The sequence below is a fragment of the Lycium barbarum genome, chromosome 2 (genome assembly GCF_019175385.1).
Source record: "Lycium barbarum isolate Lr01 chromosome 2, ASM1917538v2, whole genome shotgun sequence".
NCBI lineage: Eukaryota > Viridiplantae > Streptophyta > Magnoliopsida > Solanales > Solanaceae > Lycium > Lycium barbarum.
The window spans coordinates 146,850,175-146,919,848 of record NC_083338.1 but is presented as its reverse complement, the minus strand read 5'-3'; the positions used below and the strand labels follow the sequence as shown (position 1 = coordinate 146,919,848).

General features: G+C 34.3%; 5 protein-coding genes across 5 annotated transcripts; 2 read left to right on the top strand and 3 right to left on the bottom strand.

Annotated features, from left to right (window-relative positions):
• The first annotated feature begins 3,855 nt into the window (after nucleotides 1-3,855).
• Nucleotides 3,856-13,666, top strand: LOC132627915 (nucleobase-ascorbate transporter 3). Its single transcript, XM_060343531.1, has 14 exons — nucleotides 3,856-4,563; nucleotides 7,540-7,637; nucleotides 7,726-7,902; nucleotides 10,074-10,174; nucleotides 10,341-10,416; nucleotides 10,506-10,565; nucleotides 10,654-10,838; nucleotides 10,915-11,011; nucleotides 12,037-12,123; nucleotides 12,250-12,308; nucleotides 12,533-12,624; nucleotides 12,729-12,806; nucleotides 12,889-13,049; nucleotides 13,256-13,666. Exons 1-14 carry the CDS (start codon nucleotides 4,323-4,325, stop codon nucleotides 13,472-13,474), a joined length of 1,731 nt encoding a protein of 576 aa, XP_060199514.1. The 5' UTR covers nucleotides 3,856-4,322; the 3' UTR covers nucleotides 13,475-13,666.
• Nucleotides 13,667-18,554: 4,888 nt separating this feature from the next.
• On the bottom strand, nucleotides 18,555-22,844 carry LOC132627914 (probable disease resistance protein At4g33300). The gene is made up of 6 exons (XM_060343530.1): nucleotides 22,460-22,844; nucleotides 21,265-21,674; nucleotides 20,554-20,963; nucleotides 20,123-20,478; nucleotides 19,805-20,010; nucleotides 18,555-19,714 (listed from the first exon to the last, which is right to left on the bottom strand). The coding sequence occupies exons 1-6, from the start codon at nucleotides 22,732-22,734 to the stop codon at nucleotides 18,882-18,884; spliced, it is 2,490 nt and encodes an 829-aa protein (XP_060199513.1). The 5' UTR covers nucleotides 22,735-22,844; the 3' UTR covers nucleotides 18,555-18,881.
• A 14,560-nt stretch (nucleotides 22,845-37,404) lies between these two features.
• On the bottom strand, nucleotides 37,405-41,309 carry LOC132627913 (protein OSB1, mitochondrial-like). Its single transcript, XM_060343529.1, has 4 exons — nucleotides 40,851-41,309; nucleotides 39,893-40,031; nucleotides 38,777-38,858; nucleotides 37,405-38,028 (listed from the first exon to the last, which is right to left on the bottom strand). The coding sequence occupies exons 1-4, from the start codon at nucleotides 41,195-41,197 to the stop codon at nucleotides 37,766-37,768; spliced, it is 831 nt and encodes a 276-aa protein (XP_060199512.1). The 5' UTR covers nucleotides 41,198-41,309; the 3' UTR covers nucleotides 37,405-37,765.
• Nucleotides 41,310-46,129: 4,820 nt separating this feature from the next.
• On the top strand, nucleotides 46,130-46,593 carry LOC132623450 (uncharacterized). The gene is made up of 2 exons (XM_060338208.1): nucleotides 46,130-46,233; nucleotides 46,306-46,593. The coding sequence occupies exons 1-2, from the start codon at nucleotides 46,162-46,164 to the stop codon at nucleotides 46,558-46,560; spliced, it is 327 nt and encodes a 108-aa protein (XP_060194191.1). The 5' UTR covers nucleotides 46,130-46,161; the 3' UTR covers nucleotides 46,561-46,593.
• An 8,082-nt stretch (nucleotides 46,594-54,675) lies between these two features.
• LOC132629119 (uncharacterized) lies at nucleotides 54,676-55,737 on the bottom strand. The gene is made up of 3 exons (XM_060344855.1): nucleotides 55,233-55,737; nucleotides 54,943-55,145; nucleotides 54,676-54,855 (listed from the first exon to the last, which is right to left on the bottom strand). The coding sequence occupies exons 1-3, from the start codon at nucleotides 55,735-55,737 to the stop codon at nucleotides 54,676-54,678; spliced, it is 888 nt and encodes a 295-aa protein (XP_060200838.1).
• Nucleotides 55,738-69,674: the final 13,937 nt, after the last annotated feature.

The following is a 69,674-nucleotide window of genomic DNA, read 5'->3' as shown; positions in this document are numbered from 1 at the left end:
TTGATCCCTCTATCAGCCAAAAAATTTTAATTGTGATAAAATAGAATCCTGGATAATCCGGCTTAACTTATTTCCTTATTTTTTGACGCTTTCCTTTCCGGTGAAAGAAAACGGCTTCTAAATTTGCAAAATTAGACCCAAACGTAAAACTCCCATCGAGTTAAAAGCTGCTTTTGGTAAAAATAGCAAAAGTTGGCAAAAGGTTAATCACAGGAGTATAATAATAACTTACTATATATAATAATATGATGAATGAATTTAGTACTATATAATAAACATTGAGATCCGAGTACAGTACAATGAATTCTATAATGCATATAACAGTTAGCCGCAGTTGTTCCCGCACACCATACAAATATCACGTGCTGGCGCGAAGTTTCAAATGGAAACCGTATTATTTTCCCAATTTGGAGCTGCATTGTTGCACATTTACCATCTAATGCCATGAGTGCCATTATAATGGCTACTATAGTAATGAAATTAATGGTAAAGATCGTCACATCATAAATGATGATAACCGTGAAGAAGTTTGCGTTGGTGAAGATTGTAATGAAAATGTAAAGAACAATGAATTTAAGCATTTCATGTTTGTCATCGGATTTATTTATCTTAAATATACAATTATTATTTTCCTTTTGTATTTTTTTATTTTTGAAATTTTAATTGATAGCATGAGCTTTCAGGTAGATTTCTGAGGAATTATAGAAGTTTTAAATATATAATCATATTATTGATTCAATATGGGTGTAGTATTCGGGTTGTTTTGCTTAGCAGTGTGATGCATGTATTGCTCTAGCAATGCTATTTTCATGGTTTAGGCTACTTCCCATTCGCTGCTATTACAAGGCTTGCTTTTGCTTTCTTTTGTTCCAATTATTTAGCCGATGGATTTAACGACAATTTCAAAGGTTTTCCTATTGGAGAATCTTTGGGTCCCATCATCTTACTAATCGACCATGACTGTTGCAATCAAAGAATAGGGTTCATTTGATAGGCTGTATAATTAAAATAGTCTTTCTATTAAAATTTAGTCCATCCAATATAATGTTTGATTATTTAATTCAATTTAATCATGCTTAATATATGGATTACTTATACACCATAGGAGGCTTATCTAATACCGAAGAAACCAAGGGATTACTTATATCAGGTTTAACTATACCTGGATAAGACCCCTAAAATGACTAAACTACCCCTCAAATCCTTTTTCCAATTACATGAAATAGAAAATCCCACAAATATTCAAGGGTCTAATTGTAAAAAAGATTTTGTACGGTAAATCAAACACAAGCTTAGATTATACATTGTTTATCTAATTTTTAATACAATGAACCAAACACTTGATAAAAAAAATAATCTCAGCATTACACTCCCTACATTACTAATTGTTGCATTACTTGTCTTCTACCAAACGACCCAATAGCAATAAAGGCCCCTTACTATAGATATGCCGTTAGCGCTTTATTAATAACATATATAGAATTGCCTTTTTATCTTGATAGGAATCGATTCTATAATTGATCAATAGCGTGTCACTAGTAGTAGAAACTCACTTAGTCGTAGAAACTCAGAGAGATAGATAGAGAGAGGGCTCTTTCACACCTGCTAATTCCCTAACCTGTATTCCCACATCCATTTCTCCTTGTCTACAACCCAATAAATTGGCAAAGCCAACACAAGATAAGGGTCACTCCATTTAATTGTATGCTGATCCAACCAAGCTGACTTCTTAGGAAGCTCGTTCATACTGCGCCTCATGGTTGGGCTAGCCAGCCAGCGGTTGTGGAATTCTCTCGTTCCCTAGTCAAATACTTGGTTGATGCGTGATATATTTTATGAGGAGTTTTACAAAGATATATGATATCATCATGACCGCTCTTTTGATAACGTTCGGAATACTTAAAGTATCATCAATCGAGGATTTCAAAAGGATATAGGAGTGAATTGTTGAATAATTATAATTTAATATTAGGAAACAAGAAGGAAGTTTCTACTTTTAACCCATGACCTTCCATGAGGTGACAAATTAACTTTAATTCAATTTATTTTTTCTCCTTTTTTTTTCATTGTTCATTTCATTTCATATGTCAGATCAAATATTGAATCATTACGAGCTTGGATGTAGTTTGATTAATGTTGATAAGTGATAATTTGATGGAAAAGTTGGCTAAGGAGAAGATAAGGTTATGAATTGGACATGGACTGCCTGTCTTTATCTGCCAATGGCAGACAATTTGGAGGAAAAAAAGATGAAACCATAAGCTGCTAATTTGTTTTCTTCTCATTTTCTGTGCTTTAATTATTACTCCAATGTTCTCCTTAGTCATTGCACCATCATTTCAATTCAAATTAGAATATTTCAATTTGTTTTAAAGAAAGTGAATGGAGGGCTTTTTTTGTAGTTTCTTCTATTAATAAACTTTTCTTTCCTTTTCCTCCCTTGTTTAAATTCTTAATTTCCTTCCCAATTACTATAACTTTTACAAAACGCATAACACTCACATTCTCCTAATTTATTTGAAGCTGTAATTATTTTAAGAGTCACCACTATCTTTTGTATTAATTTATCAACATTTAAAAATAAATTTAATTGTAGAAATTAGAAACTATAATTTATACGTAGTACCTTTTATTTAAATTTTAGTATATATTATTTGTATTTCATAAATATAAGAATTCAATAACTTTAATTTGCGGAGTTGATCCTTGTACATTATACTCATTATTTTCTTTACAAAATTAACAACTCTTCAAAATTTAATTGTATAACCTATCGTTAGCAATTTTACTTAGTGATTACTTATAGCTTGTTTGGCCAAGTTTGTAAAATTAACTTGTTTTAAAAATGTTTTTTTAAAAAGAATTTTTGGCAAAAAATAATATGTGTTTGATCAATTAATTTAAAAAGTAATTTGAACAGCAATTAATGTTTGATCAAGCTTTTAAAAAGTATTTTTAAATGTATTTTTCTTAAAAGTGCTTTTGGGCAAAATATATTTTTTAGCTTTTGAAAAATAACTTTTGCAACTCTCCAAAAATATTTGTTTCTTCTTAAAGTTTGGCAAAATTTGACCAATCACCTCGCTTTTAAATATAAACACTTTTGAATAAAATAAATTTGGCCAAATAAACTATTAGTTTCACTTGCTTTGCAAGCACACGGTGCACCAAAATTTTTGTCATTAATTACCGAACTAGTACAATGATGAATCACCAAAAATAGCCTCCAACTTTAATTGATATATCTGATAGAGACCTCTAGTACAATGATGAATCACCAAAGGTCATTATGCTATACTAAATAGCTTCCAACTTTAATTTATATATATCTGATAAAGACCTAAAAATAGAATCAATTTTGATAAAGCGCGTTCTATCCCGTAATTAGAAATCATACTCCCTCCATTTCAAAATAAGTGTCCTTTTAAATTTTTTATTTTATTTTAAAATAAGTGATACTTTAGAATTTCAAAAAGAAATTAATTATATTCTTTCAAATTTATCCTTATTTATTATCAAGAATCATTAAATAATTTCTTTTTTTAAGCATTAATTAGGGGTAAGTTGATAAAAATACTCCTTATTTTATAGGAGCGAGTAATTTCTTAATGGGTGTGCGTGAGATAAAAGAGACACTTATTTTGGAAGGAAGGGAGTCACACAAAAACAAAAAATGTCAAAATCGTAATTAACAGAAGAGTCAAGAGGTATTTACAAAGAAGAACATCGAAATTCGTTGACCCACGCGGGGTGTCCTTGTTATGCGTTAAGTTCCTCGAAACTCCCAAAAAACCTCAACACACTTTACGTTACAACGTCATCTAACCATCTTTCTTCAGACCACAAAAAAATAAATAATAAAAAAAATCTAACAATATTTTTTCCCTCTCTCTTTTTGGCCACTTCTGTAATTATCTCATCCCTACTACAACTTTCACGTTGTCAGAAAAAAAAAATACTAAAAAAAAACACAATTAAATTCCAGTATGTACCTAATATTATAATCTGGGGTGTCCAGACTGCATGTTTCAGTACATGATCTCAATCTGATCTGGCTGTGTATTCAAATTTCATTTACTAGTACTTACTATACTACTGTAATTAATGGTCGTTGTTGCAAGAAAGAAAGTCACATTTTTTAAGCTCAGATTTCATTTTCAATTTTAGTTAGTTATTCTATAGTGCTAGTACCTTCTTTCCTTTTTCATTTATCCCTACTCTATAGTGTCTTGTCGGTACTAATTCTTGAAAACTAAGTTCTAAAGTTCCCTTCAACACCATTTTTCTTTGTAGTTTTTTGGTGAAAGTAGAGAGAGAGAATTATGGGAGAGACTCACAATCATGACCACCAGCACCATAATCATAACCCCAACCCCAACCTCCACCCCAACCTCAACCTCAACCACAACCCCAACCCCAACCCCAACCACAACCACAACCACCAGCCACCACAGGCGACTGGGCCACCATTAATGCCTCTTGGTTCAGCCAAAGGACCACTTTTTCCACCTACAGAGCAACTACTTCAGCTTCACTACTGCATACACTCTAATCCTTCTTGGCGTTAGTATTCTCATTTCTCTTCTCTTTTCAGCTATTTATAGTAAACTATATGAAGATGAAGATTGATGTTCCTTGTTGTAAAGTTTGTGTCTTTTTCCCTCTTGGCTTGGGTGAATTTTAAAAATCTTAAAGTGTTGTTGTTGAAATTGATGTTTTTTGCTGAACAAGAATCTATTTGTAAAGATGAATTTTAAAAAATTGACACCCTCCTGTTTGTGAGTTTGTATTTTTTTGGTTGGGGTTGGATTTTAAAATCTAAAAGTATTGACACTGAAATTGATGCTTTTGCTGAACAAGAATATACTTGTAAAGATGAAGATGGGAAAACTGACACTTTCTTTTTTGTAAAGTTTGTGTCTTTGTCACTCTTGATTGGGGTGAATTTTAAAATCTAAAAGTGGTGTTATTGAATTTTTTTTTTTTTTTTGCTGAACAATAATCTACTTGTGTAAAGATAAAGATGAAAATTTGACATTTTTGTGAAGTTTTTCTTTTTAATTTTTTGGTTGGGGTGAATTTTAAAATCTAAGTAGGCGTGTGGACATGGATTTCATCTCGCGCTCATGAGATGAAATCCCAAATCATCCAAAAAGGCATGATTTGGGATTTCAAATCATGATTTCAAATTTTCTAAATGTTAAAGTTGACCTATAAGTTTATATTTTGTAAAAAAGATTCGTAAGTTGGTAGATATATTTACCAATAATGTTTACCATCCATTTATATAAAAAATTAAAAGATCTACAACTCACGTTCAACTTTCCATTTTATCGAAACTAAAATTTGATCAATTGATGTTGTATTTTTTAGAAAGGCCTTCTAGTAGCGTATTAATTTTGTTATAGCGTATTAATTTTGTTATGAACTATGACTTGCTCATTCGGCAAGATTGTATAAGAATTGGAAAAGTTTTGATAATTTTCACAACTTGTGGGGTTTTATGTCCATAAGAAAAAACACAACTTCAGAAATCCAAATTGCCTGTCCAAACATGATTTCATCTCATGATTTCATCTCATAATTTCAAATCATGTCCAAACGGCTCCTAAAAGTATTGCCACTGAAATTAATGTTTTAGCTGAACAAGAATCTACTTGCAAAGATAAAGAGGAAAAATTGATACCCTCCTTTTTGTGAAGTTTGTGTTTTTAATTTATTGGTTGGGGTGAATTTTAAAATCTAAAAGTATTTCTATTGAATAACCTTTTTGCTGAACGAGAATCTACTTGTAAAAGGTTTAACCTTTTATCGTGTTTTTTTTTTAATTTATCTATGTTTCAGTTTCTGATTGTTGGAGATTGAGTGGTGGTGTTAATTTGTTATCTTTGAGAAACTAAAGCTATGTTCCAGCAGTTCTTTTTGTATTCTTTTCTTTGGTACAAATTCAATTCTAGTTCTCTGCAAGTCTAGCTCAGTTTGCTCTTATTGTGAGACAATCGCGAAAATGAATTACTTAAAAGCTATGTCTCCCTTCCAGTGGAGAGAATTGATAACTTGGAGGTTTCCTCAAGGGGGATAGTACTGGAATGGGATTGACAAGAATACCTGAATATTGTTACCAATTGAGAGAATCCCCAGTCCAGGAACCTATATTGACATCGATTGTCAAGCTCTAATGCCATTACTCAGTTTACTCATTTCTCATCATCCATCATCAAGTGAAGAGTTCCCTTCAGGTGTGACAGTAGATAAGTAGAATTAGATCCGCCTGGTGGAAGGTTTTTTTTCTCCTCTATTGCATGGAATGTGACATTGTATGGTTGGGTCTACACTCTGATGCATCTTGGTTGCAGATTTATAATGTGGCACAGCAAGTAATATGCTTACGAACATATTTAAAGTTCTTGAGATGAGCCAAAGATTAGACAGACGAAAGGGCCTCATCACTATCCATCGTTGTGAGGTTCAAGGAAAATGAGGAGTTGTAGTTTAACAAGGAGACACAGGTTGGTGAGGTTGTCTCTTGGCTTTATTTCATTTATTGACCTGCCTTCAGCAAGTCTAAGCGGATTACTGTGAGTAATTGAAAGGATTTTGGGGGAGTTTAATCCATCGCTTGTCAAAAGGAAAAGTCTCTGCAGAGTTTATCGACTTCAAATTCATTTTATCTTCTGAATCGTCGACAATGTAATGATCGTTTCATGTGAGTCAGTTGATGGTTATGCTTTTACGACAACAGTCAGGTGAAGGAATGAAAATCATAGTAGGCATTATGACTTCAGAAATCTCCCCATTTCTCCAATATTTGGAGTTGATATTGCTCCGACCTCCGAGTAAAAATGCTTTTGTTTCTGATATGGAGTTGAAACATGTCCACTTTTTTCTTGGGGAAGCTATATATCACCAGAAGACTTAAGAATCAAACTGTTTATGGGAAGCTGAGTGGTGTCAAGCTTCTTGTTTAAGATACAGAAGTAGTAAACGTAAAAATTTGCATTCGTACAATAAATACTAATTCCCCAACCAAAAGGAGCTGCAGTCTGATGACTGAAATTTATGTGGATTGGGTTCTGGTACAGACAAACGATCCTCTAAACCATTGCAAGATTGCCTCAACATCACCTGCTATTCAGCTGAAGGACAATTCTTGTATTTAACCATCTGGAGGAATATACTTTTGATAGAACAAAGGTTTCCCTATTGAGCCTTGTTTATGCTGCATGTGGCCCCGCTTGAAGGAAATTAGATGGATTTTGATGGAATTTAAAAATGTCTTGAATAATTTGAAGTTGCATTAGATCACTTCTGATTATTTGCGGCACAGTTCTTTTTCTTGTTCCTGAAAATTGGAGTTTTTACGTTGCTATAAAATAAAGAAATAAAAGAATTTCAGAAAACCGTGGCCATAACAATTTCAGGATCTGACTTATCCTGATTTTAGGATATGAAGTTTTCACCTTATGTAAATGAGTTACAGATTCCAAAAGCTAATTTGGTCTTTTTCTCTAATTAGTTGCATGATTCTACATGTTGCAGCTCAAACTGTTTTGCTGGCTTTCCAACACTACATAGTTATGCTTGGAACTACAGTAATGATAGCCACGATTCTGGTACCTCAGATGGGTGGGGGTCCGGTATATCTCTAGCATTTCCCTTGTTGAGTATTCGATATACCATTTCAATGTAATTATGATATCATGAGCTCTTTATCTTTATGAGCAGGGTGACAAAGCTCGAGTTATCCAGTCTTTGCTTTTCACATCAGGAGTGAATACTCTTCTGCAAACCCTTTTTGGCACAAGACTTCCCACTGTGATGGGTCCGTCATTTGCTTACATCATATCAGCCCTGTCGGTAATTAACGATCTCTCTGACGATAATTTCAGGAGTGAGCATCAGGTAAATAAAGTTTACTGTTTAGGTATTATCTCTATAACTTGTATAATATATTTTATGGAGACATATCAGTTTTGTTGTATCACAACCCTTAGTAGGTCCATTCCCCTGTTTCATTGATTAGAAACTGTTGAAAATAATTCAAAATTGTAGGAAACCAAATTTGTTTAGGATTTGATATTCTAAGTTTACTTAATGCATGTCTAAGTAGAATTTGTAGTCAAAATTATATAGGAATAGGTTTTTAGTTTGTAGTCAAAGTAAGTTTCATATTATTATAAATAGGGATATTGGCATATTGCTAGTTATTTTCATATAGCAGAGAATAGTAGAGAGTAGTGGATAATTGTAGTGAAGTAGTAGATTATTGAGTTTATGAATAAATTATTTTCCTTCAACTTGGTATTATAGCTTCTACGATTTTGGTAGAGAATTAAGTAACTTCTGCTGCCAGCAGGCAACACTAGCCAATATGTGTCGCCAGTTGGCCAAGGATTATGCTGTTGACTCACGAAAATTGTCAACTAAAAATTAGATTGTTTGGTGAAAATTTTATAGGCAGGTTCTAGTAAAAATATTGTAGGCTAAAAAGGAACAAGAAAATATGACACAAGAGGAAGAAGCTCTTTCCAAAAGTTGATGATTAGAAAAAATAAAAAAATAAAAATTGGAGGTTGAAGACTAGTGCTTCGACAAAATTGGAGGTTGGAGACAAGCGCTTCAACAAAAATAGGAGTCTAGTGATAAGTGCATCAACATTTGGAAGTTGGAGAGAAGTGTTCCAAACCAACAAAAAAATGGAAGTTGGTGAGAAATGCATCAAAAATAAGTTGAAGAGAAGTGCTTCAACAATTGGAGGTTGATGAGAAGTGCACAACAATTGGAAGTTGGAGAGAAGTACTGCAACACAAACAAAAAGTTGAAGATTGGAGAGAAGTCCTCCAATACAATAACAAAGAGAGAGGCGCATACAACTATGAATTATGTGAGAATGTTGAAGAATAATTCTAAGTTGTAGGAAACCAAATTTGTTTAGGATATGATATTTTTAGTCAGAATTATATAGGAATAGATTTTTCATTTGTGCACTTCTCATTCAACCTTTAGTTGTTGAACCACTTCTCTTCAACTACCAAATGTTGATACACTTTTCATCAACCACTAATTGTTAAAGCACTTCTCTTCAACTTTCTATTGTTGATACAGTTCTCATCAACTTTAACTTTCAATCGTTGACGCACTTCTCATCAACTTTCATTTTCTTTTGTGGTGTTGGAGCACTTCTCTCCAACTTCCAATTGTTGATGCACTTGTCACCAACCTCCTGTTTATGTTGAAGCACTTGCCTCCAACTTGGAAGTGATTGCTCTTCTTCTCTGGTCTTGTTCTAATTCTCCTAACATCATTGATTACTCTGGAAACATAAATTCATGGACATCATAAGTTACCTTGGGTTTATTACTCTTATATTAATTCTTTGATATTGTATGTTGGATCTTATTTTTGCATTTTCAAATTCTACTATAAGATCCAAAGTAAGTTGGCTAGCATCATAGGTTTAAATAAACAAAGTGGAAATCTAAAGCGGACCACTGATAAGGCAAAGCTTTCATTTCTTTAAATTTCTTGATCTATTTTAATGGGGAAGTCTAATTTGAAAATATAGTTTTCCTTCACTTGTACAAAAAAGAGGCTAGCGGAGAGCAGAAGTACAATGGCAGAAACTAAGATATTGTCATAAACTAAACTGCTAGTGAAATCTTAGTCCTATCAATTTAAGATAAGCAAGAGCTTGTTTGGGGGATAATCTTAATATATTACATGACGGAGCTACCAGATGACTACTTTTTGTTGGGTAAGTAGTTTGTTTGACTTTGTCTATAGATAATATTAGAAGACAAGATTTTCTCTTGTACAAAAAAGAAAAACTGATAAGTACTTCATTTATAGTTTACAGCAGAAGCATAATAGTGGAAGACAAGATGTATAAACAGAAATGATGATGAAATTTTAATCTTGTTTAAGAATTAGGATAATTCAAAACCACAGTTTAAGGAACCGAGATAGACATGGTGTCTTAGGAGGCCTTTGATGGGTGTTCTTGAAATTACTTAAGAGTGCACAAAAGTTTACAGTTATATCTGATGCATTACCTCTTTTAATGTTGTTTGTAGAGATTCGAGCACACTATGAGAGCTATTCAAGGGTCGTTGATAGTGTCTTCCTTTATCAACATAATACTTGGATATGGGCAAGCCTGGGGAAATCTTACTAGGTAGGTTGTGTTTTTTTCTTCTGAATACTTACTACTAGTATCATTAGTTCTTGTTTGGAACTTTGGAATTATCTTTCTGTTTTTGGATTGCCTTCCCATTATGTTCCATCATTTTGTTACTTTCTCCGACGAGGGAATGACACGTCATCCTTCTTCTTTTCTACAGGTTTTTCAGTCCTGTTGTCATTACGCCGCTCGTTTGTGTTTTAGGTCTTGGTTTGTTTGGTAGAGGCTTTCCTCAGGTATTATCCCAAATATTAAAAAGCTTCATTGCTCGAAGAAGTTGCATAAACCTCATGCAATTTTCTTTATGATCCTATGATTTGATCAGGTGGGTGATTGTATTGAGATTGGCCTACCCATGTTAATTCTACTTATCATTTCCCAGCAGGTAATATATCATTTCATTGACTATTTTCTCTATTTGATAGTTCTTTCAATTTACTGGAAGATTGTAATGTTGGTCAAGTCATCTGCAGTATATGCAACGTGTTCATCCAGTTGCCCAATCCATACTTGAAAGGTTTGCTTTGCTCCTCTGCGTTGGGCTTATCTGGGCTTTTGCTGCTATTCTTACTGTTGCTGGTGCTTACAACCATGTGAAGGAGCGAACTGAGCTGAGCTGCCGAATTGACCGTTCGTTCCTTTTGTCATCTGCTCCATGGTACTCATCTGGATACAATTATGATAATGCTTTCGGTTTCTTTCTTTTCCTGACATGTATGTTTGGTTGTGTGCAGGATCAGAGCCCCTTACCCTTTCCAGTGGGGAACTCCCATATTCAGAGCTGGCAGTGTCTTTGGAATGATGGGTGCTGCACTTGTCTCATCAGCAGAGGTTCACTTCCCATTTTGATTAAATTTGCTTTTAGAAACATGGGTTTTAGTATTTGATTCTACCGACTAATTCTGCATTTAGAAGAAAACTAGTTCTTGGCGCCTGGAGATCTAGTAACACTTTTTAGTTTCTGTGGACCAGTGAGAATGCCACAAAGGTCAAGGGTTCAAGTGACCCTACTGAATGTCCAATTATGCTTTGATACTAGTTTTATTACTACAGTGCGAAACAGTTCTCATTGAGAAATACTCAAAATTATGAACTTAAGTTGGGGGATCATTCTGCATTTCATTCTGAGTTTAATTTGACCAGGGAGGAGATGGATGAATTAAAGTATCCTACAAAAAGAGAAGATATAGTAGCACTAGAGTGAAGAATTTCATTTTTTTTATTTGAGTTGAAAAGGAAATTTAGTTGTATATTTGGAGATATAACCACAATAGTAAATTAGAGATCCATATAGAGCATTTGTGATATTGAGGTGGAGTTGTTGTAGTTGAAAAGGTTATTAAAATAAATAAGAAAATGTCTAGTCAATTTAGTAACTGCTGGAAGCTGTTAAATTAGCCTGTGGTTTTAACTTTTAAAGAACTATATTGGATTGGATTGAAGATCTTACGGAGTTTAGTAGATCCATGAATAGGGATCCTGATGCATATAGATACAAATGGTCCAATGGGAGCAAGAATTTCCAGGAACATTTGGAACAAGCCGTTTCGGAGCAGAAGAGCTGTTTTCTAACAAACAGGATCAAGAATCATTACTCCTTCGTTTCGACACAAGAAAAAAGGATTTTTCTACACCCCTTTCTTGTGTCGAGTTCTACTCGCACCCTATGATTTTTTTCTGCTATAATCAGTTGGTTGTCTCTCCCTTTAGCTATTTTCTTCACCTTTAAGTCGTCTGTGTATACTCTTCCTTGATCGTGCATCGATTCTTGTAGTCTTAAAGCAAACAGATTGTGGCAACCGCTTAGAGAGCTGCTTTCGTTATGATTGAAATTTACCTGGGATATTTGTTTGCAGTCAACAGCAACTTTTTATGCTGCATCAAGGCTTGCAGGTGCGACACCCCCTCCAGCGCATGTTGTTAGTAGAAGCATTGGCCTACAGGTGCTACATCCACCAAGTGATTCATCAATGGCTTTTTTACTTGAGTACAATTTTTCTAATACTTTGGCCCTTTGATAAAGTTTTAGCATCAGAAAGTGGTTAAATTGTGCTTTGCTTCTTGTCCAGGGTCTAGGACAACTCTTTGATGGATTCTTTGGTGCTGTTGTTGGCCATACTGCATCTGTGTAAGGGTTGATTTCTCTCTTGATTTAATGCAAAGTGTCTTTGGGTTAACTTATAAATAGCATCAATGGCATGCTTTTCAGTTAGATACTGTATAGTTTATCTCGTTCCGGGAACTTAGGTGTAGGCTACTGCCTAAAGCTACTTAAGTTTTCTGTTCCTTAAAGTTCAAATTATTACTATTGTGGTGCTTCCTTACTAATTTACGGATGATATAAAACTGCAGCGAAAATGTCGGCCTTCTGGGACTAACTCGTGTTGGAAGTAGAAGAGTTGTTCAGATTTCTACTGCTTTCATGATCTTCTTCTCTATATTTGGTTTGACACTTTCTCTTCCTTCATCCCCAACCTGTCCCTTGCTTTCTTCATCCCAAATTATGTTTTATGAGTAGCAATGACTAAAGCAAGTTGTTATTATCCAGGAAAATTTGGAGCATTCTTTGCTCAAATTCCGTTGCCCATATTTGCAGCTATCTACTGCATCTTATACGGTATAGTTGGTAAGTGCTTCTCTCTCTTATCTTCTTTATCTTCTCTTCGTCTTGTTAACGGTGACTAAAAAAAGGTTAAAAATTTCTGCAGCTGCTATTGGTATTTCCTTCATCCAATTCGCCAACAAAAACTCGATGCGGAATATATATGTGCTCGGAATCTCTCTGTTCCTCGGTATATCAATACCCCAATACTTTGTAATGAACACAGATGTTGCTGGTCATGGACCTGTTAGAACTACAGCTGGATGGGTAAGAAACATAACTTCACATGACCCGTCGTTCTGATTTGGCGATATGCATTTGATAGTGAATTTGAGTTATATTACTCCTAGAATAAAAATTAATCCTTAAAGGTGCACTTGCAATTACCTTATAAGCGATCTTTTAAGGTAGGCATTCTTTTATACAGGCAGTGCATAGAACTTGAACTTAAACTTGTCTGATTTTTCTTGCAGTTCAACGACATATTGAACACGATCTTCTCTTCACCTCCTACTGTGACAACGATTGTCGGGACTTTCATAGACAACACACTCGAAGCGAGACACTCGATTAATGATAGAGGCGTCCCGTGGTTGGTTCCCTTCCAGAGGAGGAAAGGAGATAGTAGAAATGATGAGTTTTATAGTTACCCTCTTAGAATTAATGAGTATATCCCTAGTAGATTTCTGTGATAATTTTACATCCATGTATATGACACTAACAAGGTGTATGACAAATTTTCTTTTTAGCTCACAACTTAGCCTATTTTTTATCCTTTCATTTCAATTCTGTCGCATGAAATTTGTGAACATCAGACATCTGAGGCCTGCAAGTTTTGATGATGCATAGCCAGGAGGAAGGTATGGCAATTTCATTTCAGTTTATATTTTCCATGCATGTTATTAAGCTAAGTTTATATTATGAATTTGAAGTATATAATTGTGCAGTATAAATAACACGAGTCCGGAGCCAAAATGGCTTATTTTTACAGCCATTAGACAAAAATAGTATGCTTTTTTTTTTTAGACCAAAATGGGTATTTCGTTGGATAACCAACGAAATACCCACACAACGTACTGTTCCGTGCCGATGAATTTCTTGCATTTCGCTACATGTATAGCGAAATTCAAGATTTTTTTTTTAAATTTTCCTTTGCATTTCGTGAATCAATTCACGAAATAGGCATTTTTAATTTTTTTTTTTTTTTTTGCAATTCGTGTAATTAAAACTGTTTTTTTTTTTAGCATTTCGTGATGCAATTCACGAAATGGATTTTTTTTTTATTTCGTCAATAAATGAACGAAGTTGATACGAAATGCAAAAATTTGAAAGAAAAAAAAACCTATTTCGTGATTTGATTCACGAAATGCAAGAATTTTTTATTTTATTTTCCTTTGCATTTCGTGAATCAATTCACGAAATAGGAATTTTTTTTTTTTTTTTTTTTTTTGCAATTCGTGTAATTAAAACTCCTTTTTTTTTTTTTAGCATTTCGTGATGCAATTCACGAAATGGATTTTTTTTTTATTTCGTCAATTAAATGAACGAAGTTGATACAAAATGCAAAAAATTGCCAAAAAAAAAAAAAAAAAAAAAACAAAAGCCTATTTCGTGATTTGATTCACGAAATGCAAGAATTTTTTTTTCCTTTACATTTCGTGAATCAATTCACGAAATAGGCATTTTTTTTTTATTTTTTTTTTTGCAATTCGTGAAATTAAAACTTTATTTTGAATATAAATCTAATTCAATTAGATAAAAATATAGGAGAAAGAGTAGTTGTAAATTGGTGAAAGAGTAGTTGTAAATTGGTGAAACTTTAAATAGTCATAACTTTGTGCTCGGATATCCGATTTATGCAAAAAAAAAAAAATGATTTTGCATATTTTTTCGAGATCTAGCAGCGCAAACTGCCGTAAGGCGGTTTGGCCGGGCCGATTTTCTAGAAAACCTCTTTTTTCCCTTCCAATATTAATTTTCCCCTAAATTGGCAGGAAATTTTTAGTTTTCTTTACTTATAATATGATGATGCGCAATAGACTTCAACATAAAAATTTCGGAGTAATGTAGCTGTGAATGTCAATTTCAGTTATGTAGTTTCAATTTTTGAAAATAAAGCTGACTAATTTTCTCAACATATAGGATAAAACTAATTTTTTTTATCTTATTTCGTTTTTTAATACACGAAATGCAAAAATAAATAAATTATAATTTCCTATTTCGTTGGTATATCGACGAAATACAAAAAAAAAAAAACTGTTTCTTTCAGTTTTTTTTTTTGTATTTCGTTGATATACCAACGAAATACGAAATTATAATTATTATTTTTTTTTCATTTCGTGTATTAAAAAACGAAATAAGATAAAAAAAAAAATAGTTTTATCCTATATGTTGAGAAAATTAGTCAGCTTTATTTTCAAAAATTGAAACCACATAAGTGAAATTGACATTTACAGCTACATTACTCCGAAATTTTTATGTTGAAGTCTATTGCGCATCATCATATTATAAGTAAAGAAAACTAAAATTTCCCGCCAATTTAGGGAAAAATTAAAATTGGAAGGGAAAAAAGAGGTTTTCTAGAAAATCGGCCCGGCATTACGGCGGTTTGCGCTGCTAGATCTCGGAAAAATATGCAAAATCATTTTTTTTTTCTGCATAAATCGGATATCCGAGCGCAAAGTTATGACTATTTAAAGTTTCACCAATTTACAACTACTCTTTCACCAATTTACAACTACTCTTTTTCCTATATTTTTATCTAATTGAATTAGATTTATATTCAAAATAAAGTTTTAATTTTAATTTCAAAAAAAAAAAAACAGTTTTAATTTCACGAATTGCAAAAAAATAATAATTAAAAATGCATATTTTGTGAATTGATTCATGAAATGCAAAGGAAAAAAAAAATTCTTGCATTTCGTGAATCAAATCACGAAATAGGCTTTTTTTTTTTTTTTTTTTTTTTTGTAATTTTTTGCATTTCGTATCAACTTCGTTCATTTAATTGACGAAATAAAAAAAAAATCCATTTCGTGAATTGCATCACGAAATGCTAAAAAAAAAAATGCCTATTTCGTGAATTGATTCACGAAATGCAAAGGAAAATTAAAAAAAAAATAAAAAAAAATCTTGCATTTCGCTACACATGTAGCGAAATGCAAGAAATTCATCGGCACGGGAACAGTACGTTGTGTGGGTATTTCGTTGGTTATCCAACGAAATACCCATTTTGGTCTAAAAAAAAAAAAACATACTATTTTTATCTAATGACTGTAAAAATAAGTCATTTTGGCTCTGGACTCTAAATAACACTATCAACGTATCTCCATCGAGCTCCCCAATCATGGCTATTAATAAAGTAAGATTGGAAATAAATTTAAAAAACTAAACGAAATAGTAGGTTTATAGTAAATTGTCATTTATGAATGGCTAAAGGGAAACTAGAATGGTATCATATTCAAACAATGAAAAGAAAAACGAAAAAAAGAAGATTTGACGCATTATGATTCCATCAGTTTTGTGTACTTGATGTAACATTTCAAAATTCAATTATTTCACAAAGATTTTGAAATTGGTCAAGATTCTAGTTTATGGTCTGCTCTTATGAAGTTATGATGCTACATTGAACTTGCTTCATTTGTAGATTTATGCTTTTGACTTTGATCATTATAAGATTGAGTAATAGACAAACAGTTCCAATTTTAACAGCTGGAACATTAACCATGAAAGTGATCTCCTTGGTAAGTTACAAGAGCATATGACTAAAACAAAACATGTTTTGGTATGGAAACCTCAAACCTGTATAGTACTGTTCGGAAAGTGAATGAGCTAATGCATACAAATGTAGGGCTGGACATAAATATCGAAAATCGAAAAATCGGACCGAACCGAACCGAACTAGTTTGGTTCGGTGTTTGGTGTCAACTCTCAAAAAATTGAAATCGAAATAGCAGAATCAAAGTTTGATAAAACTGAACCGAACGCCCACCATAGTTTATTCTCTTCTTGACAAGTATATTCTCTCACATTTGGTGAGAGCTTGGAGAAATAAGGAGTTGTATTGATGTAAAGGCTACTCGAACCAATTTTTTCTTAGTAGTTTTAATTATTTTGTCATTACTTAATTAGTAGGACCATATTATGTGAAATCAACTTAGAGTTGAGATACTCTTAGGTTGATTATAGTTTTTTAATCTTGCAAAGCGTAGTTATTCATTTTGTCATTGATTTCCTTATTTTCATTATTAATAAAAAAATTCGCTAAGCTTGCTGCTTAGTGGTATAATATTAGTTAATAAAAAAAAATCGAGCGGAGGTCTATCGGAATATTTCAACAAACTCAAACACTGTATGATTTACGTTTTCAGAAATTTCGGTGTTCGGTTTTTAGAGTTCGGTTCTTCGGTGATTCGGTTTAAACAGAAATTTAATACATTATCCAAAAAAATTAAAATAGTCCAGACCCATTAAGTTTAAACCCAAAAAAATCCAACCAATTGTAGCAAGTCCTTTTTTGCTTTTGTATCCCTAATTTTCCACTTCAGTTGAGAAAATCAAATATCCTTAACAAAGGAATGTGACTAAGATGTATCTTTAGGATTAATATATGTCTTTTATGTGTTTTCTTAATTATTCTTACTGTATGTATATAACACCTAGTAATCGTATATCATGGTTATGATTTTCTGTTCTTGTGTATCCTGTTTGTTTGATTTCAATTTATCAGTTTTATGTTTTATTGCTTTTGAGACTATGAATTAGTGAAATGGAATCGCTTCTAATATCATATCAAAAAAACCGAACTTCAAAAACCGAAACCGAATGGAACCGAACTTAAAAAATCGAAACCGAAAGAACCGAACAGAACTAGTTGGGTTCGGTGTTCGGTGTCCACCTTCAAAAAACTGAAACCAAAATAGCCGAACCGAAGTTTGATAAAACCGAACCGAAGAACCGAATGTCCACCCTTGTACAGATGTACATTTACTAAGCTGGCAGCCTAAATTTAAAGCAATTATAAATGCTATTATAAAACTTTCTTTAAAATAAGTATCTAAAAAATTCTCTGACGGTCGAATTAGATCTCATGAGAATGTGGTTCCTTTGCCTACTTACCTTAAGAAAAGGACGTCACATTAGAGGGGTCATCTTGAACGGCATTTTTGTTCAACGTCTATGGGTCAAGAAACTCGTTGAAAGCAATATGTTGGATGTGGATGTGAACACTACCAAATTTTGGTGGAAAATGTATCAAATGCTTTGAACAAACCTCAATTCCTTCGCAATCATCTGAAGAAAAACTAGCAAAGAGTCCCCACAGATTTACTAGATTCTTTTGGTTCCATGAACTTCAGATTAAATGGGGGCCTATTAAACATTATCTTTTTTGGGTCAGAATATTAAATATTGTCTTTCCTTTCACACTTTCAGTGATCATGATTACTTGTTAGCACTTGGCCGGGTCCACACGTTTACTTCCAATGCTCTTTTTTTTTTTCATAAATTTAAATTCAAGATTTTAAATTTATGAATTTTAAATATAATTTTTTATTTATTTATTAAGTTCTAAATAACTTATTTATACATATCAAGTAAACTTCTTACTATAAATATAGAATTTGAATTAAAACTACCACAGTTTTTGTAACTTATATTGTGGATGCGCCATAACAGAGTCAACTCTGCCGTGATCATTCAAAATTAAGACTTAGTAATAAAGAAAGAGTGCATTCTAAAATGGATAGCACTTCTAATTGTCACTACACCAGATTTACACGATCAACATAAACTATCATGTTATAGCAGATAACTTATCTTAATCTCACTTTTTATGGATTCCCTGTTTACTCGTTTCCAGCATTAACGCTTGGTAAAGGGAAAGATCAACTTTGAGATGTTGTCCATCTATTTATTTTACATATCGCTACATACTATTTACACGAATATTAAGAGACCCCAACTAAAGGGGAAAATTACAGAACTGGAAATTGAATACTGAGGAAGGCACTCAAGAGTAGAGCACTCCTCAGCAACCTGCAGAAGAAAAGACTTGGACAACATTTCCACAAAAGGAACTCCAAGTAAATGGAAAACTGACTACTGAGATAGCCAGTCAAGAGTAAAGCACTCCTCGGCAACCTGTACACATAGACCTGGTACAGCCTTCTCAACATCTTTCCATTGACAAAAAACTTCATCGTCACAAATTACACAACGTAACGATTCAAGAAAGGCTAGACAGCTTGGCAAACTCGAGATTTGAGGGCACTCCCGCATATCAATCTTCTCCAAATTTCTACAGCACCCAATGGCCTCGGGGAGACATCTCAAACCAACACATTGTGAAATGTCAAGATACTTCAACTTTACCAGATGACCAATTCCGGGAGGAAGCCTTTTCAGGTGTGGGCAGGCATATATCCTTAAAATTTGTAGAGCTTGTAATTCACCTAAATCAGATGGAAGTTCATAAAGACTATCACAATTAGTGATACTAAGGCTGTTGAGCTTATGCAACCGGCAAATACTTGATGGCAGCTTATTGAAGTTGATGCAATGATCCATTGTGAACTCCGAGAGCTGTGGGAACAAACCAGGGAGGTCTACAACTGACTCATCTAGGCTGTTTTTCATGTCACAAAGCATTAGAGATATCTTTCGTAAGTTATTCAGAGGATTTGTGGAGTCGGATAAGTGAGTGACGGATATCTTCTCGAACCAAAGGCTTCTCAAGTTGGTTAAATGACTGAAGACAGACATGTTATGAAGAACTGCATTGGAAGCACTATAGTTTATGATTATCAACGCCCTTAGCTTTGGCATGTTCTCCAGGAAAGGAGGCAAGAAGTACTCAGATGAGGCAAAATTGAGAATCAGTACTTCAGCTTTCGGGCAATCCATTCTGAACCAGTCCATTTCGCTCATTTGATCTGCATTTCAAGAGAAATAATTTCTGTTTATACCACAAGAACAAACTTTTCATTTTTAAGCTACCAGAAGCAAATAAGAACCGGTAATACCTGTATGCACAGAGATAACCCGTGCATGGAAAGGTTCATCCACATTTCTTTCCCATTCTTTTGGAAACCTCGTGTCTCTTCTCGGCATGACCAATCGCCTTCTCTGATTTACATCATCACGGTTGCTCATATGAATTGCTAGGTCTCGTAAGACATCATGCTGAGACACTGATATCTCATAGTAACTGGTATACATGTCTCCAGCTCTGCCACGTGAACAACACATTGAAGTCTATCAACAAATTGATTTTTTCCATAAGAATCACCTTCTAACAAAATTAAAAGATTGTTTTAAGAAGATTTGACTTCACCGCTTACCGTGCATCTTTGACTAGATTTAGAAGATTTTTGTCTGAAAGTTCAACGAGAATGTGAAAAGCCTCTTCCTCATCGATATCATGTAGCTCCACCCACATGTTAATTAGAACATCAAGAGGAATCCTTTTGTCTTCTGGGAAAGCACCCAAGTCCAGGAAACACTCTCTCACCTTCTCAGGCAAACAGTCAATACTCAATTTCATTCGCTCAAGCAATTGCAGTTCATGAGACTCGCAGACAGGTTGGCTTCGTGATAATCTGTTTTTTGCACTTTTCCAGATCATCTCAGGCTTTCCCTTTAATGAAGATCCAATGACCTTAAGAGCCAAAGGAAGCCCTTCACATTCATCCACAACCTAAAAATCCAAGAAGCTTTAGTTTGCTTAATGCTCAAGTATAACTAGAAGTTTTTGCAAAACATATACTCATACCTCTTTGACAAGCTTTTGATTGAAACCACGTGGAAAGGAATTGTGTCCAAAAGCAAAATGGCAAAATAAGGACATAGCTTCATCTTCCCTTAACAACTCCAAATCATAAATGCAATCAATGATCGATGGAGGGAACTTGATGCGCGATACAACTAGGATCTTGCAGCCAGGGATCTTGAAAATTAGCGGCTCCAGAACAGATAGGGACCAAACATCATCAAGAATCAAGAGTACCGGGGAAGGAGATTTCATGTTCCATTGGTGCTGTAGGTTCCACTGGGGTAACATCTCCGCGTATCCGTAACCGTGGAGATTGCACCCTGATATCTTTTCCCAAATCATTTTCCTCAATTGCTCCACATTTGGAGATTGAGAAACAGTGAAAAAGAAAATCCTGTCCTTGAAATAACCTGGAAAAACACAACCAATTTAGACTGTACTCCAATCAATACCTTTTGATGAGCGCAAAATTGAATGTGTTGAATGAAGCTGGAATCAAGTCTCTTATGTCTGTTAGAATTCAACTGATAAAATAAAGCTGATAACCGATAAAGTTTTCTCCTTTTATCCTCTGTTATATCAGCAACAAAATAGAGTAAACAAAAAGAAATGAGAAACTTTTTTGTGATTACTTACTTTTAACTTGATCATCAGCAATCCAAAACAGTAAAGTTAGAGAAATGAGAGACTTTTCTGGGATTAATTACTTACTTTTAACTTGATCATCTTTACAAATCTCTTTAGCCAAGGTAGTCTTGCCACTACCACCAATTCCACAAATCTCAAACACACAGCTATCTTGTTCACCCATCAGCATCTCCTTCGCTTTCCTCTTCCCCAATTCAATCCCAGCACCTAAATTTACAAAACTGTCCTCAAACCATTTCTCATCCTGTTCCACTCTTTTCACAGCTTCACCTAAACACCCTCCTCCACCAGCACCTTTGTCGTCAACTCCAATTTTTATAGCTTTAAGCCTATGCTCAAGCACATCAAATCTCTGCTCCATATTAAACCTAACATGATGAACATCAGCTAGTACATGTGCTTGCATTGTAACTTGCATGAATCTCGCTACTCTTTTCTCCAGTCTCTCCATTTTCCTCGCCAACTGTAGGTTCCTGTTATTGAGGTAACATAATTAGCCGTTTGGCCATGAGAATTTTTCACTTTTTTCCGGAATAAATTTTCACTTATAAAATTTCCAAGCCAACTTGGAGTTGGATTCCAAATTCAGAAAAGTGATCCAAACCTATTTCCAACTACATCTTCATAAATTCAAAATAAAGTGCTTGCTTCTCTCATTTGCAAAGAGTATAACCAAACACAACTCTATCTTCAACTCAAACTTCATAAACTCCAAATAAAGTGAAAAATATTTGGAATCTATGGCCAAACCGCCTATTTAAACCCATTTGGCCATAAAAATTATTCACTTTTTTCCGGAATAATCTTTCATTTTATTTAAAAATTAGTGTTTGACCATGAAAATTCCAAATCCAACTCGAAGTTGTATTTCAAATTTGGAAAACAACTTATAGCCTGTTTTCCAACTAGCGTTTCACTTTTGAAGTTACATTTAACTACATTCAAATTTCAAGCATGAACTTTATTCCAAATGTTCTTTGCAAAAAGTATAACCAAGCACCACTCCAACTTCATAAATTCCAAATAAAGTAAAAAATATTTAGAATCTATGGACAAACTCCTACTAAGTAATTTCTAACTGCTTAAACTTTTAGATGAAGAACAGGCAAATTCAATGACCTATCAGAGCAGCAAGAAGTCTAGGTTCAAATATCCAAAAATAAAAAATATTTACACATGTTTGGTTCATGAAAAAGTATAATTCACTCATAAAGAATATAATATCTCTAATTTAAGCTTTTAGATGAGATGATCACACCTATAGACATTCCAACGACCGGAGTTGATCACTTTTCCAGCAAGTTCATAACCATCTCGGAGAACTTTGGAGAAATCATCAAGCTGGCTTTGACGTATCTGTGGAAGTTCAACACCTGTTTGTTTGATTTCTTGAATGATTGGTAGGAGACCATTAATGCTACTGATAAGGTTCTCAGCACTTGACCTGCATAAAGATGATTTCCTTACTATGGCTATCAGGTGTTTTAGTAGTTCCGTGGCGATTTCACCAGCGAAAAAGTCAGTTACTGCCATGCTTGGAGACTTGGAGTTGCTGGTGAAATTTTGGTTTTCACATTTCTGGTGGAAGAGTTAGGCGTTGTAGTGTATGTTATTAAGCTACTACTACGGTTATATGGTACTACCTCGTGGGGACTGTGAAATGACAAAGTTATTCGTGTTATAAAATGAAGCTAAAAGAGTCACAATATTAAAGGATGAAAACCATAGAAATAGAATGACAAAAGAGGAGAGATTTTTACTATTCTTCCAAAATGTGTTACAAGTGTATTTCATATGAAAACTTATGCCTCTATTTATAGTGCTACATATGCATTCAATATATGAGAAAATGGAGGAACCATTATGATGGTGGAGGAAAATGGAGGAACCATTAAGATGGTGGAGGAAAATGGAGGAACCATTAAGATGGTGGAGGAGAAGCATTATATTTGTGTATTGGACATCCATAATATATTTCATAACACTCCCCGTTGGATGTCCATAGATGATGTGCATCGTTAAAAATCTTATTGGGAAAAACCTTGTGGGAAAAAGCCTCAATGAAGGAAAAAAAAGAGTACACATATCTAGTAATACGCTTTGAGAGCTGCCTCATTAAAAACCTTACCAAGAAAACCCAATTGGACAAAACTTGGTTAAGGAAAAAAGAGTACAACGCGTATTTCACTCCCCCTGACGAAGACCAATATTCAGATGTCGGAGTCTTCGCATTCCAATCTTGAATATCATCTTCTCAAGAGTTGAAGTTGGCAAAGATTTGGTGAACAAATCTGCAGGATTGTCACTTGAACGAATTTGTTGCACATCAATATCACCTTTCTTCTGGAGATCATGTGTGAAAAATAACTTTAGTGAAATGTGTTTCGTTCTATCTCCTTTTATAAATCCTTCTTTTAATTGAGCTATGCATGCAGCATTATCTTCATATAATACTGTGGGTAATTTTGTATCACACTTCAAGCCACATCTTTCTCTGATGAAATCTATCACTGATCTCAACCACACACATTCTATACTTGCTTCATGAATGACTATTATCTCAGCATGATTCGAAGAAGTAGCAACAATGGACTGCTTTGTGGATCGCCATGATATAGCAGTACCTCTGCATGTAAACAGATAGCCTGTTTGAGATCGAGCTTTATGTGGATCAGATAAATAACCTGCATCTGCATAACCAACAAGATCTGTACTACCTTTGTTAGTATAAAACAGACCCATATCACTAGTTCCCTTCAGATATCGCAATATATGCTTAACTCCGTTCCAATGTCTTCGTGTAGGAGAAGAGCTATATCTTGCTAGCAAATTAACAAAGAACGCTATGTCAGGTCTTGTAGCGTTAGCAAGATACATAAGTGCACCAATTGCACTAAGATATGGTACTTCAGGACCAAGAAGCTCTTCATTTTCTTCTTGAGGTCGGAACGGATTTCTACTTACTTCAAGTGAGCGAACAACCATTGGATTACTTAAAGGATGCGCATTGTCCATGTAAAATCTTTTTAAAACCTTTTCGGTATAAGCAGATCGATGGATAAGGATCCCATCTGTCAAATGTTCAATCTGCAAATCAAGACAAAGTTTTGTTTTTCCCAGATCTTTCATCTCAAATTCTTTCTTTAAATATTCAATCACCTTTTGGAGCTCTTCTGGAGTTCCAATTAGGTTTATGCCATCAACATAAACAGCGATTATAACGAACTCCGATTTTGCTTTCTTAATAAAAACACATGGACAAATGACATCATTTATATAACCTTCTTTTACCAAGTACTCACTGAGGCGATTGTACCACATGCGCCCTGATTGTTTTAGACCATACAACGATCTTTGTAATCTGATTGAATACATCTCCCGAGACTTTGAGTTAATTGCTTCAGGCATTTTAAATCCTTCAGGAATTTTCATATAGACTTCATTATCAAGTGAGCCATAAAGGTAAGCTGTAACCACATCCATCAAATGTATTTCAAGGTTTTTATGTACAGCTAAATTGATGACATATCGAAATGTTATGCCATCCATAACTGGTGAATATGTTTCTTCATAGTCGATACCGGATCGTCGAGAGAATCCTTGTGCAACAAGGCGTGCCTTGTATCTCACAATTTCATTTCTCTCATTCCTTTTTCGCACAAAAACCCATTTATGGCCAATTGGTTTTACACCATTAGGCGTTTGGACTACAGGTCCAAAAACCTCACGTTTGGTAAGTGAATTCAATTCTGATTGAACTGCCTCTTGCCATTTTGTCCAATCATATCTTCGTCGACATTCTTCGACAGATTGGGGTTCCTGATCGTCAATGTCTTTCATAATATTTAGGGCAACATTATATGCAAAAACATTATCCACCATAATCTTCGATCGATTCAAATTTATCCCATCACCAGAAGAACTCAATGATAGTTCTTTACTTACTTGAGTCTCGGGTTCCCTAATATCTTCAGGAGTATCAGGATTAGTCAGATCTTGAATATCTTCATGATATTCTTTCATAGTGTCATTTTGATCATTTTTCGTGTTTCTTTTTCTAGGATTTTTATCCTTAGAACCCAATGGCCTACCACGCTTCAGGCGTGCATGAGATTCAGAGGCTATGACACTAGTAGATTTTCCCTTTGGGACATCAATTCGAATAGGCACATTCTCTACAGGGATATGTGACTTAGTTATCTTTTTCAAATCAGTAAATGCGTCTGGTATTTGATTTGCTATTTTTTACAAGTAAATGATCTTCTGGATCTCCTGTTCACATATGGGGACACGTGGAACAAAATGGATAGTGATGGAACTTTCCACATAATTTCTCTTTTGATTTCTTTTCTCTCTCCCCCTAATTGTGGAAAATTTGTTTCATCAAATCGACAATCTGCAAATCGGGCAGTGAATAAATCTCCCGTCAATGACTCAAGATAGCGAATAATAGAGGGTGATTCAAACCCAACATATATACCTAACCTTCTTTGGGGGCCCATCTTAGTACGCTGTGGTGGTGCTGCAGGCACATATACAGCACAGCCAAAGATTCGGAGATGAGCAATATTTGGTTCATGACCAAATACTAATTGTGACAGAGAGTATTTATTATAATGAGTCGGTCTGAGGCGAATACGAGATGTTGCATGTAAGATATCATGTCCCCAGACGGTAGTGGGCAACCGTGTTTTCATAAGTAGTGGTATTGCTATCAATTGTAGTCGTTTAATAAATGACTCAGCAAGGCCATTTTAGGTATGAACATGTGTTACAGGATGTTCAACTTTTATCCCAACTGATAAACAATAATCATCAAAAGATTGAGACGTAAATTCTCCGGCATTATCGAGTCGTATAGCCTTAATGGGATAATCCGGACACTGTGCCCTTAAGCGTATTATTTGTGCCAATAATTTCGAAAACGCCAGGTTTCGAGACGATAGGAGGCACACATGAGACCATCTTGAAGATGCGTCTATTAGGACCATAAAATATCTGAATGGCCCACAAGGTGGATGAATAGGTCCACATATATCCCTATGTATACGTTCTAGAAAAGCAGGGGATTCAATGTCAACTTTCATTGGTGATGGCTTAGCTATCAACTTACCCTGATAACAAGCAGCACATGAAAATTCACCACTTTCAAGAATCTTCAGGTTCTTAAGTGGATGCCCATTTGAATTTTCAATAATTCGTCTCATCATTATTGATCCAGGGTGACCTATTCGGTCATGCCAAAGCATAAAAGTACTTGAATCATTAAACTTCTGGTTTACGATCGAGTGTGCTTCAATTGTACTAATTTTTGCATAATACAGACCAGAAGACAAAGTTGGCAAGTTCTCCAAAACATATTTCTGGCCGGAGACATTCTTTGTAATGGCAAGATATTCATCATTTATTTCGTTTAATGTCTCAGCGTGATATCCATTACAGCGGATATCTTTGAAACTTAACAAGTTTCTTGGGGATTTAGAAGAGAATAATGCATCTTCTATAACAAGTTTCGTCCCCTTAGTCAGAAATATAGTAGCTCTTCCGGAGCCTTCAATCAATTTTGAATTTCCAGAAATTGTATTAATATTTCCCCTTTTTCTATGCAAGTGAGAAAAGTATTTCTCATCTTTGAATATGGCATGTGTTGTTCCACTATCAATCACACAAATATCTTCATGATTGGTCATTGATCCAAATAAAATTTGAGGAATTTTCATAGATTCTTCAAAATGAAATAATAGATAAAGTGAATATCAAAGTAGATATTATGATTAGGCAAAGCATTACACACATTTTATTACATATATTACTATTTAAACAAAGCATTACACACACTTCATTTACATAAACATGGAAACATAACCACATACAAACGACACGTATGAAATATCTAAGTTTTTACAGATCCATCACCGATCGAATGATCTATTTTCCCTTCAGGGAGTTCAAAGAAATCTGTCACATCTAGATGCATGGGCTCAACATTATCTTCAGAAATAAAATTTGCTTCGGCATCCTTTTCTGCCCTTTTGAGAGAGGCTTAATACAAATCAACTAGGTGTTTTGGCGTACGACAGGTACGTGACCAGTGCCCCTTTCCTCCACATCGGAAGCATTTATTTTCTGAATTTTTCTTTTGCACAGCTTTATGCTTTTCATCCTTCCTTTTACATTGCTGGTGGTGAAGGATATTATTTGGTGCAAGACGAGAATTCCTTCCTCGACCACGACCATGACCACGACTGGGGCCACAACCTCTTTCACGCCTAGAATGACGAAAATTTACCTCATTCACTTCAGGGAATGGGGCAGTACCAGTGGGTCGGCTTTCATGATTTTTCATTAATAATTCATTATGTTGTTCAGCCACTAAAAGATGTGCTATTAAATCAGAATATTTCTTGAATTTCATCTCTCGGTATTGCTGTTGCAGGAGCATACTCGAGGCAGGAAAAGTGGAGAATGTTTTCTCCAGCATATCATGATCAGTAATATTTTCATCACATAATTTCAACTGAGAAATAATTTTAAACATGGCGGAATTATATGCCTTAATAGATTTAAAATCTTGTAGCCTTAAATGGAGCCAATCAAAACGTGCTTGTGGAAGTATGACCATCTTCAGGTGGTCATATCTATCTTTTAAATTATTCCACAGAGTAAGAGGATCTTTAACAGTGAGATATTCCATTTTCAAGTCCTCATCAAGGTGATGGCGGAGGAATATCATAGCCTTGGCACGGTCTTGGTTTGATGCCTCATTTTTATCTTTGATGGTGTCTGCCAGACCCATCGCATTAAGGTGAATTTTGGCGTCAAGAATCCAAGACATATAGGTATTGCCGGATATATCTAAAGCTACAAATTCACGTTTGGTAAGATTTGTCATTAGTAAAGAAAGATAGAAAATCAATACCTTCGAGGCTTTAAAGTATTTGCTCGGAACGACAGAGCTTCGTGCTGATAACGTGTTATAAAATGAAGCTAAAAGAGTCACAATATTAAAGGATGAAAACCATAGAAATAGAATGACAAAAGAGGAGAGATTTTTACTATTCTTCCAAAATGTGTTACAAATGTATTTCATATGAAAACTTATGCCTCTATTTATAGTGCTACATATGCATTCAATATATGAGAAAATGGAGGAACCATTAAGATGGTGGAGGAGAAGCATTATATTTGTGTATTGGACATCCATAATATATTTCATAACAATTCCTCTATTGTTTTTATTTTTATGTTAATTTTTAAGAGAATAAATTTGTGTTGGTCTTTTTAAAAAAGGTAGAATAAATTCGATATTCTTTAAACTTGTTTAGCAAAGTTCATTTATACACTTAAATTATGAGGTGTTCTAATTGAGCATCTGAACACATGATAATCAACTTTATAATAAAGTCTGTAAATGTAACACCCAATTGCAAGCAAATTAAAGTTCGTAAATCTACTCCCGGTTGCAAACAAATTATGTAAATACAACCCAATTGCAACAAATTAAAGTCAACTAATTAAATAGGTGGATCCGTTAAATAAGTTATAGTTTCCCCTCAATATTGTGCCACTCTCACGGACAAAAATTGTAGTGGAGCGGTAAGTACTCTTTCATCCTTAATCGGAAATTTTGTCTTTGAGCCCCGATTATGAAATCGTCTTGTTAGAGAATGTTTTACCCTTCAATGTGGGATTTTCCAATGCTAATTCAAATTCAATCGGGCCTCTAAACGGATACCGAACACCTCATGCGGATGGAAAAAAAAAACCAAAGATATTCTGCCATTCTCGAATTAATCCTTACAATTCTCTACATCGAATAGAATGAACAAAGCAAAGTCCATTTTATGCTGAAATTGAACTTGACATACTGTATTTGACTGACTTTAATTAATTACCACCAACTATACAAGTCTATGGGCAAATAAAATCGCCTCCAAGACTTGAGCATACCAACCAATTTTCACAGGTTCTCGTCGCTTCCAAGTTCCATGTGCCTGTATTTCAACAAAATATAAGCAGACAAACTCGCTGATGTGACATGTCTTATTGACCAGTAATGCTATTTATTTTTTCCCCTGACTTTTTGCCTTTTCCTCCTCTTTTTCCCTAATTTTTTTTAATTAGTTTTTCCATCCCGAACAGTCACTTCTTTTCTTTTCTCCTTCCCCAACAGTTACTTCTCTCGCTTCTTTTCGTTTTCCTTTCTCGACAGTTACTTATTTCCCTTCTCCCATTATTGCTCCTCTTCATTTACTACTCTTAAACAGACGCAAGAAACATAATAGTTCCAAAACATTATCGACTTGAATTTGAAGGGAGTGCAAACCAAGAAAAGGGTCTTATCGTGAGAGGAGGAGGAAGATTTTTCTACTGAGTGCAAGACTAGTATTAACGAATAGGAACAGAACTTAAACGCCACTCCTATCCTGTGAACACTTTTTCCAGTTCGTCCCGTTCCTTTTAGAACTTTGATAGTGTATCGTTTGACAATCAGTGAATCAGATTTATATATTGACTAAAACAGTTTTAACAATGATCAATGTCTTCTCACAATATCTCTGTTTCGTTGTCGGAGATGAGACTTATTCCCTTTGTTCTTCAATCTCTCACAAATAAAGCTCAGTCAGAACTCAGAACAAGAGCCCAACTCTTTTTATAAAAGTCAGTTTCAGCCATCTCGGTGGTCAGATTGTTTGGATCCATGAAATCAAGAGAGGATTGTTGAATTTATAAAAGCTCTATGGATCCTTGAAAGTGAAAAATCGGCCTATCTTTTAATACAAACAAAAAGAAATTATGTGGAAGGAATTTAGTGGACGCACTAGGATTTGGCCCGGGTTTCCCTTTACTGTGTTGAACCTTAACTTTGCTGACCATGGATACATATTGGGATTAATATGGCCAAAATGAAGGCCGTTAATATGGGTACGTCGAAGTTTAACCAAAAGTCATAACAATGGGCTCTTGGAAAGATAAAAACAAGTTGCTAATTCTTATTGGAAGGAGATGGAAGGTATGTACTGCTATTACTTGCTCTTTTGGTATGTTAGCGAAAGCGGATCTAGAATTTGAATTTTACGGGTTTAAATCCGTAATTCTATTATTTTTATTAAATTTATTGGGTTAAAAATCCATTGGTTGTATATATTTAATAATAAAAAAAAACTAACATATATACATAGTCTAATCAAAATGTATTTCAGATTAACCCATTGATAATGCATAGGATTGGATATGCCTTTGTCTGTTAGTACTGAGTATTCTCATTCATCGGTTTTTGCCTTTTTGGTATTATTACTTTACTAGTTGATAATTCAGCATGATATAGCTTGACACTGCTGAAGAGAGTATCTTTCTACTGCAGTCAAACTCTTTGGGTCAGAAATTTTTTGACTGTTATAGAGAGTTGCTATTATACACCTATAACAGCAATTGTCATTAAAATAATATGTGATCGTTATAGGCAAAAAAGATGCATAAAACCTATATTTTTCATTTTTAATGTTGTAAAAAATAACAAATTATTTAAAATTAAATCTCAAAGATATCAATATTTTACTAACTAAACATTTAAGAAAGTTAATACAATTTTAATAAATTCATAACCGAATGTATAAAATTTAAGCTCTAAGACACACATTTTAAATCTACAGAAATATAATATATTAAAATATCAAATTAAATATTTTTCCATGAAGCTCTTTTATTCATTGTAATAAAACAATGATATTCATATGTATATTAAATAAAGTTATAGAAGACAATGATATTCTTAGATTACAAATATGTATTCATATGTAATATTCTGTCATAAATATAGTATATTAAAGTATCAAATTAAATATTTGATTAAAATCTATACACTTACTATTGGTAACCATATATATTATATTTTTTTTATAAAGATAATTAACTACTATATTACCCGAAAAAGCAGATAGCTGTTATATGGGGGGTAATTTTACAAAGAGCGTAATGTCATAAAGTTAGTTGTTGCCTCTATAAGTAAAATGTTGTTTTAGAGAAGTAAAATATAACATAAAAGATCGATTCCGAAAAATCTTAGCTATTATATATATATATATATATATATATATATATATATATATATATAGACACAGTAAAACCAAACTGTGTAGAGTCTAAACTGTAAAATATATACAGTAGAAGACCTAAAATTAAAGTAATCATGAAGAGTTTGATATTTTAATGTTAGAACAACTATTATTTCACAAAGTCTAATGAGGTATTCTTATTCACTAGTTTAGTTTATATTCACAGGCAATATAAATATTTTTCACGCGACTTGATGGAACTGTTTTGTAAGTACAAGCAACCCGATCAACACGGCAATTTGGGCCCATATTAGTGGAGCCATAATGCCATTGGCTCAGAAGGGGGCATTTGTCATGTCCTACTTTTAGTGACTTTTCCCAGTAATTTAGGACGTCGCTTTGTGTTTCGGTGATTAAATAATTTAAATTTTCAATCTGATTTAATGATAATTGCTGTTGCCTGATATTAATCTGCAAATTTGCATAAAATTTCTTCTATTGTTAAATTATTTCGTATGATTTTCCTTTTTAATCTCCAATCCAGCACAATAAACTCAACTACGACGAGATTCTAGTCTTAGACAATTCACTAATTTGAGACTCAAAAAGTGTAATCATATTTACCAATTACAAGTATACCAAATTATTAACTCCAAGACTTTAAAAGATATTGGAATTATTAAGCTTGAAAGTTGGGTCCACATTCAGTACTCGAAAGTTGAAAATTTGACATCCAACTTTCGCAGAAGCTTGCAGCTTTCAACTCACATATATATCTTTTGTTGATTTTCATTGAATGTTCGGTACTCACTTTAAAATTTGATTAATAAAAAATTTCATCAGAAAATTTTATTTTTAATGTAAAGCATTCTCTATCAAATTTATCAAAAAGGACTTCATATACCTATATTTAGCTAAATGCCAATCCACGACAAGGGAACGCGACTTCATTTACAAAAAAAGCTGGTTGTTCTAATAAATATGAAACATAGGACTAGGAGTAATAGATAAGCAAGATGATGAAAACCTTTCATAGAGTGACTGATATGGACATAGCTTCATAGAGTGACTGATATGGACATAGCTACACGAGTGAGGAATAGTCAGTTAAATATCCTTCAATAAAACATTTATATGGTAACATATTGACTAGATATTATCTTTTTATATGTTTAATTAAACTCTTGACACCATAAAAAAAAAATTGATTTTTCTGCTGGTGAAAGATACTTATTACTATAGTATAAAACAGGCAAATTCTGTAATGAAGATAGTTATACACTATTCTTTTGTCTTATTATATTACATACCTTTTGTATTTGGAAGACTGACATATTAAATTATTCCCCTTTTTTATTTTAAAGAAAAGTTGTGTTTATATAGTTATTTTTATGTAAACCTTTTGAAAAAATAATTACTACTACTTAAAACTAACAACTTTACCCGCAATTTGAAATTACTTCTCATACCTCAAAAAGATAATTCAATTTTCTTCTTCAATCTGTCCTGCTTCCACAAAAGTTCTACTTTCTTAAAAAGTTGTTATTTGAATTTGACACAAAAGCATCTTTGAAATTTGTTCGCACGCTTTCGATGTAATTATAATTCGACAATTAAATATACATCTCACATCAAGTATTATATTATACTCCTTCCGAATAAAAAATATTGTTCACTTAGCTTCTGCACATTCTTTAAGAAAATACTAATTTTTAGGTAAAAATAAATAATTAACTAGATTAGGCATTAAAATTTGATGACTTAATATTTAATAAGAGCAATTTTGAAAAAATAAAATAAATTATTTTTTAATTTGATAAGTGGGTGTTCCAGACAAATTAGGATACTAATAATGGAAAAAAGGAAGTACTCCATAATAATAATTTATTGAATTTGAGTGAATGTTTTCTTAATCAATCAAAATGGGGAAAGGATTTGTTCTATTAATTGGATGTGGTCCATGGGTAGACAGACCCGGTCAACACGGTGATATGGGACCATGTTAGTTGAGGCTACCGATGATGTCTGAGAAAAGGATAAAAATGGTCCCTTAACTATGATAGTAGGTTTAAAATAGTTCCTTAACTATGCACTTAACGGTTTCAATCCTTTAAGTTTGTTACAAGTTAACAAAAACGGTCCCTTAACTATGAGAGTAGGTTCAAAATAGTCCCTTAACTATGCACTTAACGGTTTTGGTCCTTTAAGTTTGTCATAAGTTGACAGTTTCAGTCTCGACAAAATATTCATCGAACTCTATTTGTTAGATTTGACGAGAACTATGAAAAAAAGAGAAAAATTAGTGAGAACTCTAGATCGGTCAAATAACGCGGGACAAAACTGACGGACGTTAGTCGGTTATAGGAAAAAACTGAGGAAAAACCTACAGACTTGATAATGTCAAAAAATAGTGTCTCGGAGCACAAAGACCGACGGATTCTGTCGATTAAAATTGAGGGAGTCCATTTGCTAAGTAAAATACACTAGATTCATTTTTATTGAAAACTAGAGAAAACTAAATACTTCCAGTGTAGTGATTCTTTTTTTTTTTTTAAATAGTTTCTGCGCATTTTTCCTCAAAAATAACCGATGGACTTCCGTTGGTTTTCGTAAAAAACATCCCTCGATTTTATCCATCGGTTTCCGTCCATCATTTTTTTCGCTTGTTTTTGGTAGTGACAACTTTTTTAGTTTCTGCTATTTCTAATTTATTTCTAAAGTCTAGTGTATTTTATTTAGTCGATGGATTCCCTCAGTTTTAATCGATAGAGTCCGTCGGTCTTTGTGTTTCGAGACACCATTTTCTGACATTATCAAGTCTGTAGGTTTTTTCCTATAACCGACTGACGTCCGTCAATTTTGTCCCGAGGTATTTGACCATTTCTTTAATAATGTGTACCTCTAGATGTGAGTTCTCGCTAATTTTTTCCTTTTTTTTTACAGTTCTAGTCAAATCTAACGAACAGAGTTCGATGAATAGTTTGTCGGAGACTAAAACTGTTAACTTTTGGTGAACTTAAGGAACAAAACCGTTAAGTGCATACTTAAGGGACTATTTTTAACCAACCCTCATAGTTAAGGGACCATTTTGTCAACTTATGGCAAACTTAAAGGACCAAAACCGTTAAGTGCATAGTTAAGGGACTATTTTGAACCTACTCTCATAGTTAAAGGACCATTTTTGTTATCTTGTAACAAACTTAAAGGACTAAAACCGTTAAGTGCATAATTAAGGGACTATTTTGAACCTACTATCATAGTTAAGGGATCATTTTTGTCCTTTTCTCGATGATGTCTCCTTACGATTTTTTCCCCTCTGATGAAAGTGTACGGATACTCGATTATTATCATTTAAATCATAAGCATTCATCATGTATTAGCCTATTACGGGGTATTCAATTGAACCCTAACTTTTCAGGCGGAGCATAAATGTAGGAGTAAAAAGTTAATCAAATTATAGTAGATATAAATCTTTAACTTTTAAAATATAATGAATTCAATAATAAAAATCGTAAGATTGAACCCAGAGAGTTTAAATGCCGAATTCGCCTCTTCTGACAAAGCCTAAGTTCAGATAAAATGTTTAGAACTCGTTTGGCCATAACAATTTTTCACTTTTTTTCGAAACACGTTTTTACTTAATCAACGTTTGGCCATGAGAATTTCAAATACAACTTTAAAAATCACCTGAAAACCTTTTTTCACTTTCAGGACAATCAAACAATCAAATATTCATTACAAAAATTATAACCAAACATAACTCCAACTTCAAAATTTCAAACAAAGTGAAAAATATTTGGTTTTCATGGCCAAACGCCTACTTAAAGTTTCATATGACTCAAGTTCAGACATATGTGGTTGAAGTTCAGTCATTTTTGTCCGAACTTCAATTATATATGGTTGTATTCAATAATTTTTACTTGAACTCCAGCATATATGGTTATATTCAATTATTTGTCTGAACTTTAGTCATATGTAATTTCAGACATTTGGCTTGAATTTATATATTATTTTATGCGAGATAAAATTTAAAATATTCCTTGCGAGTAATTCACTGCATAAATGAAGGATATATTAATTATAGATTGAGACCCATAGATAAACTCATCCAAGTTCTTTGTATTAGCACGATCTCACGACTTTTCTTTCACTATTTGGACAGACATGTGTGTTGTGACTTAAAAAGTTCAAATTGGACACGAAAGTATAAGAAGTCATTCCATTGAAGACGCAAATGGTAGGTTGATTATTTTGTATTCCACTTAAATGAAAGATTGTACTCGGAGATAAGATGTGATTTTCCTCACCAAAGACATCAATTATTTAGACATAAAGCCTTCAGGCTTTTAACTTTTATTGGTACTTCAAAACGACCCACTACACCTGGGCCGAAGCTAAGGGCGTAAAAGAGTTCACTCCAAGCTTTACTTGTTTATACAAGGTTAATTTTTATGTATATATATTAGACGTTAAGTTCCTTTAGTTTCTCGCATGTTTACTTGTTTATATTTTGAATTCTCTTAGCAAAAATCTTGATTCCGCTACCAGGGGCGGAGCCAGTAAGGACCAAGGGGGGTCATCCGAACCCCCCTTGATGAAAATTTACACAGGATATATAAGGTGAAAAATATATTTTATTTTATGTGTATATAGTAGATGTTAAACCCCCTTGACTTCTTCGTTTGTATAATTCTTCATATGTTTGAACCCCCTTAGTTAAGATCCTGACTCCGACATTGTCCGTTTTTCTCCAACGTATTTCCTAGTCAACTCTGAAGAATTTGCCTTGTAATCCCTATAATGCATGGCTGCTAACTGACTTCAAATATTTGATTCTAGTGCTTTACAAGACTATTAACAGTTAAATCTTTCTAGAAGACTATAAAGAAAATTATCTCTACTTCAAAATATCCCAATAGCAATATAAAAATAGGAACAACGTTTAAATTTGTTCGTGTATTATTTGGAATTGCTCAATTTTGTCCGTCATTTACACATTTATTTCATTCATAACTTTACCATTAGCAAGTCATCTTGTATTTATCTTTGTCATTAATGGAGGTCTAGTGTGAAATATGTGGACTCCATGCTTCCAAATTCTTCGAGATTTTTTTTTTAAGTTTTCCCTTCGAACTTCTGAATATGATTAAGTTGAAGCTCCATTAAGGGCCTTAAGGATGAGAGCAAAAACGAAATTTACCCCCACTAGCAGCGAAATGTTAGACAAATTTAACCGATGGTAAAGTTTCTCAATTTCTTTCGAAGTAGTATGATTGTGGTAAATACAAATTCCAACAGAAAACACAGAGATCTACATTCGCATATAGAGCAATATGCAGCTGCATAATTCTTGATTCAAATAATTAATTCAAAAATTACCTGGAGGTCATAACTTTCACAAGTTATGCCCGGCAGAAGAATAGGGAATTATGATTTCATAAGTTATTTCGGCGGGCTTAACTTTAGTACAAATTGTTCACAAGTTCAGCTTGCCTTGTTCGCAAGTTATGACCTGAAGAATGAACCACATTACCGCAAATTTCAGCATTTTCATTACATGAATTGATTCTCCTGGACTCACATTCATAAGAGTATAAGACTAAACTAAATCAAGAGCCAGCCTTTCATTGTGATTGTTAAGAATGTTAACTTCCTCTTTTTTCCACCACATCATGCAAAATATAGGACCTAATCTGGTTAATAATTTTCCATATTGATCTCTTCCTCCAAGCTCTCTGCCTCTCTATGAACCACCTACTGAACAGACTTGAGAATGTACTGTGTAAATCATGAACATCATGAATCACGACCAGCATAAATTCGAGAGTTTGGCAATCATTTTGGCACACGAGTGAAAACCCTAATTGACTGATCCCTTTGATCATACAACTGGGAGAGTTTTTTTCTTTTTTGGGGAGAGAGTGTTTGATTAGAGAGGAACATCGGAAGTTTCCTTGTATAAAGGCCATGCCACGACCTGCTGCAGCAGGAAATGTGAAGAGAATTTAAGAGTATAATAATAATACTCCACTGCACAAGCTGATCAATCTACAGGCTCCAACAAAAGGGGCGTGTTCTTTGAATGACAAGGAATTGATCCTCAATATAAACTCGTCCCTGACCGCTTGATCATAAGAAGACTCAGACAAATAACAAGATCAACAGGGGAACTTACTGCTTACATGGCCAATTGGCCGAACAGTGTACATGTTAACGAACCAGGCATAGGTTGGTAAAGTGGAGACGGACATGACATTTTGTATACAAGGATTGATCTTACTCGCAAATTTTGTACAAGACATTTTTCAACAAGCAGCACTATTCAACTAGTACAGCTGCCAAGATTACATAACTTGTGACATAAACACATGGTGGCTTTCTTCAAAGTTATAACGGGGATCCTGTTATATTTACCAAAGTTGTATTATAAGAAATATGTACATATCCCACAGCACCTTTGATGAATGTGACAACCCGTTGAACTTCTCTTCTACTTGCTTTGCATCCCTTCAAAACAACATGTCTTGTATGGAGCTTAATTGTTCTTGGGAACTCGGGTAAGCAAATCTAGAATCTAGAATATCCAACTGCTTTTTTATCCATGGTGGATCATCTGTCCTGAGCCAGAGAACTTCACCAGTATCTCTGTGCTTGAAGTCTGGGTATTTAGGATTGACTTTACCCTTCCTGAAGTCCATCCATTCATAAGGGCTAGCGAAGAAAAATTGCCACAAACGGATCCGGTTCGTGTACTTCTCCGATTCTTCTTCACCTGAGAACGCAAGTAAATGGACTTAGAAATGAGTTAACGAGTTCGAGAAGCATGGATATGTAGGATCAACCAATTTCAATACCCAGCAAGCCCCACGTTCAAAGCAGTGAAATTGTTAGCAGGAATGTCCAAGCCAGTTCATGTCTCAATATCCTTTTTTTTTTTTTTTTTTTTTTTTGGTTTTGTTGTTGGGGGTGGGGGGGGGGGGGGGGGGGGGGGGGGGTGCAAGAAAAATAAAAAAAGAGGATCATCTAAACCTGGATTAAGTGAAGCTTTTTATAAAGTCTCTTTAGTAGTTCTTTCTTTTGTCAGAACAGAAATTTCCACCCCCTCCATTCTAACTCCAAGAATTGAAAGGTGGAAGCTACAGAGAATATCTTACAATAAGGTGCATTTTCCTAAACTAAGTAATAGCAGACTTAGATTTTAAAATCAGGCCATAGTGAATGTGTCAAAAATTAGTAGTATTGGATTTTTTTTATAAACTTTAAAGCTCCATTCAAGAAATTTAGAAGTTATCCTCCTGCAGTCTGCTATTTTTCAATTATCCATCAATGTCTCATATACAATCAATCAACAACCCTCAATACCATATTTCTCGCCTACTTGGGGTTGGTCACATAAATCCTTTATATTCCATTCTGCTCTATTGAGCCCATTGCTCTCCAATATCGAAAATGTCTATGGATTGCTTACAATCTATGAACATTATCAATTTATAAGAAATGCACAGAAAGGCAACCTATACCTCCTGATTCTTTCTTCTCAAGTTCTGGGGATGCTGACGCTTGAACATCTGGAGTCACAAAATTTATTTCCTTGACAACTACCTTCACAAAAGAATCAATACATGGAATCATGAAAAAGAAATTGTGCAGCACAAGCTACATAGAAGTATGGAAAAAAAAAAAAGAGATCATTTTGTTCAGCACGGGATCTCAAAAACACATCTGATGCAGGATCATGTTTTCTTTAGGGTAGAGCTTCTATATGCCATCTCCTTTTGTTCTTCGAAGATCCAAGAGAAAATTCAACAGCTAAAGAATAAGTGCACTTATGTCACGACTTCCTCTATTAGCCTTTATGGCTTTATCTGTAAAGAGATATTCAATAAATAAAAAGAGCAAAGCATATTAATTTGGTGACCTAAGAAGCTGATATATGAACTAACAGCCTCCCTCTCCCAAGGAAAAAATAAAAATAAAAAAAAATAATAAGGAAGTTCATACAGGAATGATAAACACAATATGGTAGATGCACTTCTAATTAATCACCTCTTTGGAAGCTAAAATTGTGTGTTGTGTCAAACAGAATAAAATGAAACGTTACGAGAAGACAAACTGGATTTCTCTTAATGAGTTTGCTAGGCTGCAACCATACTATCACCCCGTCATCATCATAGAATGTCACATTGTAGATAAAATAGAAAAATAGCTCGAGTCTGAAAGATAAGTCCATCTGAAGATGAATTCTTATATAAGTCTAAAGCACTAATAAGCCACAAGGCAACTACTGATGATCTTATGATGAGGAAACAGACTATGCGCACTCTAATGTATCATTTTATCCTTGCTTCGGTGACCCAAGCGAAAAGGTCACTTAGTTCGTTAAACAAAAGAAACCAGGCGCTTCCCATATACTCTCATCCGCCTTATTGCAATTTGAGAGAGAAAATTCAGGAAGAATACTTATCAGAATTTGGAAAATACAAACATATAAGAGGATGTATAGCAAAGTAAAGGTGGGATGTCGAAAACTATCAAGCTCCAAAATTTACCCAATTCTCCGCCAAACCCTTATATTTACAAATAACTCTACATACAAAGAGCATAAGAAAAATACAATCTTTTTCCGGGTTACAAACCTCGTATCTCATCTTCTGTTTACCATTCTCATCAGCCTTGGTGTATGATCCCAAATGACCCCAAACATAGACCAAGTCCTTCGGTTTAAAATGCTCCATTGACACTTCTGCCATTTCATCCCACATCTTCAGCATAACTCTGCACACCAACAAAAGTTTATTTATAAAAAAGTACAAAAAAGGAACCAAATAATCACCATCAACTGACAACAATAACAACTACGCCTCAGTCCCAAGCAAGTTGGGGTCAGCTATATTATATCATCATCATAATAAATAAAGTAAAAGTGAAAAATACATCAAAAACACACATTATATAAATAATACTACTAGTACTAATACTTAGGCCTCGTTTGGTCATGAGAATTATTCACTTTTTCCGAAATATTTTTTCACTTTATTTGAAAATCAGTGTTTAACCATAGAAACCAAAAACTTTTTCACATTTTGTGGAATTTTGGAGTTGGAGTTGGAGTTGTGTTTGGCCAGAGTTTTTGCAAATGGTATTTTTTTTGTTGAAATGTACTTGTCTTGGTTGTGAAAAAAGTGAAAAACTTGGAAAATAAGAAAATCTTGTTTTTCAAATTCAAATTTTCATGGCCAAACACTAATTTTTGAAAAAAGTGAAAAAAAAAATTGGGAAAAAGTGAATAATTCTTATAGCCAAACGGTCCTTAAAACCTTGGTTTCACCTTTTTCACTTTCAGTACGTCCAAATAACCAAATATTCTTAGCAAAAAAACTAGTACAACACATAACTCCAAATTCAAAAATTCCAAATAAAGTGAAAAATATTTGGTTTCTATGGCCAAACGCCTACTACTAATAATAATAGTTCCATAAGAGTCTAAAACCTATACTCAAGTAGTAGCTATCACCTAATAGTTTCGTAATACAGAAATTGCCATCAGCTTTGAAATAAAGAAGTTTGCAGATACCAGTAAAATTAGAGACTTACTTAAAAGACGGGTGGGTTTGTGAAGAAGCTGAAACATTGAGTAAAGTATGGAGTCCAAAAGAGCCGTTTCTAGTTTTAATTCTCCTTAACGGACACTCAATATTTCCTATGAGACTAACTGAGTTGTGGAGAAACTGGTGTTGTTTTATAGTTGAAGGGCGTTGGAATTTGAGGACGTGTTGATACACTGCACTTTCTTCGCCTTCACTACTACTATCCTCACAGTAGAAATCCCACGGCCGGTGAATCGCTGCCGCCGCGGAGGAGAAGTGGCGGTGCCGGAGATTTTGGGCGGCGGTTTTGAATATGGCGAGGGAACGTGCCGCGGCTGCTGCTGCTGCCGCCATGGAACTTTGGGCAGCTTTGTTTTTTAACTCTCTGATTTGACAGTCGCTAATCACTTGTTTAACTAACAGCTACATACGCCAGTAACTCTTAATTGAGTTGACAGTGAAGAGCAGAATCAGTAGAAATCTATACATTCACGATCTAAAGAATAACTTATTATATGTCTAAAATATTAGTCCATCTTTATTTTTTTAATTTAATTTTTACTTCTAATAAAAATTAAATTTAGGGGGTTTGATAAATACACTTGAGGATAAGTTCAGGGATTCAATAGGAACAATACTTAGTTAAAGTGCCAAAATAAAAAAAAGAAATACGTTCAGGGGGCTGCATATGCATTAAGCCTTTGCTATATATAGTCTAAGGAAAAGGGTCAAAAATACCTCTCTACTTTGGAAAAAGGACTAAAAATATCCTCCGAACTTATTTTGGATCAAAAATACCCCTCTCATCCTTAAAGTTTTCAAATATACCCTTATCTTGACGGAAATTATCCCCCCTAATAACTCGAAATATTTTTTTAAACCCGATCCAACTAAATAATAACCCATAAGATCCCCTTATTCCCCCAATACATAGGTATGAAGTTTGAGGGATTAGAGGAATAAGGGAATCTTATGGGTTATTATTTAGTTGAGTCGGATTTAAATGATGGAGCGGATTTAAAAAATGATTTCGAGTTATATTGAGGGATAATTCAGTTAAGACAGGGGTATATTTAAAAAATTTAAGGACGGAGGGTAATTTTGACCCAAAATAAGTTTGGATGATATTTTTAGTCCTTTTTCCAAAGTAGAGGGGTATTTTTGACCCTTTTCCCATAATCTAATGTGTCACATTTATAAGCTTGTTTAGTCAAACTTCTAAAATTAGTTTATTTTGAAAAGGGTCTTTTCAATAGTACTTTTTAAAAAATTGTGTTTAGTCAATTAATTGAAAAAATATTTTTAAGCAGTAATTGGTGTTTGATAAAAAAAATTAAAAATTACTTTCTAAGTGTATTTTCTAAAAAATATTTTTAAAAAAGTGTTTTGGGAGGTAAAAGCTACTTTTTTAGCTTCTGAAAAATAGCTTTTACTACGCTCCAAAAGCAGTTATTTTCTTCCAAAAGCTTGGTCAAACACCCAGCTTTATAAAATCAACACCTTTGGCCTACCAAAAGCTTAACCAAACAGGCGCTATTAGTTATACAAGTATAATTATATTAATAAGCTTTTCTATTTTAAAATAAATTTATACTTAGATGGACAAGTAAGTAGCGTTTAATGTACGGGACAAACGAGTAAAAAGTTATGTTATTTCATGTTTCAACCATTTAAAAATACTTCTTTTTTCCTAATATTAATTTGTTTATGATTTTGGATGAAAATAATTATCATCATGCTTGCTCAAAATCTGATTTAAAAAGAAGAGAAAAGGCATCTTTTAACCCCTGAACTTGGCATGAAAACTCAGTTTGGAAACTAAACTTAACTTCTATTTATTTACCCCCCTTAACAACTTACGTTTTAATTATTTTCCCCCTCTAGTGGCCCAGACTAGTTGAGGGTTGGGTAGTGCTAGACACGCGCGAACTAATTGGTCCACGTCATTATTTAATTCCCTAACTTATTTTTACCCGTCCCCACATAAAAAACCTGACCCAGCCCCAATTAACCCGACCCATCCCAAACAAAAGACCCCACGTCGGTTCCCAATCGACACTTTTCCCCTTTTCACTCTTCAACCAAACCTTCACTCTACACAAACCGATCATTGCAAAGTTAAAAATCTAAAATATATGTAAATCTTGTCGTTTCTGAGTGATATTGAAGATTAGTTAGCCACAAAGGTACTCGATTCTTGTTGTTCTCATTAGGGTTTGTCTAGATTTCGATTTTCCTGTTTTTCTGTTACAAAAAATTTATCTTTAACTTCGTTTTCTTTTTTATTTTATTTTTTTTGGTGTAAATGGTAACTGAATCTTGTAATTTTTCATTTGTTTTTAATTTTAGGTTTTGTGAAGAAAATGGATGATGTGTTTGTGACTTTGAGGTTTAACCACGGAGGTAATTTAGAAAAAACCCCTCGTATTAAGTATGTTGGAGGTAGTGTGACAAATTATTTTGATGTTGATCTTGATAAATTCTCTTATTTTGAGCTTGTTTACTATGTTAAAGAAATTAGTTATAATGTTTCATCTTGTTGTGTATATATTAGACCACCTAAATGTCGATTTGTAGTAGAAGTTAAAAGTGATAGGGACATTATTGGTATTGCACCTCAATTAAAAAACGGAGATATTGTTGTAATTTTTGTGACTCATCTTGTTGAGGAACCTATTGTGGTCCCCCTGCTCTTCCAATGTAGTCTGACAATGTAGTGGTAGAGGAAGGTGAAGAAGAAGAATTTGATAGTGATGTCCATGAGGAGGATAGGAATCTAAGGAAAGATAGGGTGACTCTAAAATCAAAAAAGAAGAAACAAAAGGCTAAGAGATCTGAAGGGATAGATTTAGGGCCAAAGGGTGTAGATATGGGACATGATGAATATTTATCTATGAGTAAGAGTACATTTGAAGGGAAATTGGGTGGGGATGAGCCATTTTATGACTCAGATGAACCTGTTAGCTTTGAAATAGAGACTGATGATGAAGCTGATGACGAAGATGTGGTTGAAAAGCCTACCAAAAAGTCAAGAAGACCAAAAAAGAATTAGAAATAGGGTTATTTTTTATCCTAAGTGTAAAGAAATAGTTTGGGAGACTGGTCTTGCATTTGAAAGTGCTAAACAGTTTAGGAAAGCACTTACTAAGTATGCAGTTCAAGAACATGTAGAGTTGGATAAATATGTCGATGAACCAACTAGGGTGAGGGTAAAATGTACTGCTGGTTGTCCATGGTTATTGTTTGCCAGTTATGATTCTAGAACAAATGATTTTGTTATGAAGAATTATAATCCTGTTCACAAGTGCAATGGCACAACAAAGAACAAGTTGGTAAATTCTTTGTATATTTCAAAAAGGTACAAGGACAGAATTATTTCTGAACCTGGCATTAGAATTTTTGAGCTTCAAAATTTGGTAAGAAAGGAATTGGAGGTGTATATTGGTAGGATTGTGGCAAGGAAAACCAGAAGCATTGTTTTGCAACAAATCATGGGTGACAATGTAGAGGAGTTCAAAAGAATTTTGGATTATAGGATGAGCTTTTAAGGACTAATCCAGGTAGCACATGTGTGGTTAGGCTGAGTGAAGAAACTTTTGAAGGTGGAATCAAAAGGTTTCAGTCTTTTTATATATATTTTGATGCCATGAAGAAGGCATTCAAGGCTGGTTGTAGGAGAGCAATTGGGTTAGATGGGTGTTTTTTAAAAGGTGTTAGTAAAGGGCAATTGCTTGTGGCTGTTTGTAAGGATGGGAACAACCAAATGCTACCACTGGCTTGGGCAGTGGTTGAAGTTGAGAATACATTTACTTGGAGATGGTTTGTCAACATTCTAAGGCATGATCTTGAGCTTGGAGATGGGACTGATTTGACAACTCTTTCAGATATGCAAAAGGTAATGTATTCTTGGTTATTGATTTCTGAATTTTTTTCATTTTCTTTAACTTATGCTGCTCTACTGTCACCTAATATTTTTTTACATGTTATTGTAGGGTCTGGATATAGCCATTAAGGATTTGTTGCCAAATGCAGAACAAAGAATGTGTGCAAGACATATGCTTGCCAAGTTTTCCAAAAAATGGAAAGGCATAGAGATTAGAAACTGCTTCTGGAGATGTGCTAAGTCCACATATGAGCAGGAGTTGCAAAAAAATTTGGATCATATGGAGAAGTTAGGTGATGGAATAAATGGAGATTTGTTGTATTACAACATAGATAGGTGGTCCAAGGTCTACTTTAAATACCTCAGCTGTTGTGATAGTGTTTGACATCTTAAATGTGACTTAGGCTTCTGATACAAGTGCATCAGTTACTGGAAGAGGAGCACCCTTTAAGAGGCCAAGAGTTGTGGGAATGGGAGTGCTTCAGACCCAAAGTGGTTTCAAAATTGTCAATGTAAGTTTGCAACCTCATTAACCATTTCCTGCAAACAATCTAGCCTAATGGAGATCTATTTTGTTAATGCAGCTTGGAATGGAAAATCAGTCTGCAATCATGCCTATGAATTCAGAAGTAGTCACTGGTAGTCTTGGACATCACAAACCAAGACCAGGAGGACTAAAATGGAAAAGGAGTCCAGCTATAACACAACAAGGTCTTCAACAAATTAGTGGACAAAAGAGAATGAAAACAAGGGCCAAAGCTGCTGAGTTGAACTCTTTAAGTCAAACAAGTTCATCAACTGCCCAGAAATGAAATGGAAAAATGAAGTTGAATTAGTTTAGTCGTGTATGTGTATGTCTTTGGTACTGACTGTTCTGCAGCAGTGACTGCAGGTTTTAATGTTGTTTTTGTGAAACAATTATGGTAGATGATGTACATTTGTCAATTATGTTTTTGTGAAACATATTAAGCAGCTGTGACTGCAATTTTGCTGTATATTTCCTGGTTTTGTGACAGTTCAGTCTTGCAATGTTGTGTATGACATTAAATGCATAGAGAAGCTGCCCAGCTGTGATTGCAATGTTGTGTATAACACTAAATGCAGTAAACAGATTTGAGCAGTATTTACACATTTGAGCAGTGTACGTTGAGCAGTGTACAGATTTGAGCAGTCAAACACATTGAATTGATACAAGTAAATGCATTATACAGATTTGAGCAGTCAAACACATTGAATCTGAGTTAGTAAATGATGGTAGTTGGTACTTGGGAGTGATGGTCAAAACCAATGAATCCGAGACATCATTAACTACTTGATCACACTAACACTATAACTCAACTCAATTATAAATAGGCATTCTTTCCATCTCACTTTCACTCAACTCAAATAACTCTTAACAAATATAGTGATATTAAAGAGGCAGCCTTCATCTAAGATGGATGACATGGAAATGGCCGCATGTTTTGACATAGAATTGACGAAATCGTACGTCGAAAAAGACGATTTCGTAAGTGTTGTCATATTATATATTTTCAATTGTTCTTTTACCTCTTTTGGTAATAACATGTTTTTTTTGCAGATCCTTCCAACTGACATACTGGAATTTCTTCCAAACACCGACAAGGACGCTGTTGTTCATTACGACGATCATGAGTATAATATGAAATACAAGGTTGGCGTACACACGCGCCTCGCTCAAGGCTGGAAAGCCTTCATTGATGCTGCCGGATTAGGGATAGGAGATGTGTTGTGTTTTAAGACATGTTTAGATGAGAACCGCATAGTGTTTTTTGTTCATGTAAAGGAGGATCCGGAGATCGTAATGATAGATTAGGTCTCCAGATTCTCTATTTAAAGTAATTTATAAAATTTCTCGACTTTTGCTATCAATTTTCAAGGTAATATTTTCCATAACAACAAAAATTTTCAACAAGAGCATAAAGTTCTTCCATGACATTTACATTACAACAAGAGCATGAAGTTCTTGCATTACCTACTACGCGATTACAACATACAACAACATAAATTCAGTTGATTAAGGAAGCCGCCAAAAAGCCAATAAATATTCCCCACGAAATCAAAAGCAACATCCTTGTATTTGCAAGTTTCTCCTCCAAGTTTAGAACTTTTTTCAAGTCAAATTGTTGTCTACTCTTCAAGCCAATTAATTCCTCCTTCATTTTGTTCACTTCAATTAGATGTCTAGCCTCAATGGCAATTAATTCTTGTTGCAATTTATCCCTTTCGATCTTGACCGCATCTAACGACGACGTCAAATTTTGAACATTATTCCACTGAATCTCAGGGAACTCATCTTCCCATTCCCAAAATCCACAAGAATTGCCCTTAGGCCTCGGACATTTGTAGAATTTCTGTCCGGGATTACTAGGAGTCGATGAAGTGAGGTGTTTTGCAATGGTGCCACAATTACATTTTACGTGAGATGAACAGCTACCTTGAGACATTTATGAACCCACAATATTTTCGAATTACCGCAGAGAGTGATTATGGACAGAAATTTCGTGGAGGAAGAATACATATATGAAGGAGCAATGGTGTGAGCAAGAGGAATTTCATGAATGGAGGAAAAAACAAATGGGGCTGATTGAAGGTGTGATGAAGATGAAGAACAACTTAGGGTTCTAAAGGGTGGTGGGATTAGAAAGGGGGAACAGTATTATAATTGTTACCCCCGTCGATTTTATTAAAAAAAAAAACAAAACGCTAACAAAAATAAATTAACGCGCGGGTCAGGCACTGTCAAACACGCGCCCTGGTCTAGGCCACTAGAGGGGGAAAATAATTAAAATGTAAGTTGTTAAGGGGGGTAAATAAATAGAAGTTAAGTTTAGTTTCCAAACTAAGTTTTCGTGTCAAGTTCAGGGGTTAAAAGATGTCTTTTCTCTAAAAAGAAAAAACTTCAACCGAGTCGGTGCTCCCGATGTGTCGTTAATCGGGTCAGCGCCAGTACCAACCTACTAGGCCCAACACCCTTTCCACCTCCGACCCAACCCAGGTTACCAACCCAAGTTATGAACTTAAAATTTTACATTGATAAAGCACAAAAAAAACAATGATCAATTTAACTTGACTAGTTCAAACATTTTTTTTTTTCGGTAGGAAAGATTAAGTATTAAGATTCAAGTAGAAAGTACATGGGAGGCATTAGTGGCCGCATCCGAGTACAGATTAGTGTTATTAAGAACACGACTAAAGTTAGGAGTACAAAAGTTGGGGTGTGCAGAAGTAGTAACTTCCGTAGAAACTAAGGGAACATTAATAATTGCAAAAACTTGATGTAGTGTGATGGATTAGCGCTTCTTGTGCAACGTAGCGTTGTTATGTGATGTCTTCCTAATCTGCTAATCTGCTGTTAAGAGATCAATAAGAAAAAGAGGAGGCTCATCCATGTGAGTTAAGCTGCCATCTTCCAGTGGAGTACCAAAAAGAGCTAGGCCATCAGCAACCATAGTTTCCTCCCTGTACACATGCTTCAAGATGGGATCATTCAGCTGGTAGAGAAGGTACATCATCTTTTATGTTTCAAATTAATAGATATTAGGGTGCCTTATTACTACCGTTGGTTGTTAAATTACCTAATTGTGTGTAACTTACTTCATATTTTATTAGTACTTTAGTAGATTGGAGTTGCTTCCAGATTATAGCTACTAGTAGGCATTTGGATTTACTTGAATGAAGTTTTAAAATAAAAAATTGAGCTGAAATTGAAGAAAAAGTATTGGAATTGCAAAATTGAAAAGAGTGTTTAGAAGTAACTAGATGTGTTTGCACCTGACTTTTGAGAAAAAACTGTTAGATCTATGAGTAAAAATCTTTATTTCAATTGAAATATTCTTTAAATTAGATATGTAAATAGGTTAAAATAATTCTTTACGTATACTCTATTGAATATTTTTAATCCTTTCAATTTGTAAAATAATAACAATCAAATCTACAGAAGCAGAAAATTCAAGGAAACTAGAAGAACTGGATAGTAGCCATGAATCGTGAGGTATGAAGTAAAGAATTTTGATGAGAGCATGAACATGAAAAAGAAAAAAAGATAAAAGAAACAAAAGTGATATGTGAGTTTATAACATGCTTCAAGTGCATAGTGTAAATAATTTCTACACTACTAGTTTAGTGTACGCACAAAGCGCGTAATTATGAGTTTATTAATAAAAAGAGAAATTTTTCTTGACCTTTAAAGAGAAATTAAGTATACTAAAATTAAGAGAATTGACTATCTAAGGAACCAAGTGACTGTAAAACATACTTGGAGTACAAATCAGTTAATTTTGCTAAACCAGTTCCGTCATCACACTAAACACTTGTTTAATATAATAGCTTGTTTAGAACTCTAACCTGATTATGGTTAAGAAATTATTATATTACCAAGTACCAAAAGAAGGCAGAGGAAAATCCCAGATATATTACACACTTAATTGAAGTCCTAAATATAAAAAAGAATTGTGTGTTTATTTAGAACTCTAATAATTATTTTTATGTAACTCAAATAATTTAATTCTTATATTATGTAAAATAAAATTAATTTATTCAAGAGAGAACATTGGAATTGGAATTGGAATTGAATTTTGAATTAAAAGTCTATATAAGTTCATTTGGCCAGTTAGTTATTCAGTAATATTGTATAAGTGCGATTAGTATTTAATTGATAAATCTCCCTTCTATAATTTTGATAGCTATTTGATTTTACTCAAAAAATTGCTTTCGTTTTTTTTTAAATAATCATTAAAAGTGAATTTTAAAAAAAAATTGTGAAAAAGTTGAACAAAATTAACATTATACTAACTAATAAATACCATATATCTGTCCAACTTTTTTTTTTTCTGTTCAAAAAAAAAAAAAGTTGGACACGAAAATGAAAAAAAACATCAAGTTGCAAAAGATTTGGATCACCGATTAAAACTTGGCCCTTGATATACGTAATAGAGATAATTTTGAGAAAACTTTCCAAGCTCTACAAGGTTGTCCAAAATTACAAGAATACCAAAATATTAGGACTTCTTGCCTAGTTCAATATGGATGTATTTAGTACACAAATTTTTAGTTGATTTTAAAATTCTAAATATGAGAAAAATAGTTAAATGACACTTTTGTTTATTATAGAGTCGTGTAATGAAGACAAAATGTTCAATCAACCTTTTTTTAACGTCTAGCATACGTATTAAAAAGATTCATACTTAGTTCTCTATTTTATCTACTATGAAATGAACTTACGAATTATTTAAAAAAAAAAAAAGGGCGAACAAATATGTTGAATTTATTATTTGCATGTGCTTTATTTTTCCTTTAGTACTTTCAAATCACATATTTCATTCATGATTCATTTGATGATATATGTTGATGTGGTAACTGGTAACAGATAAAATCGGGACTTGTCTTAATAGTTGATATAAGGTAAATCAACATTCTCCAATTTAAATACGATCTTTTTAAAAAAAAAAATCGATATTGAAAAAGATTCATACTTGGTACTCTATTTTATCTAACATGGAATGCACTTAGAATTATAGACGAACAAATAGTGTTGTATGTTTTTTAAAAATTCCTTTTCAGTGTACTATCTCGATCGTGTATAGCTCAGCGATATCGTATTATAAAACTACAAAAGTATGATTTTTAATATAATGCATATGCAAAATCAAAAATTATGACTACAACATGTTTAATTTTTTAAATTCAAGCATGAAATATTAAATGTGTCTGGGACTTCTAGTCGAACTAAGTCTATCATGCAATCAACGGAGGTAAAAAAAAATTAATGATATATACTCACCAATCACAACATCGGGATTTGTCTGCAGCTTCCAATAAATCATCAATTTTTATAGCAAAAAAGATCAATTGTCACAACCAACTTGAATACGAACTTTCTAAAAAAAAAAATCGAAAAGATAAGAGTTGATGATCATGCCGAGAATGAAATGCAACATAATCTAAAATCATGTTATTAGAAAATAAATAATTTTGGCTAAATGTATTAACCATGTCAATAATGGAACAAAAAAAGACATGAGATATAATAAAGTGGTAAAAGCTTAGTATCGTTAGTACAATTGAATGCTATACTACTGCAAATCAAATGTAAAACCACGTCGATAATCGAACAAAAAAAAAAAGAGATATAATAAAGATGTAAAAGCTCAGTAAATTGAACACTCTCAATACTATAAATCACATATAAAACCCAAAAAAACTCATATTCAAGTATATTATAGAGGACATATAAATAAATTCTATAACTTAATTAGGACTCATTGCAATTTAAGTCTCCGCAACTGTGCTAATCTCTCTAATTTGTATTAGGAACCACTGTAAAAGGCAAAAGCCTAGTCCCCACTCAAACCTAAAGCAACAACTGTATATATATAATTCTGGTTCTTTTCGCAAAGCAACATTCAATTAATATTCACACACAATATTTATATACGGTTGTTTTTCTTTTATGGTAGTGTTAGGACTCCTACGACTTTGCCAAAAATAAGGTAGGGTTTTATAATTATGGTAATTTTTCTTTTGCCAAAAATGAGACAGGTTTATGTTTCAGTTTTTATTTTGAAAAGAAATATCTATTATTAAGTTTTTATTTTGAAAGGAAATATTTATTATTAGAGTTTAGTAATAATATATGTAACAAAATAGTAAATGACAACTTTGTCTATTGTAGAGTCTTTTAATGAAGGGCAAAAAGTCCAAACAATATTTTTTAGGGCCCTTCGTGCTTTTAATATAGTATAGATAGATAACTTATTATAGTAGGTCATTGCTCATATAGAACTTGTAAGGACATAAAAACCCCCCAACGTATAGTCGGATTAATTATGACGCACCCAACCTTTGCGGGCGACCTATTACCCCTCCCCCCAGTCTTAATTTTTCAGTATTTTAGTGACCTTTTAGCGCTGATCTGGCAGTGTGTGTGACTACACGACCAAGCAGCGCGTGAGGGGGGCATTTGACCTGTTATTTTTTGCCACGTGGATAAAAAATAACGGGAAAAAACCCGCCCCACCTCCCTCCCTTTATTTTCTCTTCCTTCTCTCTTCATTTTCTAATCTTGACTCCATTTTTGCCAAAGCTTGAAGAAAAAAAAAATGAAATTTGTGCCATGCTTTCTAGTGGTAAGTAATATTTTCTCCAATCTCATTATTATTCTCATCTTTTATTTATATGTTATATCTTTCACTTAATTTTTTTTCTAGGGTTCTTAATGAAAGAGTTCAAATCGGAGTTGAACAATCTTTGTACTCAAAATGACGATCCAAAGATGAAGCGTCAAGTGCGATGCCAGCACGGAGTATTATTAAAAATGCAGATTTCTTGGTCTCCTAACAATCCCGGAAGACGATTTTGGACATGCCCATTCTATGGGGTACGATTATTTATTTATTTATTTATGTTGCGTGCCTTATTTTGTGCCACATATTACAGTGTGCCTAACATGAGTTGAATTTATTTTATAGGCTAAGAAATGTAAGTTCTTTGAATGGAGGGATGATCCTATTGATGAAAGGTCTAAGTTTGTTATTCACAAATTGATTAAGAAAATGGAAGAGCAAGCAATGGAATTGAAGAAGAAAATGGAAGAGCAAGCAGTGGAATTGAAGAAGAAAATGGCGGAAGAAGTTGGTTTGACAAATGAAATGGAAGAAGGAGAGTCTTCTTGCATTGATGGAGATATTGGTAATGACAATAGTGAAATGGCCATCGGTAATGAGAATATCACTAAAAATGAAGAGATGAAAGTGTTAAAGGTTGAAGAAGAGATGAAAGTGTCAAAGCTTGAAGAAGAGATGAAAGTGATGAAAGTGATGAAGCTTGAACAAGATAAGAGTGGTAGATGCTTTACTATTAACAAGTTTTTGTTTTTGTGTTTCTTTGGTGTTGTTCTTTGGTGTTGCTATTTGGCTTATTAGGTGTTTTTGAACAAGCATTACCAATGTCGATTGCCATAGTAGGATTACATGTTTGTATGTTGAAGGATGTTTAAGTGATTGTTATTCACTTTATGTATGTAAGTTGAAGAAGTTTCTTGTCATAGATGTTCAATTAAAAAGTTGTCTTCATTCAACTTGAGAAGAAAAACCATAGATAAAGATAAAGTTCATAGATATAGATTTCATTGATAATTCATAAACTTTACATAATAGGGAGAAACCTAATCTATTTCGATAACTTCCCTCTTGATATTAACAAAGAAGGTTACTTTCTCATTATGTTCACAACCATTAAAGCATAAGACGTGTCCTTCCCTTAGAAGGTTTGCATCAATGAAATCTTTCCACCCTTGGCAAAGGCGGGTATGCGCGCCAACCTTATACATCATACTGTATTCACGCTGCTCGTAGAAAACAACAGCTTGTGTAGTTGTGTTTGGAAGAAAATCTTGTATGTTAGAAGGTAGGATCTGCACAAAATACATGAGGCATTATGAATAATTAAACACATCAATTGAAATAAGTTTGCAAAATAACACTTACAAAGTCATCGTTGTCAACATATGATTTGGTTAGTTTCTTCTCAAAGTAAATCACTTCATCTTCACCTAGAGGCATTTTGCTATGAAATTCGTTGTTTGAATGAGGAAGAATGGTGTAGGGATGAGTTGAAATGGACAGCTTAATAGGCTATTTATCAGCTGATGATATTGAATGGTTACAATTCTTATTAGCCTTCCCAACTACCAGTCAATGTACATGAATTCAATTAGATTGAATTGAATCGTCCAATGCAGACTGACTGAATTCATTTCAGTCAATGTACCTGAATTCAAGCCGGCACAGAAATCTGCCCACATTTATATGTACACACACTGTACAGTACACACACTGCACATTTAATTTTAGTGCTCAATATAGACACTGCTCAAATCACAGTACCACAGCTAACAGAGCACAAACAATGGACACAAACAAGTATGATTAATAAGTCATTCTAACACTTAATTAAGCAGGAAACATTAAGTCATTATAACTGCTAATTCAAGTCTTCCAAACTGCCGAATTCATACAAAGTGTTTAATATCCAAAAACAACTTAATTCTAGTAATCTAAATAATGGTCATCACTTCCATGGCCTCTTTCCTTTGCTGCTAGTGGCCTTGTTGAGTTTGTCCCTTCTAATCTCATCAAGCATGCTTCTTGAGTAGCATGGTTTGCCTTTGTACCTCATCCCTTGTCGTGCCTTGTGACCAAGGTCTCCTGTGACTTCAGTAGATCTTATAGGCTGAGTTGCTTGATGTTTACCACCAAAAGTCATCAGCATGCCTATTCTTGGCATTTTTCCAGATTTCTTTGTTTCACTAGCCTCTTTCCTTCTTGTTTTTTAGGGCCTGCCTGACATTTTTCTGATGATTGGTGGTGCAATAGCAAGATTAGCAGACCTAGGCCACATTGCCATATTTGTCATTGGTTGAATGTAGTGACAATAGGTTTTGAACTAGTTCTTCTTGCTATAGTATTCATGGACATAGTCAATAGGTTCATACTTCTTGTACAACATGGCACAAATGGCATGTGGACATGGTATTCCTTTGAGCTGCCATAACCTACAACTACATTTCTCATTGACAATATCAACAATGTGCTGATATGGACCATTAAGAATCTCAATCCCATGCTCACCATTAAACACAATATTACAGTTCATTGACTTCCCCATGTTTTCTTCTAGTGTCCTTAATGCCATTGGAGATATTCTTGTGACCCAAGTGTTTGCGAAAGACCTCATCACGCTTATCCTAGTCATTACCTTCATCCTAATCTCTTCTAGCATGGTTATGATGGTCTTGTGTCTTGCAGGCAAGATCCAAGCATTAAAGCTCTCAGCCATATTATTGTCAATGATGTCACACTTAGTTTCAGTATTCAAGTATACCTTACAAAAAGTGTGTTCCTTGTAGTAGAGTAAATCTTCAACAATCTTCTCACCACCAAGCAGCTCTAATTTGTCCAAATTTCTCCTCAAATGTGCTTCTAGCACATTTCCAAAAAATCAGCCTCATTTCAAGGCCTCCCCAATCTTTTGACCAGTTTGCAAGGATGTATCTAGCGCATTGCCTTTGCTCCACTTCTGGTAGGAGCTCTTTTATAGTGGCAAGAAGCCCCTGAAAAAAGGAACAGTTTAGTACCTTCTGCATATAAAATCAGCAAAATGTAACAACATAAACAATATAAAATCAACAGTTTAGTACCTTATGCATATCTGAAATGACTGTGTAACCAGTCCCATCCCCTAAGTTCAAGTCTTCAATCAATATTTTCATAAACCAAGTCCATGTGGTTTTGTTCTCATACTCTACAACAGCCCAAGCAATTGGCAACATCTGGTTGTTGCCATCCTTAGCCACAACAACTAGCAGTTGACCCTTGCTACAACCCTTTAAGAAATAGCCATCTAACCCAATGCATCTTCTACAACCACTCAAAAATGACCTTTTCAAGGCATCAAAACAGATGTAGAAACCTTAGAAGCAAGGCCTACCATCTTCAGCAAATTCTGTAGTAGACACTTTCACCACACAAGTACTTCCTGGATTTGTTTTCAACACTTCATCTCTGTAATCAAGTATTCTTCCAAACTCTTTTTCTTGATCACCCATGATTTCTAGTAAAACCTTAGATCTAGCTCTCCTAACAGTGGACCTGCCAACATGTACACCAACTTCCTTCCTAATTGCCTTTTGGAGTTTGCAAATTCTGATGTTTGGATGTTCAGTAATTCTATCTTTATAGTGGTTGGCTAGGTACTTAGAATTGCACATATAGTTCCTTATGGTCTGAACACATCTATGTTTAGGATAGTATGTTTTGATTTGAAAATTCTTAGTTGAATTGTCCAGTTTAGCATAAATTAACCAAGGACAACCATCCCTACATGTGACCCTCACCCTTGAAGGCTCATTGACAAACTTATCTAACTGAATATGCTTTTGAAGTGAATATCTAGTCACAGCATCTCTAAACTCATTAACACTCTGAAAAATCATACCAAGCTGCCATACTACCGTCTTACGTGTAGGGTCAAACCTTATGTATTTACTTTCCCTTCTAGGTTTCAAGGTTACCCCTTCCTCAGCATCATCCTCATCAGATGTACAACTATATACATCAGAACTAAACTAAGAAGGTTTATCACCACTTGCCCTTCCTTCCAAATCTCTTTTATTAGGTTTTGTTTCATCAAATCCCTTATATTGTTCAACTTCACCTAAAGGTACATCATCAAGGTTAGGTTGCCCCTTTTTATCTCTTCTAGTCCTTCTCTTATAAGCCCTCTTTTCAGCCTTAACTGTTCTAACTTCCTCATGTACATCAGATCCATCATCACCATCTGGACCATCAAATACTGCCACATGGTCTGATTCTACATCAGATTCAACATCAGAATCTGTTGATTGAGAGTCAACATGGTCACTACTTACTTGTTTTGCATTTTCACCATCTGCAGGTTCAGTTTGTTTGGGTGAATTTTCAGCAGCTTCTGTTTGTGGGGTTGAAGAATTAGTGGGAAATTGAGAGGGTGAAGTAGTAGTTGCTGCAGTTTCAAGTGGTGTATTTTCAGTGGCTGGGTTCTCATTAGGGTTGCTTTGAGAAACATTTGGTTCACATTGGATACCCTCACCAACTTTATTAAAAGCATCACTTTTTGTTTGGTAGTTGGGAACAATATATTCCAAAGGCAATGGGGGCACATCTGGTTCATCTACCATGTGGCAGACATAAATCTCCACAATGTCCCCATCTTTCAAACTTAGGGAAATGTCAAAAATATCCTTGTCAGTAAGTACATCTACAAGAATGTCACTATTAGGGGACTTCACCTTAAAACCACAACTTGGACTATATCCTAATTCCTTTATGTAGTCCCTAAGCTCAAAATATGACAACCTATCAACATCAACATCTAAGAATTCTGTACAATTACCACCCTTATATCTTGGCACACCACTACTTAAATCAAATACCTCACCATAAAACCATCTCAACGTAACATAAATAAAATCAGCCATACCTGAAAGTTACAAAGCAACAATACTTAACAAAACCCTTAAATTACAAAGCAACAAAACTTCTCACCAACAAGCAACATCAAAGGGAAACATATGATTTTTAACAAAACCAGCAACAAAAGTTACTCGTTCATTTACCTCATTCTACTAAAAAAACCCTAGATTAACAAACACCCAATTCAAAACCCTAGAATGCAAGCAAATAATTAAATGTGTCAAAACCCTAACACCCAAACTATATCAGTAGAGAAATACACTACAAAATACACAAAACGAAAAAATCTAAACCTGCAAAATCACGAATGATAGCCTTCTTCAGCAAAACAAACTTCACCAAACTTGAGAATGCAAAAACGACCCTAGAAATCACTAAGTATTACGCGAATTAATGTATGTGGTGGAAGATCGGTTGAAAACTATCAAGGTAAACAGTGCAAATGCTGTGAAAATCGATAAGAGAGAGAGAAGGGAGTGGAAATGAATTTTGTTTATGTTTAAGGGGGTGAAATGAAAAGGGAGTTAAAAAATAATGCTGATTTGGAAATTTAAAAGGCGCGTGTACAACACGTAAGTTAAAAAATTGGGGGTCACCAAAAATCAGCGCTAAAAGGTCACTAAAATACTGAAAAATTAAGACTGGGGGGGGGGGGGGGGGGTAATAGGTCGCCCGCAAAGGTTGGGTGCGTCATAATTAATCCGACTATACGTTGGGGGGGTTATGTATTTCCCGAACTTGTAATAAAGAATTACTTTGTTATTATAGACAACTTGATCCAATTGTATAAAAACTTGTATATTATCTGTGTAAAAAAAAAAAGTTAAATAATGTAATGATTTTTTACAATGTCAGTGTAATTTAACCTCGTATAATATATCTGTTTACTATTTATTTTAGATTACTGAATTCTCTTTTTCAAATTTATATGTTACTTTTCGTTCAAGTATATTTCAGACAGAATGTCAATTTTTATATTTAGTAAGCATATAACTCCGATATACCAAGTCATTTATGTGGTTAAAAATTGAAAGAGAAATATTACAATTGAGAAGTAGCATTGGACTCGAAAAGTGGAACTCTTTATTAATTCAATCGAAGGATTACAACTGAATTAACTAACAACTCCATAGTTGAGCTCGAATCACCTATAATGGAGAAAATCACTACAATGGAGAAATTTGGGTAACAAGAAGAAGAAGATAGGTGGGGAAGAAGAGAATCCAAGAATTGGATGTGAGAAAATATTCGTAAAATGTCTAACTCCCCAGCCATAATCTGTTGAGAGTATTTAATTGAGCTGGAATAAATCTTGAGCGTAGATCACTTCTAATCTCCACCGACCAGATGCGACGAATTAACTAATTCATTAACATATGTTCCCTCCTATGTCGCCATGTGTCCCCGCCAATTCTAAACCATTATTTATCCTCAGCTTCTCTTACAGACATAACAAAGTCGCATATTTAAGACCACAAAATTTAAAATTATTTTGATATATTATATACATTTTTAATTTAAGCTTTGCACTTATACCTTATATCAATATGTATATTTTTTTTAAAAATTATATAAATATTATTAAAATATGATAATATTGAGGTGTGCGTAAGATGTGATATGTGAAAGTCAGACAATCATGTCTAGTTCTGCATCAAAATAACATTATTATTTAAGTGTGGAAGTTTTGGAAGTATATTAAAGAAAATAAGTTTTAGTGCCTATGCACGTTCATCCTGTGCGTCACACGTGCATTTCGTGTGTCACACGTGCATCATGTGACAGTCGATAAAAAAAATCACATATATATTGCTATATAGTTGATAGAATAAAATTAAAATTTTATAAAACTTATATTACATTAATAAACACAAGGTCAAATGAATAATATATAAATAATACCTATAATACACGTATCCTTGATTAAACATGAACTAATTGAATTCATGCAACTCAATGATCAAATTTATTTTAATCTTGTTCTTATAGTTAGGTGCGGCTTGCCTTGAGTTGTCCACGTCATATTGAGGCAGAGTCTCTACAGACTCACTACTGGTTAGAGCCATCAAAGACACCATCAGCAGTATACTACTTCTACGGTGCTACAACAATGTTTCTTTCTCTTATTATGTGGTTATATTTGTTTGTTATGTCATTGTAGCTCAGAGGTAGACGATGTTCATCTAAAGGCACATAGTATTTCTTTGGAGGCACCAGATGCTCGACGCATCGTGAGCCTAGTGTCATTGACGACATGTTTTCATCGTTTCTATTTTCTTATGAGAGATGTGCAGCCTTTGACACGTGTTCTGTATGTATGAACAGGTTTGACGAGGTAGGATTCATATGAGTTCTTCCTTCTTACAACCATAAATATCACCATGATTGCATCATTGGACGGACGTAGTCAGGTCCTACAGGTGCTCTTTGGTGCCCTTGTTTTTGGTACGACTATAGTTCCTAGGGAATATATTCTTATGTACGAAAAGAAATGTACCTGATCATTAATTATGTATTTTAGTTGCGTACTTGAAAACTTATCTAATTAAGACCCCTTATATTGGGGATGCTTTAAATGGGATTAGGCGCTTTTCTTAATTTATTATGATATTCAGTTTTTGGGTAGTAAGAACTTTAATTTTCTAGAATTATTGCATCAATGTAAATGGATTCAGAATCTAATAGATATACAACCAATGCTATTTTATTTTTCATTTCATTGTTGAAAAAATTATATACTAGGAAGAAGCATTTTTTGTGTTAACTTTTTAACTTTTATACACCATAAATAATGAGAAGTTGATCCTTACCTCAGAGGAAATACGTGCCTAGGAAGATGTTATATTTGAAAGTTCTTTACATAGGACGATGGATTTCAAACAATACTATCTCCCCATCGCTGAAAAACGACCATATTAGATCATATTTTTATATCGGAAAAGACTCAAATATGCTATCGAACTATCAGAAATGGCTCATTTATGTCACTCGTCAATAGTTTGGCTCAGTTATGTCATCAAACTATCAGAAATGGCTCGCCATGCCATTTTTCTATAAAGTCGGTTTTACAATACCAGATATGACATTTGGTCACCAATCAGAGGCTCATGTCGTTTAATTAAACCAACACAAATTAAATCCTAAATTAAACTAAAACCCGACCCACAAATTTGTGTTGGTTTAATTAAATGGCGTGGACCTCTAATTGGTGACCAAGTGTCATATCAGATATTTTAAAACCTGCGTTAATGAAAAATGACATGAATGAACCATTTCTGATAGTTCGATGACATAACTGAGCCAAACTATTGACGAGTGACATAAATGAGCCATTTCCGATAGTTCAATGGCATATTTGAGCCTTTTCCATTTTTATATTATACATATATGATGTGTCTAGTAGTCCGGTGTAAAGGTATTGAACCCTATTAAGTCTACTTTGTCTAAACTTCCTTGATAGTAAATACACGGATTTCAATTACGTGATACGTATAGACTTTTTAAATAATTAGAGGTCAACCGAAATTTAGTAGTAGTATTTGTCTAAAAAATCTATTTTCAATCTGTGATATTTTTAAATTTACAGCCAATAGAAAAATGATAGAAGTATACAAAAAGGTATATTAGCTGACCAATATTTAAGAGATATTTTCATCGTTCAACATTATTACCCATGCTTTAATAATAGCTAGTTCTTGGACGCGTTGCACGTGATTTCCAAACTAATTAGTCCAAACTTCATAAAACAATGAAAATTATATTAGAATGTCTGCGATCAACGAATTACACGAAATTTGAAAGGAAAAGGTGAAAGCTCAACCACATGAATGGTGAGTCTACACGATCGTATTTATCATCATATATTGCAAAAGCATATTCTTATTTGAAATTGATATCACATGAAGTTGAAAGGAAACTTTAAGCAACATTTGTCTTCATTATGATGGCTAGTCGATCATTATAAGAAAAAGATCTTCCCCCATGAAAGGTCTCAAATGCCTTATTGTAATTTTGTGTCTGCCTCAGATATCTTATTCTAACTTCTGGCGTTATTATAATTTCGTGTTTGTCTCAGATATCTTATTCTAACTTTTGCCTTTTCCTCAAACTACAAAAACTACTTGATAATAACATAAGTATTATTAAAATTATGTATAAATTACAAAATTAAAAAACAGTGTAAGTTCCAGAAAAAGCTGAATGTATCCTATTCATCTAATTCTATAAAAGGAAGTTCAATCTTGTCCAATGAACGTTCTCGGGTGCCTGGTTGAATCAAAGAAGAGAATAGAAAAATGAAGACGTCTATATAATCCAGCAGTGGAATCTCTAATTTTTCTCTATCATCTTCAATTCTCCTCCCTTTACGTCCTAATCCGACAATCCAATCAAAGAGGAGTCAAAACGGCAGAGTTGTTATTTACTTGTACCTTTAATTTGAAATTTAGCTTCTTCTCTTCTTTGGTGGTGTAAAAATATGGGAATTGCCTCATTGAATTTGTCTATGATAAGACTAAGTAGCTGCTTCCTTCATGGTACTTTTGTAATACACCTACAAAAATGAGCACATGATTACCATTTCAAATGATAAAAGAATGCACTAGAAATAGAATTATGCATAAAATCTACTTACAAATATAAAAAATAAAATTATATTGAATAAAATTTTAGCATATATATATATGAGGGTGTTGATGTATCCCTTCAAACTTCATATGCTGGAGGATATACTTCTATTTATAGTGATATGTCCCTTCAAATACCATACTTAATCGATAAAGGCTTTTCAGTTTTCATGCACCCTTCAAATTCCATAAGTCATGTGGTAAAGTCTTTTCAGTTTTCCAATTAGTTGACAGAACATGTTCTTTCTAAATTAATTCAATGAATCTTACGCTAAATGTAGGAGCTGAAATGGCTTAGTGTGTGATAAAAAAAATTTTTGCTAATTAACAGGTCATTATAGCCATCATTTACCATTTAATAGGATTCCAATTTAATAACTCAACTTAATTTCTGTACATTAATGTGGCTAGATAATCAAAAACGTCTACAAACTTTAGAGAGAAGTGAATGTGGAGCTTAAAATAGGATAGGGGGAATTTAAATTAAATATTATTATTTAATTGATATTTAATTAGGAGCTGCATACGTTTAGGGAGAAGGGGATGCGGAGCATTAAAATAGGACTCTTGAGCTTCTAATTCACTCACCTTTATGTACTGTAATTTTATTATTTAATTAGGATTTCATTCATTGCAGAAAATTTATTCATGCACCTGTGGTTGAACATGAAATTCATGTAAGCATAATACTACTATTTAATATTTTATTACATTTAGATTTACAGCAAGGGTAAAATTGTAATCTGACTTTGAAGGTGGGAGCTTCCCACTTTTAGTATACTATGATGATAATACTGATTTTAGGGTACGCGCTTTGCTCGCATACCTCATTACAATATGTATAATTTTTAAAATAATATAAAATTTATTAAAATATGTATAATATTGAGGTATCGTGCGAGATGTGATGTGCGAATGTCAGAGTCAATCATGCCTGTTTCTATATCAAAATAACATTATTATTTAAGTGTGAAAGCGTTGGAAGTATATTAAAGAAAATAAGCTTTGTGTGTGATGCACGTTCGTCACATGTGCATCTCGTGACAGTTAGAAAAAAAATCACATAAATAAATTTATATAGCTGATAGAAGAAAATTAAAATTTTAGAAAACTTATATTACATTAATAAATGAAAGTCAAATAAAGTAATACATATAACACATACAATACACGAATTCTAGATTATTAGAAAATACACAAACAAACTGAATCTGTGCAACTCAATGATTAAATTATCACGACTCAAATAGCAGCGAGTGGCACCCACACATATCCCCTAGTGGGCGAACCATCCCCGAACCCTTTTTCTTAATCATTTAAGCAACGGAAAAGGGCCAAATATACCCCTATACTATTGAAAAAGGGTCAAATATACCCTTCGTTATATTTTGAGTTCAAATATACCCCTGTCGTTATACTTGGGTTCAAATATACCCCTCCACAGTTAAAGTTGACCTCAATCCTACATGACATTAATATTTTAATAAAATAAATATTATGTGACATGCCACCTCACTTACAAACTCAATTTTACCCCTCCCCTTCCTATCTTCTTCCACCACACCTCCCGCTCTACTACTACCATCCTTATGTCCACCACTATTTGTGGATCAAATATTCATGCAAAACAGTTCAGATGAAGAACACAGTAGGTTAGATTGGGGGAAGAAGAGAGAGTTTTCAATTATCTGCAAAATGTGTACAAAGAGGAATGAAAATAAAGGCACTTTACTGCATTTATCTAACTCTTCTACAAATATGAACGAGTATCACATAACATGAGACAGCGGGTCTAATAGAATTTCGTCATGAAGATATCAATACGAGAAACAAAAATGCGTTTCATTAGGAATCATTCCGCTTCTAGATTCAATTGTTTTAGTTGTCTAACTCTTTCTAAGCTAGTATATCTAAAGCTCTTATCATTTTTTGGGCCAGATTTTCTCGAATGGAATTTACAGAAGCATAGAGCATAGATCAGTGGTTAACTCAGAAAAAGAAAGGATTTCAGTAGCAACATTTCACAATCCCTTTTTTCCTTTGGTATATTAATTAATGGTGGTGGCATAAGGACGGTAGTAATAGAGGGGCAGGTGAGGGGGAAGAAGATAGGGAGGGAAGGGGTAAAATTGGGTTTGTAAGTGAGGTGTCATGCCACATAATATTTATTTTATTAAAATATTAATGCCATGTAGGATTGAGGTCAACTTTAACGGTGGAGGGGTATATTTGAACCCAAAATATAACGGCAGGGGTATATTTGAACCCAAAGTATAACGAAAGGTATATTTGGTCCTTTTTCGATAGTACAGGGGTATATTTGGCCCTTTTCCGTTTAAGCAATTATAAATCAATAATCAGAATTAATTCATGAATAAGTCTAAATCATTGCCATGAATAAAATAATTGCGGAAGTCCTAACTATTACAACCCCAAAGATCCGAAAGTCATCGTACAAGGACTCTAAAACATCAACCTGTCTAATGAATGCAATAAATGTCTAAAATCATCATAAATGTCTGGAATGAAAGTAGAAAAGTAGACATCCAAATAAGCAAAGATCTTCAGGAGGCATGGCATTGATAGGAGCTCACCCTCGGATCTGATCGGGAAGTGGCCTCACACTAGATATGAGGTCTGGAAGATGTCTCTGACACACAATCTGCACTCAAATAAAAAGTGCAGCAAGGTAGTATCAGTACAAACACTATGTACCGATGGATATCATAGGCCGACTAAGATTAGTATCATGCATACTTCATAAAATCAATAAGATAGGCAGATAGGCACAACAGCACATAACCAAATAATGTCATCAACAGAAATCAGCCAACACAGGAAGATAAGTCCAGCCACAACCATCAACAGGAATAATATAAGTCTGATGAAATGCAATGCAACAATGATAGTATCTCAACCATGTACACACATGCTAAATGGTATTATTTCCCCAAATAGTCATGACCTGCAGGGGAACCATGGTGTCCATGTACCACTCGCTCCGGAACTAACCTCGGATCACGAGCCCATAACTAGGCCATATCCTCACCCCCCCCCCCCCCCGGGTCAAATGTGCTATATATATGTGTGTGTGTGTATGTATCTGATCATAATATGAATCTCAATGTATTTCCAGTCCAACAGTCAATATGGAACATGATCAGTCAATAACATCAATGTCAATTAATATAAGACACCATACCACAAGTCATAACAAGACTCAGATAAATTCACTCAACACAGCATGAATATGCAACCATTTCAATCAACAAGAAGAGTATACATTGACTCATTCCTTTTCAAAACATAACAATTCTCAAGTTTCGGTATATGAAGAAATGGCAACAAGCCCACTTAATAATTCATACCAACCAAATCATACTTTCTCCTATCAACTTTATTACATATACAATCAACTAACCAAAGTCTAATTCAAGTAAACCGTAACCTACCTCAAAGCTGAACTAGAACAATGCAATTATTCTATAACAGCTTTCCCCTTTCGCAAAGCTTCGGAACGTTCAAAGTCTAGAAATCAGAACGTTAAGTGAGTAAGGAATCATCTACTCAACAACAACAATTTGGGAAGAAAACCCCACTACTTCCACCCATTTTCAATGGGTGAACTATCATTAGGTATGAATTCATCCTCAAATCAATCCCATCAATCATGTTACATCATTTCATGGGTGTTGTAGTCAATTCAACCCCTTTAAATCAATTCTTAGGCTAAAGCTTCCATTTTTATTGGGACCCTAAGTCTCAATCAACTAATTCCACCATTAATAATCAAATCTCATCCTAGGAAGTGATATTCTATACCCCTAGATGATAAAGCAACAATAAAATCAATAACCTATTCATTATTTAAGGGGTTCATAAGCTCTAGGGTCTAACCTTTCAATTCATCATAAAGAACCTTTAGCGGATGTAGGAACTTAAGACGATTATGGAATGAATGAAGATAAAGGTTGAGACTTACCTTGATGAATAGTGGTGCCCTAGCCTTAGGAAAATCGCCTTAATATTTCTTGGGAACTGTTTTTGGTGTTATGTGGGAATGGGTTCGAAATATGGAATATAAAACACAGTTTTTGCCTCTCGTCGACCGCTGCAGCGGTCTTGTCACGACCCAAGCCTATGAGTCGTGACGACTGCCCGACCTCTACTGACCAGGCCCTCTTAAACTCGTGCCTGAATCTCACTGAGCGACAGGGTGGCCCATATATAGTTTATAACTGAGCTATACTAACTCCTGTAAGATTATCACAACAGACTCTGCATCAAGAATTCATAACCAGCATATATATATATATATATATATATATATATATACATGCTGAGGATAAAAGTGCAAGCCAACTAGGCTGCTACAGATGATGTACAACAAAAATAAGAGCCGACAAGGCTATATAACATCCCAACTACATACAACTATCTACAGACCTCTATAGAGCATGAGCTGTAGAAAGGACAGGACAAGGCCCCGTCATACCCATATATACATGTCAAAATAGCAAACCAAAAGGGACTGCAGCTCCGAACCAAGTGGAGCTCACTGACTGCAGCTGAGTGGAAGACCTACTGAGCTGGATTCGCCTATCTGGCTACCTGAACCTGCGGGCATGAACTCAGCACCCCCCAACAAAAGGGACGTCAGTACGAAACAATGTACTGAGTATGTAAGGCAAACGATAACTGAAACTGAACTGAAAACAATACAATCTAGAGACCAAAGAATGCCCTGAATATCTCACCTGACCCATCTCATATGAAATGCATTATAATACTATTATATATCTCACTGACCAAGTGGCCAGGCAACTGTAAAATCTCACTGACCCATTGGCCAGGCATATCTGTGTCACTGACCCGTAAGCCAGGCATATCTGTCTCACTAACCAAGTGGCCAGGCTAAAGAAAATGTCCCAGTGATCAAGTGGCCAGGCTAAAGAAAATGTCTCACTGACCAAGTGGCCAGGCTAAAGAAAATATATATGTATATCATGCAGTATCTCATGCATATGCTAAAAAATATTGATACAGTAACATGTCTCTCCTGTTTTTCTATAAACTCAAGGACGTAGAGAGGGTATATAGCCCCTCAGAAAGAATAACATAACACTCGGAAACTATGGAATAATATGACAAGCTCTACTTTGACACATCTCTAGTCATAAGGTTTATTACGCTCTTACCATATATAGAATTGTGCTAAGAAAAGAAGGAACAGCCTTAACATACCTGGAGCTTACTTCTCGCTTTCCAACCTACATTCTGTCTTGCAATCTACATAAGATCATTTGTGGTCTCGTAATCTACACATAAAACTATTCATACTATTGTTAGGCTTATTTTCATATGGTTGTCTTAAGCCTTCAAATTAATTCCTTTTAGAATCTACCGAAATTCGAGCAACATCTCCCCTGTTTATATCCCTAGCCCGAAATCACAATACCAACAACCACCACTACCACCAACAACCACCACCACCACCACCAACACTAACATCAACAACATCATCATTGATACCAATATATCTAATAAAACATCCCACATGATGTTTACCCGATTTCTCCATCAACTAATTCATTATACAACTATTTAATAACTCTATGAAGTAAACTTAAATCAATATCAATAAGAAAAGATTCATACATTGTTCTCACTAGAACCGCAATATCTTCAATATTCACCTTGAATCCAAGCCAAGATTCACCACAATACGATACTATAATCATAACTATATGCTGTCTGAACCTAAATCCCGAGATTTCCCTTGATTTGGGCTAAAATTTTATGGGTAGAAGTTGGGAGAAGGTTCCAGGGGGTTTGCAATATCTTTCAGGGGTGTATAGATGAAAATAAGGGGTAAACCCCATTTTTATAATGTTTTAGAGTCGGTTTGCACCGACCTAAAATTTACTCTGCGCGAACAGTGCTCCACTGAGCGTTTGCGTCACCTTCAAGGGCGTTCGCGCCGGGTAAATCCCTGCTCTGGCAGTTCGTTTTGAAATGCTCATAACGTATGATTCCGATGTCGGATTGATGCGCGGTTTGTTGCGTTGGAAACTAGACTTCATGAACTTCAATTTAGGCTTTTGTTCCACTTCAAAACTCTTCATATGCTAGAAGATATTCTTTCCCCAAATTGGTTCATACTTTGTCGTTCAAAGTAATGCTCATCTTCTTCCAAAGTCATACTAACTCAACTTCTTCAACTCGTTTCCTTATAGGATCTCCCGGTATTCCTTATGTACCTCCTTTACTCCTAGAATATACTTGACAATGCTCCGCTCCCTATACTCCAAAGTTGTTTTACTTGGCCATAGCTCAACATACTTACGTTAGAATTTGATGGGTGCTTCTCCGAAGGTACGGGGTGTAACAGGTCTCGCTATAGCTGAACTTCTCCCGCTACGGCGGACCTCATTAATTTCCCGACTCCCACGGCGGCGACCATCTCCCCGCTACGACGGACTCGCTCCAGCGGTCCAAATCGACCAGTAAGTTCTGCTTTTTCACCCAACACCCCAATATCAATCCGAGGCCCTACAAACACAAACCAAACCTGCAGATCAATGTAAAAACGTGTTACGAACTCACCCGAGGCCTCAAAATTCCCAACGGAGGTCAATTACTAAGTCACCCCCTAACGGAGATGAAGACAAGTTTCAAAAAATTCACAACAACAAACAAATCAAGTTTCACTTTTTAGACTTCTAACTCTTTGAGTTCCCATTAAGCTCATTTCTATTCTCGGGAAGGTACTAGCAAGGGTAAAATGGTCAAAGACCCTATAACGACCTAGCGGGTCGTTACATTTATTTTAATCTCGTTCTTATATTTAGGTGTGAGTTGCCTTGAGTTTTCCACGTCACATTAAGGCAGAGTGTCTACAGAATCACTATTGCTCAGAGCCAATGAGCCACTAAAGACACCATCAGCAGTATACTATTTTTACGGTGCTACGACAATGTTTTTTTTTTATTATCTTATTATGTGGTTGTATTCGTTTTTATTGTCGTCGTCGTCCAGAGGCAGAAGATGCTCCTCCATAGACACTTTCTGTGGAGACGTATCATGAGCCTAGTGTCATTGTCGACACATTTTCCATCGATTTCTTTTTGTGATGAGAGATATGCAGCCTTTGACACGTATTTTATATGTACGAACCGGTTTGACCAGGTAGGACTCATACGAGTTCTTCCGTCTTGCGGCCATAAATATCACCTTGATCGTATCCTTGGATGGATGTCGTCAGGCGCTATGGTTGCTCTTCGATGACCATATTGTTGGTACGACTATAGTTCCTTTTAGGGAATATACTCTTATGTACGGGAAGAAATGCACCTGTTCATTAATTATGTATTTTAGAGCCCGTTTGGATTGACTTATAAGTTGCTTATAAGCTGTTTTCAGCTTTTTTGAGTGTTTGACTGGCCGGCTTAAAGTCATTTTGTGCTTAAAATAAGTCCAAAAAAATAATTGGGACCGTTTGACTTAGCTTATCTAAAACAACTTATAAGCCAAAAAAAATAAGTTGAGCTACCAGAACTTTTTTTTTTTTTACTTATAAGCTGCTTTTTTTATGCCCATCCAAATAGGCTCTTAGTTGTGTACTTCAAAAGTTAACTAATTAAGACCCTATATCGTGGATGCTTTAAATGAGATTAGATTCTTTCCTTTTATTTTTTTATTTATGATGTTCATTTTTTTGGGGTGTAAGAACTTTAATTTTCTAGAATTATTGAATCAATTTGAATGAATTCAGAATCTAATAAATATATGACCAATGCTATTTATTTCTCATTGTTCAAAAGAATATACCAAGAAGCAATAATATTTTTGTGTTGACTTCTTAACTTTACGCCATAAATAAATTAGAAGTTGATCCTTGCTTCAAAGAAAATAAGTGCCTGGGCAGATGTTATCATTTAAAAGACATATCAAATAAAACTGAGGGAGTAATATTTATTAAATAGATTTATCTTTGTGCTAAGGGTTTATAGGAAACAAGTAATATTTATTAAATAGATTTATCTTTGTGTTGAGGGTTTATAGGAAACAATCTTTCTACCTTCCAAAATATATATAGGAGTAAGGTCAGCGTACATTCTATACTTCTCAATTTTTTATTTTGTGAGATTTCACTGAGTATGTTATTGTTGTAATCCATTACTTCTTTAAGTACTTTTTTATACATAGTAATATACTGTTACTAACTATAGTATGTGCCAATTGTCCGCACAAAATGCAGCATCAGCAGCAGTTGACTGGCTCGGTGGCGGCAG

Excerpts from the sequence above, each read along its gene's own strand:
- LOC132623450 (XM_060338208.1), top strand. The coding sequence starts at position 46,162 with ATGGATGACATGGAAATGGCCGCATGTTTTGACATAGAATTGACGAAA. Across the intron at positions 46,234-46,305 it reads ACGTCGAAAAAGACGATTTC|ATCCTTCCAACTGACATACT; the intron begins GTAAGTGTTGTC and ends TTTTTTTTGCAG.
- LOC132627913 (XM_060343529.1), bottom strand. The coding sequence starts at position 41,197 with ATGGCGGCAGCAGCAGCAGCCGCGGCACGTTCCCTCGCCATATTCAAA. Across the intron at positions 40,032-40,850 it reads CAAACCCACCCGTCTTTTAA|AGTTATGCTGAAGATGTGGG; the intron begins GTAAGTCTCTAA and ends GTTGGTGTGCAG. Across the intron at positions 38,859-39,892 it reads AACAGAAGATGAGATACGAG|GTAGTTGTCAAGGAAATAAA; the intron begins GTTTGTAACCCG and ends TCTTTTGTGAAG.
- LOC132627915 (XM_060343531.1), top strand. The coding sequence starts at position 4,323 with ATGGGAGAGACTCACAATCATGACCACCAGCACCATAATCATAACCCC. Across the intron at positions 12,124-12,249 it reads GTAGAAGCATTGGCCTACAG|GGTCTAGGACAACTCTTTGA; the intron begins GTGCTACATCCA and ends CTTCTTGTCCAG. Across the intron at positions 13,050-13,255 it reads TTAGAACTACAGCTGGATGG|TTCAACGACATATTGAACAC; the intron begins GTAAGAAACATA and ends TTTTTCTTGCAG.
- LOC132629119 (XM_060344855.1), bottom strand. The coding sequence starts at position 55,737 with ATGATTTTTCAGAGTGTTAATGAGTTTAGAGATGCTGTGACTAGATAT. Across the intron at positions 55,146-55,232 it reads TACAGAATTTGCTGAAGATG|ATGGCTATTTCTTAAAGGGT; the intron begins GTAGGCCTTGCT and ends GCATTGGGTTAG. Across the intron at positions 54,856-54,942 it reads TCATTTCAGATATGCATAAG|GGGCTTCTTGCCACTATAAA; the intron begins GTACTAAACTGT and ends TCCTTTTTTCAG.
- LOC132627914 (XM_060343530.1), bottom strand. The coding sequence starts at position 22,734 with ATGGCAGTAACTGACTTTTTCGCTGGTGAAATCGCCACGGAACTACTA. Across the intron at positions 21,675-22,459 it reads GGTCGTTGGAATGTCTATAG|GAACCTACAGTTGGCGAGGA; the intron begins GTGTGATCATCT and ends CCTCAATAACAG. Across the intron at positions 20,964-21,264 it reads TAAAGATGATCAAGTTAAAA|GTTATTTCAAGGACAGGATT; the intron begins GTAAGTAATTAA and ends GTGTTTTTCCAG.